Source organism: Carcharhinus amblyrhynchos, chromosome 2 (genome assembly GCF_965287045.1).
Source record: "Carcharhinus amblyrhynchos chromosome 2, sCarAmb.v2.hapA, whole genome shotgun sequence".
Classification (NCBI taxonomy): domain Eukaryota; kingdom Metazoa; phylum Chordata; class Chondrichthyes; order Carcharhiniformes; family Carcharhinidae; genus Carcharhinus; species Carcharhinus amblyrhynchos.
The window spans coordinates 46426177-46498265 of record NC_137325.1 but is presented as its reverse complement, the minus strand read 5'-3'; positions in this window follow the sequence as shown (position 1 = coordinate 46498265).

Here is a 72089-nt window from a genome sequence, read left to right as displayed (position 1 = left end):
GTGGTTGAGCAAAAGATACAAATCATATGAATAGAGGGTGTTGCATGACTATCAGCTGCATTGGAGAAATATTTCATAAATAAAGCAGCATTCATTTTAAATGGAGGCATGTTAAATAGTGGACAAAGGAATTTCACAAAATTGTGTTTGGTGTTCTCATGCTAATATTGCACAGCATGACTTCACCCAAACAAGAAAGAATTTGATGCATCACATTGATAACTGATTGCTGAATCACTGAAATATGTTTTACATTCTGCTCACAGTAAAGTAACATCCTCTCTTCATTTGAGTTCAGCTGTTGCTGCATCACTGCCAGAACTACTTTTCAACAATTGGATTATAAGATCACTGATGTAATCAGCAATTTTTATTTGGTACCATGACAACTATTGTGCTGTGTTGCTATAATTTACAATATGGAAAACAGCTCATTAATTTTGTGGGACTGGGGAAATCAAGCCAGGATGGGTGCTAAATTTCCAGCTAAAACCACTTCACCATAATCTTGGCATGAGCAAAATGAGTAAATCACCGACGGTTTAGCTCATTTTGTATTTTCCCAGCTCTGAAATTTTGACAATGAGACAGTTTTTCTGCCATCTGGTGTTAGATGTAGACTCCACTGAAGATCTACCTGCTTTCTCAAACATGTATGATGTAGCAGGATCAAGAAGTAGTTTCACTCAGGTAGCAGACTGGCAATGTTACTGGATGGGTAATTCTGAAGCCCAGGCTAATGCACTGAGTATGAGTTCACTGCACCACAGTCTCATCAATAATGACTGGATTGTCACAAACACCCATCTGGTAAAACAATGTCCTCAGGAGAGGAAATCTGCCTTCATTATCCAGTTTGGCCTACATGTAACTCCGGATCCAGTGCAATGTCACTGATTCTCAACTGCCCATGAAATAGCCTAGCAAGTCAGTGCATTATATAAAACCACAATGGAAAAGTTAAAGAAAAATAAAACAAGGAGGACCAGTCTGCATTGACCTAAGCACCAGAAACAACCTGCAATCTTCCTGCCTGACATCAGGGGACTTGTGCCAAAATTGGGACAGCAGTCCCACAGACCAATCAAACAATAGCCTGACATAAACATACTTAATTATACATTGCAACCAATGTCCTAGATTCACTATTCCTATCTATAGGCCCTGTCGCTTCCCGTCATGAATGTTGGTCTACAATTAAACAACTAACAGTAGAGGTAACCACCACCAATATCCCCTTATTAAGTGATGGGGGAGCCCAGCACATCAGTTCAAAAATCAAGCAGTAAGCATTTGCAACCATTTTTATCCACAAGTGCCGAGTTGAGGATCCACCTCCTAATGTCCGAACCATTACAGAAGCCAGTCTTCAGACAATTTATTCCACATGATATCAGGCAACTGCTGAAGGCACTGGATACAGCAAAATGTATGGCTGTGACAACATCCCACCATGGTAATGAAGACTTCTGCTCCAGAACTAACTCCTACCCAAGCAGCTCCAGTATAACTACAATACTTGCATCTATCCAACGTTGTGGAAAATTACCCAGAGACATCTTGTCCATAAAAAAAAGGACAAATCCAATTCAGCCATTTACCAATCCGTTAGTTTATTTTCGATCTTCAGTAAAGTCATGGAAAATGTCATTGATAAGCAACTCAGCATTAATCTTCTAACCTGCAAAGTTTACGTTTCACAAGAATCGCTTGGCTCCAGATCTCACTCTAGTCTCAGTCCAAATGTGGACAAAAGAACAGAATTCCAGAGGTGAGAGTGACTGCTCTTGATATCAAAGCAGTTTCTGACCAAATATGGCATCAAGGAGCCCTCGCAAAATTTCAGTAAATGAAAATCCAAAGAAAAATTCTCCACTGGTTGGGGTACATATCTAGCACAGAGGAAGGTCATAGTTGTTGGAAGTCAATCATGTCAACTCCGAACATTCCTGCAGGTGTTCTTCAGAATAGTGTCCTCGGCCCAATCACTTTCAGCTGCTTCATCAATTACTTTCCATTTAACAGAGAATCAGAAGACAGAAGTCGGTTGATAATTACAAAATGTTCAGTACCTTTCGCAACTCCTCAGATACTGAAGCAGTGCGTGCCCACATGTAAAAAGATATGGAAAACATGCAGGCTTGGGCTGATAAGTAGCAAGCTCTATTCACAACACACATTACCAGTCAATGCCAATTTCCAACAAGAAAGGATCTGAACATCTCGCCTTGGCTTTCAATGCCATTCCCAACTCTGAATCCCCCTACCAGCAACATCAAGGCCATTGACCAGAAAGTGAATAGGACTAGATGCCCAAATCCTGAGGCCACAAGAGCAAGTCAGAGGCGTGGAATTCTGTGGCATATAATTCAGCTTCTTACTCCCCAAAGCTTGTCTACCACCTTCAGGACACAAATCAAGAGTGTGATGGAAAACTCTACATTTGCCTGGATGAGTGCAGCTCCAACAAAGCTGGCTATCATCCAAGACAAAGCAGCCCATTTGATTAACACTTCATCAGCCAGCTTCATCCCACCACCACCAGTATGCAGTAGGAACAGCACCTTCCAAACTCGTGATATCTAAGCCACATACCATCCTGACTTAGGCTTATATTGCTGTTCCTTCAGTGTTGTTCGATCAAAATCCCGGAGCTACCTCTCTAATGGCACTGTGGGTGTACTGCAGCGGTTCGAGAAAGTGGCTGACGATCACCTTCTCAAGAGCCATTACAAAAGCTCAAATCAAGAGAGTTAGCATAGTTTTATGAAGAGCAAGTCATGCTTGACAATTTTGCTGGAGTTCTTTGAGAACGTAACCATCAAGGTGGATAATGGGAATGCTGTGGATGTGGTATATCTAGACTTCCAAAAGTCATTTGACAAGGTGCCACATAAAAGACTAATCCAGAAGAACCCAGGGAGTTGGGATAAAGTATTGGCATCGATAGAGGATTAGCTGACTGATAGAAGGCAGAGAGTCGAGATAAATGAGCCCATCTTTGGATGGCAAACTATAACAAGTGGGAAGCTGCAGGTTTTAGTTCTCGGGCTACAACTATTTACAATCTGTATAAATGATTCACATGCAGGGACAGAGTGTAACATAGCAAAAATCTAAAATAGGTGGGAAAGCAGGCTGTGAAGAAGGGATAAAGAATTTTCAGATGGCTGCTAATAGGCTAGGAGAACGTGTCACAATCTGGCAGATGGAGTTTAATGTGGATAAGTGTAAGGTTATCCATTTTGGCCAAAAAAAGGCAAATTATTTTTTAAATGGGAAACAGATTTAAAGTGTACCAGTGCAGAGAGATCAGGGTGTCCTTCTGCATGAATTGCAGAATGTGGGTATGCAGGCGAAGCGTATAATAAGAAAACAAATGGAATATTGACACTTATTGCAAAAGGACTAGATTTTAAAAGTAAAGAAGTGTTGTTGCAATTGTATGAGGCATTGGTGAGATGACACCTGGAGTATTGTGTCCAGTTTTGGTTTCCTTACTTGAGGAAAGGTGTGATGGCACTAGAGGCAGTTCAAAAAGGTTCACAAGATTGATTCCAGTGATGGAAGGTCTGCCATAAGGGGAGCAGTTGGATAGCTTGGGATTGTACTTGCTGGAATTCAGAAGAATTTGGGGGGGGTCCTAATCAAGGTATATAAAATGCCAAAGGGGAACGCTGAGCAGCTGTTCCCCCTTGTGGGACAATGTGGAACAAGAGGTCATAGTGAGAAGAGATAGATTCAAAACAGATGAGGAGAAATTACTTCTCTCAGAGGGTTGTGAATTTGTGGAACTCACCACCCCAGAGTGTAGTGGAGGCAGAATTAATCAACAGATTCAAGAAAGAGATAGATAAGCTTCTGATGGAAAGCAGGATAAAGAGCACACAGGAAAGTGGAGTTGAGATGAGGGTAAGATCAGCAATGATCATGTTAAATGCTGGAATGAGTTCAAAGGGGTAAATTGCCTATCCTGCTCCTAATTCCTATGTCCTCATGTCCCTATGTTTCTCTTAGGAATGGGAAGTAAATGCCGGCCTGTCCAATGGTGCTCGCAGCAGAAGTCAAAGAAGGTCTTGCAGTTCAGCTGAAATGAGTCTCTTCTGGTTTTGCTGTAAGAAATCAGTATGCTTCGGCAAGTCATTACACTTATGATGTTCTGCTCTCAAACAAAGAAAAAGATTTGGCAAAAATTAGGTATTCTACATTGATCAATACAAAAAATGTTACCAGGCGAATGAGCTACCAGTATCTCTACATATATCAAAACTTTACAATGCACAAAAAATGGTATCCTATTTACAACTTGACTCATGAAATAATTTACACCCTAAAATCTCCAGTAAGCCACCTCATACTTTCAAAACTGTAAAGACGAGCAAATAAATATGAAGAACAGAGACACTCCAACAAAAATGTGATTATATCTACCATATCTGTGTGAATCTTGATCTAACAATATTCCTTTGAGACAAACATCGCAACTGTGAATATTTATTATGAATATATGCATATCTCCTTTTGTAACTAAAACAAATTAAAATAAATTCGCAGCTCCACACAGCCAAAATGTAAAGCAACACCTGCGTCAAAAATGTGATCACTTTTTGCATCTATAACACAAGATAAAAATGCAATGGGATTAAACAGTAGATGCACTAATTATAATACATATCATTGTAATTCTTATTTTAACTCTGTTTTTGGATCAGTAATGATTTTTTAATACAGCAATTTGCATAAGCAGCATGGAGATTGCTCTCTTTCCAAACCTACACACTTACGATTCAAGCTAGATACATCACAGCTCACAGCGATGTAAAATCACTGTGCTAATTAATAAGCCATTTACTGAACGCAGCTAGTTAAGGTGGTCCTACAGCTGACCTTATGGAAGATGAGCTGTCCCAGAAGTGTGTGTGTGTAACTACAAACATAATGATGTGCCAGGAGGGAATCATTAAAAATAATTTACACAAGCCTTCATTTACAAGATCTTTTGATAGCACGCTTCCCCGGTGTTTAGATACAGAGTGCAGCCTCTACCATTTGGAAAGCACCAAGTGAGAGAGCAAAAAGAGATACCTAAGTGGTTAATTAAGAGCTGTTCGGGCGCCACAAGAGCCTCCTGCAAATCCCTCTGATGTCTGCTGTGTCAAGTGGCTCTCACAGGCAAAAGCACAAGAGGTAGCCACCATGGCAGGCTAATTACGGGAGATTGAGAGCAGCTGAGAACGGCCCGGTGCTGGCCACTTGCTGTGAAGCACCAGAGAGTTGGTTTGAGCTGAGCAGACTTTTGCACATCTGTCCTCAGTGTCAAACATTGGCAGATAAGGTATTGGCACATAGTGCAGAATGTAAGGACCCTGCAAATTTTGTAATTAATTGTTAATAGCAACTTTGATATTCACCAATGATAGAATAAATTCAGGCTATTGTGTTGAATATGGTGAACGTTATTAAATGCAACTTAGGAAAAGTCATATGTATGGACTTGCATATACCTAGGTCATCAATTACACCTAACAGGTGCGATTTTACTTCCGTTTACATAAATTAATGCAGAATTCGTCAAGGCCAAGGTTGCCTCATAATCAGCAATTGTAACTAACTTTGTAATTAATTAACCAACATACTGCAGGCTGAAGTGTGAAAAGATTACTTGGTTATTCTATTTATGATATTATTTTATAATTTTACATATGCATTTAAGTAATATATAAGTAAACCAGCCACATATGTTGCCATCTTCCCCTGGAGGGCTAGTTGATGTAGTTATTGCTAAAGCATTTCCTGGTTCCTTATATCTTTTTTATGTATTTAAATATTAAGCATGTGCTTGGATGTGAGATGAAGATGACTCATGCCACACTTTCTTCTGACACACCTGGGTTTTCTACAAAATAATAAAAAAAAGGAAATAATCAAACTGAAATGCTGCAAAGGATCAAAACAGTTCTGATAAATCTATTCACTACAAAGGTCTGCTTTACTTTAAACTATTACCTGTAGAGGTAGTTGTGTAGTGAAAATCCTCAGGGATGGTGCACCTCCTTATCCCTTAGCTGGCAATTAAAAATACCTCTTGAATGCAGACAGAACTCAAGTCACCCAATTATCTGGAACCAACAGGGATTACAGTATGATATTAAGTGTGTTTAAGTGATTTTGGTGTGAATATGAATACCTACATTACTAGGTTTTACTAAAAGGGATTTCGTAAATGTGGTGGTTCTGTAGCAAGTTAATTAATACTTTCAGTGACTGGGATTTTTGTTTGACAGACAGAATGCTATTAGACACCAAAGTGACTCAATAACTGAACAGGCCTTTTTTTTCCCTTCCGCAATGCAAGAACAAGCTTGTTATGCAACAACATATTAATAATCTGGTCTGCAATCTAACACAATTGACTTCTGTCTACTTAACTCACATTGAAATAATGATGAGGAAAACATGTCTTATTTCATGGTAACCATTGTCTCTTCCTTTTAACTCTTTCAGGGGTGCTGAAGCATCACCTTAGCCAAAATGAAAGAAAGAAGAATTTCACTTGAAATCATTGGCTTAATGCTTGTTTGCCACGGCCAGGGTTCTGCCATGCCTCTCACCCAACGGAACAGTATGGCCCCACTTATTTGAATGACCTGCCGCATCTGCCAGGGGGAGGCACACCATAGCGGGTTGTAAAATCCTGGTCCATATTCCTCAAGTATGGTGCTTCTCCCCTCCCCTCGGATCTCCAACCCAAAGAACGTGATTTAACTGTAATGTCATAACTATATTCTGTGTTGTAAGTTTTAAACAGCAAGGAAAGATGTGGTTTGGACACATGGGCCGAAATTTTCGCACCCTACCCGCCACAAGAATCATAATGGGCAGGACACAAACCATGTAAAAATCCATTGACCTCAGGTGGGATTTTCTGGCTTTGTTCAGAAAATCCCACCCGTAGATCCAAAGTAACACACAGCAGGTTTATTGAAAAGCTGTTCTCTCCACAGAACAGAAAATGAAACTTATAGTAGCCCGTGAAACCATCACCAACACATCATGGGATCAGTCATAAAGCAATCATGCAAACTGTTAAATATATAACATCCTTCCCCTTTTATTTCTGTGGTCATGGCAATTAATTACTATGATGTTGTACATAGAATCAATAATGCTCTAGACACAGTATTATTTATTCATCCTTAATCATTATACACAATCAATAAGAAAGTTGATCAGGAAAATGTCTATTCCTCTCTGGTTCTATAAGTTGTTCAGAAGTATGGTTGTCCTTGACCCAAGAAGTATGATCTGGAACTTCAGTGGACATTTCTCTTGGAACTAATTTTGCACTATACCCACTTGTTGTAGTAATATAAACACAATCATTAAGCAACTCAGATTCAAGTCTTCCATTGTAGTACTTGCAATAGTAGGGACATCTGAAGATAATTTGGAGAAAATTTTTTGAGATGACAAAATAGTGTTTCTAAGCTAATTAATGTTTGTTTTGCACCGTGACACTGTCCCTTTAAAAAAAATGAATTTTAAGCATGTTATAAAGAACAAAGAAAATTACAGCACAGGAACAAGCCCTTTGGCCCTCCATGCCTGCACCGACAATGCTGCCTGACTTAACTAAAACCTCCTACCCTTCTGGGGACCTTATCTCTCTATTCCCATCCTATTCATGTATTTGTCTTAAAAGTCATTACTGTACCTGCTACCACTACCTCCCCCGGCAACGAGTTCCAGGCACCCACCACCCTCTGTAAAAAATCTGCTTCGTACATCTCTTCTAACCCTTCCCCCTCGCACCTTAAACCTGTGCCCCCTAGTAATTGACTCTTCCACCCTGGGAAGAAGCTTCTGACTATCAACTCTGTCCATGCCTCTCTATCTCATAGACTTCTATCAGGTCTCCCCTTGCCCCTTTTCTCCACAATGTTAAGCAGGCACTGAGTTATTCGCCCTTTTATTGTTGCTAGAGCCTTTTGTTTATTTTTAATTTGGGTCTAATTCAATGTCCTGGAGTTTTACAACCCTTCTGAATTATCAAGGGAAGATTGATTGATAGGTCAAGGTCAGGTGGTACTTTGGAGACAATCTAGAAATTTTTATTTTCAATTTGACTGCTGGCTAAGCGAAACATGTTGGATTCCAGACTCCAAGCAATGTGTTATTGTGTCTCTCTCCCTGGTATTGGTGGCTGTCTAGCTAGTGACTAGAGGCAAGGAGAGCCTCTGTCTCTCAAAGTGCTGAAAGTATCAAGGACAGAAGGCCTCAGTGTTTTCAACTCACCATCCAAAGGAATAAATCACAGAGGGGGTTGGAAAGCCGCAAGATCTAGTATCACATCAGCGCACTCATTTTCTTTGCTAAACCAAAACTGGGATGTTTGTGTTGGAACAGTATAGTTAGCTATTAAGGTTTATACAATATCTCAGTTTTTTTTTCCCTTGCTTTTAATTGGTAAAAGTTCTTGCTAATTTTCTTGCTATATGTTAACTGTTTTCTTAAATAAACTTTGTTTGATAAAAGCTCCTTAGTGTGTCACTTGAATCATAACTGGAATGAAACATCTTATGCTTACCCATGCCAAAGTTCAAAGTGCAAAATTTATGATCACGGCTGACTTCATAAAAGACCTTGGAGTTTCTGATCTGGATTATGACACAAGAAATTAGGCTTGTTTTTGCTAAAACTTTGGTAGGTACCCATTTCTCATTTGTGGTTTAATTACGTGTTAACCCTTGATCACCTTGTTGAAATGAGTGCTCACCTCCCATCCAGCAAGTTGAGATTGTTGCTGACGCTCTACTGTCTCTGAAGTTTCTGGAGGTAATAACAAATCAAACGTAGTTCTTCATTTTCTCTTTAAGAATATTAATGCAAGTGAACATTGGGTAGTTGCATGATTAATATTTTCATAAGATGCCAAAAAGCAATTCTCATGATGTGATAATGAACCTTGTTCTCTTGGAGATTTTAAAGAATGTTTCAAGGATTGTACAAATTTTGAGTTAATCCATTGGTGGATGGATGATTAGGTGCAGATTTTAAATGCTGAAAAACATTTATTTTGAGATAATCCTCCAACTCTTGTGAGGTAAACTGTGATCAATTATCACTAACAATCTATTCTGGTTTCCAAGTCTTTCAAAAATGTTGTTGAGGTTTTAAAAGATATAGTAGATCTTGTGATAACAAATTCTGGCCACACTGAGTGTGCATCAATTAGGACTAAGAATATGTAACCCTCAAAAGTACCGGCAAAGATTTACATGCAATCATTGCCAGGGTATTTTATCCCACTCCCAAGGGTATATGGTGTATTTTTATATAGTTGAGAGCTTCAAGTTTTTAGGTGTCCAGATCACCAACAACCTATCCAGGTTCCACCCCATCCCCACCCCCCCACACCCCACCCCCCCACCCCAATGCTGACAGTACAGTTAGGAAAGCCCACCAGTGCCTCTACTTCCTCAGAAGACTAAGGAAATTTGGCATGTCAGCTTCGACTCTCATCAACTTTAACAGATGCACCATAGAATGCATTCTTCCTGGCTGTATCACAGCTTGGTATAGTTCTTACTCTGCCCAAGACTGCAAGGAACTACAAAAGGTTGTGAATATAGCCCAATCCATCACGCAAACCAGCCTCCTATCCACTGACTCTGTCTACACTTCCCTTGGTAAAGCAGTCAACATAATTTAGCACCCCACACACCCCGTACATTTTCTCTTCCACCTTCTTCCATCAGGAAAAAGATACATAAGTCTGAGGCCACGTACCAACCAATTCAAGAAGAGCTTCTTCCCTGCTGTCATCAGACTTTTGAATGGACCTACCTTGCGTAAAGTTGATCGTTCTCTACACCCTAACTATAACAATAACACTACATTCTGTACTCTCTCGTTTCCTTGTCTATGAACTGTATGCTTTGTCTATATAGTGCGCAAGAAACAATACTTTTCACTGTATGCTAATACATGTGACAATAATAAATCAACTCAATTATGCACAGCATTGACACTGTCCCTATTCTTCTTCGATCTGGATCCAGACAAGGCCACCAAAATAACTATGTGCTAATTTCTCCATACGGACCTTCATGCAATTGTTCAAGAACTCTGTGATCCTGTGGATTAGGTGGGCAAGTCAGGAGATTTCATGCATCAGTCCAGACTTGATGGGCTGAAGGGCCCCTTCTATACTGCAGTATTCTATCATTCTATTCTGTGACTCTTTGAATTCTTCCAAGCAGATTAGGAGGAATGATCATTTGGATTTTCCACAGTAAACACACACCTTGGATGGTCAACAAGCTTTCTTGATACATATGGATTCAAATCAGGATGTGTACAATTCGTTCCAGCTATCATTCCTTCCTTTCAAAACCATATCCATCATCTTCCCCATCACAAGATCATTTCTGGTATGTCTTTGAACGTGAAAAGCTGTCACAGGCAAATGATCGACTCAGGAAAAATAAAAGCTGGGTCTTACCACCATTCAAGTGACAAGTTTTTCCCATCCTGCTGCAGTGAACGGAGATCAGGCTGGCTGCCAAATTCTTCGACGGGAGTGTGGCATGAAAGGCAGATAACATCACATTCATCGAATATTAGCAAAACTGGTCAGTGCAGATGCTCAATACATGAAGATAAGTGTGATAATGCATCAGCATTAGCATAGCACGCAGACTGCTGATACTTTATATCATAGGAGTATAACATTAGTGACCACCTTTACAATGAGATAGCAGCTAATGAAGGTATGCTTTTATACAGCCCGAAAATAATGGTTAAGGGTTGATGATCAGTCAATAATGTGAAATGACAAGCATATAAATAATGATAAAATCCTCTTATGCCAAAAATGATAGATGTAGATTCAGCCCTAGTTAGAGTATATAAAGCAAAAGCTATCGGTCATTCTTTTCCCAAAGCATAACATGCAAAATGACTGCCCCTACTCCATAAAGTGAAGTGTCACAAGAAAACAGTAATGTTAGCTTTGGATGAAAATGAACCAAAACTTCAGACTTCTGCAAAGTGTGGGTGGCATGTGAGACAGTGGTAAGCACCCAGGTTCAATTCCAACCTTCAATGACTTTCTGTGTGGAGTTAGCACATTCTCCCCATGTCTGCGTGGATTTCCATCCCCTACACAGTCGAACAATGTTCAGGTTAGGTCAATTGGCTGTACTAAATTGCCTGTTAGTGTCCAAGATATATAGGTTAGATGTATATGGTACGGGGATAGAGCCTGTGGAAGATATTCTGTCAGAGTGCTGGTGCAGACTCAATGGGCTGAATGGCTTCCTTCTGCACTGTAGGGATTCTATGACATCCTTCTATGCTTTCTTATAATCTGTTGTCCAGTCCATGACTGTTTCTGAAAAATAAGTTATGCAATGGCTTCAACAATGTAGCAATGTTCGGGACAAATTTGCCATAATAATTTACTAATCTTAGAAAGGACCTCAATTGTGTCACATTCATCAATGTTTCTAAAATAGCTTAGATTTTTTTGGTGCTTTGTGTAGGCCTTTACTATTAATGACATGACCCAACTAGCATTTGGAAAAAGTCACACCTTTTTTTCTTGATATGCATACCCTGTGTTTGAAGATGTTACAATGTTATTTCTAAATTATTTAAATGCTCTTGTTCACTGGACCCTGTAATTAGAATATCATCCAGGTAACATTGTAGGCCAGAGAGCCATTTAGAACCTAATTCATCGATCTTTGGAATAGAGCTGGTGTGGATGTTATTCCAAAAGGCAATCTTTCATTATTAAAAAAAACCTTCATGAGTAACAACAGTAAGCAATGGTTGAGATTCAGTGGCTAGATTCATCTGTAAGTATGCTTATAAAAGATCAATCTTGCTGAATTTCTGCCCACCTGAAACACCAGCAAACGAATCTCCAATTAAAGGAAGTGGATGTTGATTAGCACACAATACTGGATATATGGCTGTTTTAAAATCATCACAAATATAAAGTGAACCATCTAGTTTCACAACAGGTGTGATGGTAGTAGCTCAGTCACTCATTGTAAGTAGCTCTAACACACCAGCGTTAACAAGTCATACTAAGTCTTCTTTGACCTGGGGATGAATTGACACTGAACATAGTTAGGACATTAGTCCGATCGCACCACTCTTGGTTGAGACCTTTTGGTTGACTATAAGATAAATCTTGAGTTTCACTTGAACTCCATCTACTGAGCCAAGCATCTCTTCGAAAACACTCGTATTTATTCAAAAGGTACTATAGGTCTGTTTTGACATTGACTAATCTGTTGGCAGCAATTCCATCAAGCTTTATCTTCTCCAACCATGATCTCCCAAATAGAGCTGGAAAATTACCATGGACCACAAGAGGCAACTCTGCTGTTTGTCCATTCAACTTTTCATTGATCACAATGTAACCTTTGAACAGCATGACCTCTTCTGTATATGCCCTTAAAATCACATCTGCTGGTTTTAAAGGAAAATACTTCAGCTTTTTCTGGTAAGCAGTCTCTGGAATTATAGATACAGCAGTGCCAGTGTCAACCACCATCCGAATACATAAATTATGTGATCTACCTTGTATGGATAAAATGTTCAGTTGGAGATCTTCAGAATATTTCTGGACGTTCTCTTCTTCACAACTGTACCTCTTTACTGGCATATTATTAATTATTTGAAAGATGTAACTTGTTTTCCTCATTGAAACCCAGGTTATTCTGAATATTCTTCTCAGGGGAAGTTGATCTAACCTAACAAGTTTTTGCAATGTGACCCATTTTGCCATACTTCTTGCATTGACTATCTATGCTCCAGCATTCACTCACTGGTCCATTTTGGCACATCTGTAACATGCTTGTTGCTATTTTGACTTCTTATGAGCAGTTCCCAATTTGTGGACCTTCATTCATGCACCACACTATGAAGCCTCTTTCGTAGCCAGTTCCATCAACACTGCAATTCTATTGCCTACTGAACATGCTTAAAGACAGCAATCTTCTTTGGATAGCTTCATTGTGGAGACCACAAACTAGACAATCTCAAAGGTCATCTTCTAATGACTCACCAAACTCATAAAGTGCCAGCTTTTTTTAAGGTTGCCACAAACTGAGCAGTGCTTTCGCCTTCCACTTAACTCCTTTGGTGGAACCCAAAACGTTCTTCAATGATCAGTGTACTTAACTTTGGAATCATCCAGAACTTTTGCGCTCTACCTTATATGGATAAAACATTCTGTTGGAGTTCTTCAAAATATTTCTGGACTTATTGACCTCTTTTCTGTCATATTATAAAATTCTCTGTAGCATGCAACTTATTTTTCTTCTTGAAGGAACTCAGATTCTTCTTCTGAATATTCTTCTCAGAGGAAGTTGATCCGAGCTTTTGCAATGTGACCCATTTTGCCATACTTTGAAGAGTAATGCCCTTCAAGGATCTTTGTCAAATCGTCATAAATTTTGGTACCTTGTTTCGCTGGATGAGCTAAGTTCTTGAGCAAACTGAAGGTTTTACTTCCTGTTGTACTGAGAAAAGATAGTATAAGCAACTCATTTGCCATTTTATTGGCTTATACAAAGTATTGACCGTGCTCTGCTTAGAACTCCATGTTTCATTTTCTTAATTGAAAGGACCCATGGCACCATGACCCACCATTTCTCTTGCAGGCACGAGCAACTCAAGACTGCTCAGTATTTTTTTTTAACTTCTTCTCCGTATTCTCATTTTTACCCTGGAAACGATTGCTTGATGTCTGTTTTTCAAATGCATCCCTTCTCTTCAAATATACCCGAAAATGCCTCGAATCTCACCCTTTTCTTATGAATTAACCAAATTCCAGGGCAAATTGAAGATTTTACTTCCTATTGTACTGAGAAAAACTGTTACAAAAAAACTGTTAAATTCATTTGTGATTTTATTTGCTTGTACAAAGTACTGAAAATGCTCAGCATAGGAATTCCATGATGCATTTTCTTCACTGAAAAGCCCCATGGCACCTAATTGACCAACATTTCTCTTGCAGGCAATAGTAACTTGAGACTGCTTAGTATATATATTTTTACTGTCTTCCCAGTGGTCCCATTCTTACCCAGGAGACTGTTTAATTGCTGTTCTTTTTCTAAACAACCCCAACACTACAATAAAGCATCCCTTCTTTTTAAATGGGCCAGATACTGCCTGGAATCTCACCTTTCTCAATTTGGAAAACCCCCTCCCTCTTTTAAAAGCACACAATAATTTTTTCTTGCTTGGCCTTCCTGCATTAGCTCTTTAATCTTGTTATTGGTTTTCCCCAGCCTTCTAATACTCAAAACATGAGGACTCACAATGTTCTTTTCTACTACTTAACATGTTTCTCAATGAAACAAAATCCATTCACATTAGTAAAAGAAAATTGGCAACATCCTAACTACGTCCAGGGTTGAGAGTTTTAATCAAAAAGAAATGGTTTGCATATGTAGATTCAAAATAACTGAATATTATGTGTTACCATCGCATATGCCCAGACGTGAGAGTCTCCCTCCATGCTATGCTAGAAAACTGGTGCAGCGAGATGAAAGAATCGCATCCCCCCACCCCTGATTTCTGCGAACATAGAATCTTTTGAGTGGATATCAGAAGCATACTGCATATTTCAATCAAGTGTATTCTTATCTTAACTCAAACTCCTGGGTGGGGATGGGCCCCACCCCCTGAAATCTAATGAGGTTCACACTAGTGGCCTCTGCAATGCACAGGATGTGGGAGATTCTAGTCTGAACTCCCGCTGAGAAAAGCAGCATGAATTACTCCAGTTTTCCCACGAATTCCACACTTAGAATGTTCTGGGGGAGAATCACCCCCATTGCGACAAAAGACATCCATAATGCATCAACTTTTATAAACCATGAGAATGTGACACAATATTGAATTAGATTTCTGACATATCTCTTAGACTTTATACAACAAACTGCAGATATATCTTTTTTCATAGTTGTTTGATATCAATTACCAACTTTAAAGAGCGCTCCTAAGCACTTGATATAACTTGTGTTATTAGTTTGCATTTGATTTCTCAAGGTTTTGGTATTATCTTTGGGATTTTTATTTAAGGTGGATTACCTTGCCTTAGGTTCAAACAAAATCTGGATAGAATGTGAGTTTCACTTCATGCACAGTTATAGTAACATAGGAAATGATGTAGGCCATTCACGTTGTTGTGCACACTGCCATTGTTTAGATCCATTTACCTGCCTTTGCTTCATATAAGTTGATATCCTTATCTGACAAGAATCTATTGACCATAATCTGAATATATTTAAGTCACGGGTAGATAGGTTTCTGATAGACAAGGGAATTAGGGGTTATGGGGAGAAAGCGGGAAAGTGGAATTGATCCACGTTAGATCAGCCATGATCTTATTGAATGGTGGGGCAGGCTCTAAGGGCTAGATGGCCTACTCCTGCTCCTATTTATTATGCTCTTATGTTCTTAATCTAGGAAATTTCAGTGATTCATCCTCCATTGCCTTGTGGGAAGAGATTTTTTTAAGTTGATTTATTAGTGTCACAAGTAGGCTTACATTCACACTGCAATGAAGTTACTGTGAAGATCCCCTAGTTGCCACACTCCAGCACCTGTTTGGGTACTGAGGGAGAATTTAGAATGGCCAAATCACCTAACCTGCACATCTTTGGACTATGGGAGGAAACCGGAGCACCTGGAGGAAACCCATACAGACACAGGAAGAATGTGCAAACTCCACATGGACAATGACCTAAGCCTGGAATTGAACTGGGTCCCTGGTGCTGTGAGGCAGCAGTGCTAACCAATGTGCCACCCTGTGCTATGCTGCTGTATTTTGCCTATCCCTAATTACCTTTGAGTAAATTGTGGCCATTGTAAGGGCTGCCTTCTTGAACTGCTGAATGTTAAGTCATATACCTTACAGTGCTGTTAGGGAGGGAGTTCCAGGATTTTGACCATGGCTGTGAATGAACAGCGACAAGTAGGATGGTGAATGAGCCAGAGGGCAACTTCCAAAAGTAGTGGTGTTCCCACATGTCTGCTGTCCTTGTCCTTCTAGATGGTAGTGATTGTGAGTTTGGGAAGCACTACCTAAGGAGCTTTGGTGAGTTCCTGCAGTGCATCTTGTAGATGGTACACACTGCTGGTACTGTTCCTTGGTGATGGAGGAAGTGAGTGTTTGTGGATAGGGTGTCAATCAAGTAGGCTGCTTTGTCCTGGATGGTGCCAAACTTCTTCTGTGTAGCTGCACATATCTAGGCAAGTGAGTGTATCCCATCACACTCCTGACTTGTGCCTTGTACATGGTACACAAGTTCTGGGGAGTCAGGAGGTAAGTTACTCACCACACGATTTCTAGCCTTTGACCTGCTCTTGAAGCCACGGTATTTATATGGCTAGTCCAGTTTGGCTTCTGGTCAATGGTAATCCCCAGCATGTTGAAAGTGGAGGATTAAGTGATAGTAATGCCATTGAATACCAAGGGGCAATGTCTAGATTTGCTTTTGTTGGAGATTGTCATTGCATGACATTTATGTAGCATGGAAGTTATTTGCCTCTTGTTAACCCAAGCCTAGATATTATTCAGATATCGCTGAATTTGGATATGGACTGCTTTAGTATGTGAAGACATGAATGGTGCGGAACATTTTGCAGTCATCAGCGAACATTCCCACTTCTGACCTGATGATGATGGAAGGTCATTGATGAAGCGGCTAAAGATGGTTGGGTCGATGATACTACCCTGAGGAACTCTTGCAGTGACCATAATTGAGATAATTGAACTCCAATCGCCATAACCATCTTCCTTTATGCCATACATGAATACAACCAGAAATTTTTCCCTGATTCTCACTGACTCCAGTTTTGCCAGCACTCCTCAATAGCACTGCCATCACTTTACTGACGGTTGAAGACTGATGGATTAGTAATGGGCAGGGTTGGATTTCATAGAATTCTTACATTGCCATCCGGTCCATCAAGTCTGCACCAATTCTCTGACAGACTATCTTACCCAGGCTTATCCCCAACAATCCCATAGATTTACCATGGCTAATCCACCTAACCTGTACATCATTAGACCATGGGAGGAAACCCATGCAGGTAGAATGTCATTACATAGTTACTCGAGACTGGAATTGGACCCTGGTGCTGTGAGACAGCAATGCTAACCACCGTGGGACTTCTTGTGCTTTTTATGTGTAGGACATACGTGGGCAATTTCCCACGTTGCTGGATAAATGCTAGTGTTATAGTTATATTCAAACAGCTTGGCTAAGGGCGCAGCAAGCTCTGGAGCACAATTCCTCAGTACTAATCCCAGAGTATTGCCAGGTCCCATGGCCTTTGCAGTGTCCAATGCCTTCAGCCATTACTTGATACCACACGGAGTGAATCAAATTGGTTAAGTCTGGCATCTGAAGCCTCTGAAAAAGGCCAACAGAGATTGCTGACTTGCACTTCTGGTCAAAGTTTGTCAAAAATGCTTATCTTTTGCACTGATAGACCATTCCATTATTTGTGGAGCCTCCTCCTCCTCCAATGAGCTGTTTAATTGTCCACTATCTTTTATGATCGGACATGACAAGACTGCAGAGCTTGGAGATCTGATCCATTGGTTGTGGAATCACCTGGCTCTTTATGTTACTTGCTGCTTATACTTTTTGGCACGCAGGTAGTTCTGTGTTGTAGCTTCACCAGGTTGACACCTGGTGAAGCTACAACAAACATTACATTCAAGTGCTTAATCCCTTAAGACTGACATTTGTATTGATTGCTCTGCATCAAATACTTTATAACCACTTGGAGCTGTCAATCAAATTGTTAACTGACGGATACCCCATAATGATAATGATAGTTGTGGAATCAGTCATGCAGCATGATTCCTAAAATGACAACTATCAGGTGTATGTCTACAGAACTCCAGATGCCATCTCCCTAGCCCTGCATGCAACCTGGAACACCTAGATAACAAAGCCACCTATGTCAGACTCCAATTTACTGACTACAGCTCAGCCTTCAACACCATTATTCTCACAAAATTCATCTCCAAACTCCATGGCCTGGAGCTTGGTACCTCTCTCTGTGACTGGATCCCTAATTTCTGAACCCATAGACCACAATCAGTAAGGATAGGGAACAACGCCTCCTCCACAATCATCCTCAACACCAGTGCCTCACAAGGCTGTGTCCTCAGCCCCCGACTATGCTCCTTATATACCTATGACTGTGTGGCCAAATTCCCTCCAATTTGATTTTCAAATTTGCTGACAAAACCACCGTAGTGGTTCAGGTGTCAAACAACGGTGAGACAGAGTACAGGAATGAAATAGAGAATCTGGTAAACTGGTGCAGCAACAATAATCTCTCCCTCAATGTCAACAAAATGAAGGAGATTGTCATTGACTTCAGGAAGTGTAGTTGACAACATGCCCCTGTCTTCATCATTGGGGACGAAGTAGAAAGAGTGGAGAGCTTCAAGTTTTTAGGTGTCCAGATCACCAACAACCCATCCTGGTGCCCCCATACCAACACTATAGCTAAGTAAACCCATCAATGCCTCTACTTTCCAGAAAACTGAGGAAATTTGGCATGTCAGCTACAACCCTCACCAACTTTTACAAATGCACCATAAAAAGCACTCCTTTGTATCACAGCTTGATATGGCTTCTGCTCTGCCCAAGACCACAAGAAACTACAAAAGGTTGTGAATGTAACCCAATCCATCATACAAACCATCCACTGACTCTGTCTACACTTCCCACTGCCTCGGTAAAGCAGCCAGCATAATTAAGGACCCCACGCACCCGGACATTCTTGCTTCCACCTTCTTCCATCGGGAAAAAGATGTAAAAGTCTGAGGTCACGTACCATTTCACTCAAGAACAGTTTCTTCCCTGCTACCATCAACTTTTGAATGGGCCTACCTTGCATTAAGTTGATCTTTCTCCACACCCTAGCTATGACTGTAACACTACATTCTGCACTCTCCCATTTTCTTCTCTATGAACCGTATGCTTTATCTATATAGCGTGCAAGAAATAATACTTTTCATTGTATAATAATGCATGTGAAATGATACATCAAATCAAACAGAATGAAATAGTAAGCACTGATTTTTTTTAAACTACAGATTTGTTTCTAAATTAATGGTGAGGAGATATCATGCCCTTTACACTACCATTGTCCCAATGTACATTCATGTAATTAAAAGTCCCCCATTAAAACTACTAAATAGTGTTTGCATCTGAGAAATTCTTCCTGTCTCGATGGCAACATGAATCACATGGTCCTAGAAGAAGAAATGATGATTAGCTATCCTTGAGACCTCAATTCCTTTTCACCTTAGAAGCACGTGAACTGGTTGGAGCTCTATTGTCTACAATAGAATAACTCTTCTAGAACTTTGGGGGATGCACAATCTGTCCACTGTTAACACAGAAGTTGCTGCCGTTACCTCCATGTGTAAACACGTTGCATCTTCTTCCCAGTAAAACAATCTGCGTTATCTTTAATCATTAATAATCAATTCATCCAGGTTTGCTATCAGGCAGACTTTAGAACAAGTCTCATGACCCCTTCCATTTTACCTTAAATTAAAGAGGCAATCTAAAGTATAATAATCTTATAAATGTCAAAATTTTAACACAGCTGCCTTGTTTCTCTCTCTGTCTTGCGTTAAAAATTGGAATGATGTTTATGGTTTTCCCAATCCAAAGATATAGGAATGATTCTCCCAAATAAATTCTAAGTGTCGAATTTGCATAAAAACTGGAGTAAGTCACACTGTTTTTCTCAACTGGAGTTAAAAAATGAATCTTCCACATTCTGTAAACTACAGAGTGCACTAGCATGAATCAGTCCAAAAATACATGGGGGGTCTATTTCTGCTGGAGAGGCCAGTCACAATGCTGAGCATCCACTGTGCATACATCGATCTGTCAGCGCTGAGATCGATACACGTTCAATGGCTTCTGTCTGCCTGCCTCCTGATTGCAGGCCAGTTCGATCACTGACCAGCCTTGCGACTTCCACATTGCTGGCCCCCCCAGACATGTCCGGGTCAACCTTGACCCTCCCCAGTCCCAATATGCCTCTCCGTCCCCAGCCCCCGCTGCAACGCCGATTTCCCTAGTAGGCTTACTCTCCCCACCCCTCCGATGGCCAGCCCCAATCGCTGGCCTCCTTCCCTCTGTTACTCAGCTCAAATACAGAGTGGCAATGAGACCCCCCCCATTGCCTGATGCCTAATGGGCAGTGCCAAGATGCCACCTGGGCATTGGCACTTTGTCCTTTGGGCAGTGCCAGGGGCCCAGGCTGGTGCTGCGAAGGCGGCAATGCACAGGGGACACCCTTTCCCACCCCCTCCCTGGTGCCCAACACTCTGGGGCTCTGATGGTCTCTCTTCACCCCAATGGGGATAGCACCACTAGCTTCCCACAAGCGCGGAGGTATACTAAACCCCACTGGAGCGCAACACACCCGGCAAGGTGGGGGTGGGGTGGAGATGCTCATGGGCCCAGGGCTTTCAGTCCTGGGCCCGCTAATTACATTTAAATTGCATGGTCATGCTTATTTAGGTAATGTATGCAATTCCTTGCTGATTTTTGGTGCGGATCTGGTAGCATCGGAAATCCAGCTGCCGGAGACGCGCGGAGGCCATGGCGCCCAGCGGGGAGCTCGTGAAACAGCCTCTGCTAGAATCTCCTGGCCCACTGCACTACAAAAGCAGCACAGCAGGCTGGGAGAATCACACCACAATTCCTGAAATCAGAAAGCTTTGGAAAGTTATGGTAAACCGATCTTAAAATTCCTCACCTAGTTCTTTTGGTACTCTGGGATAGAAAGTTTTGGATACCTTAAGTCCAAAACATAAGAATTAGGAGCAGGAGTAGGCCATGAATGCCATTCACCTGACAAAGGGACAAACCCTGAAAGCTTGTCAGCTTACTCTCAAATAAATCGGTTGGACTTAAACCTGGTGTTGTCAGAATTTCTACTGTATTTTAGGAATCAGCAGAAATGTTTACTGACACAGGTAAAAACACTCAAAGGCAGCAAAGTTTAAGAAGTGGAGGAACAATGAGAACAGATTGGATGTTCAAGATATGTAAATGTTGGATAAAGACAGAATCAGACTTGACTGTAATGCTCTTATGTTCAAATAGTCTGCTAATCCTCATTAGTTACGTCACACATGAAGCGTACAGTGCAGTAACTGGAGCCCATGAATCCAGCAAGTCAGCAAATTTAAGGAAGAAAAGGCATATCAAGTCAAAACAAGTAAAAATATAAGAATTAGGAGCAGCAGTAGGCCATCTGGCCCCTTGAGCTTGTTCTACCATTCAGTAAAATCATGGCTGAATTCAACAAACTGCTTCACTGAGCAGGGAATTCCAGAGATTCACAACCCTTTGGGTGAAGAAGTTCCTCCTCAACTAAGTCCTAAATCTGCTTCCCCTTATTTTGAGTCTATGGCATCTAGTTCTAGTTTTACCTGCCAGTGGAAACAACTTCCCTGCTTCTATCTTACCTGTTCCCTTCATTTTTACATGTTTCTATAAGATCTCTCCTCATTCTTCTAAATTCCCATCAGTATGATTCCAGTCCACTAAATCCCTCCTCATAAGCCAACCTTCCCAGCACAGTATCAACCTGATGAATCTCCCCTTCACCCCTTCCAGTGGCAGTACATCCTTTCTCAAGCAAGGAGACCAAAACTGTGCACAGTATCCCAGCACCTTATAAAAGTGCAACCATAATCTCCCTGTTTTGAAAATCCACCCCTCCAGCAATGAAGGATAAAATTCCATTTGTCATCTTAATTATCTGCTGCACCTGCAAACCAACTTTTCATGACACATGCACAAGAACACTCAAGTCCTCCTGCATAGCAGCACACTGTATTTTTTTTACCATTTAAGTAATAGACCATTTTGTTGTTATTCCTACCAAAATGGATGACCTCACATTTACCAACATTGTACTGCCAGACACTTACCCACTCACTTTGACTATCTATATCCCTTTGCAGACATTCAATGTCCTCTGCACACTTTGCTCTACCACTCATCATGCCTTTTCTCCCAGTCTACCTTAGCTAACTCCTCCCTCATTTCATTGTAGTGTCCTTTGTTTAAGCACAAGACACTGGCATTGAATTTTATCTTCTCACCCTTCATCTGTATTTTAAATTCAACCTTACTGTGATCACTCCTTCCAAGAGGGTCCCTAACTGTGAGATTGTTAATTAATCTTGTCTCATTACACAGGACCAGATCTAGGATAGCTTGCTCCCTCGTAGGTTTTGTTGCATACTATAAGAAAAAGGAAGAACAAACTTGTATTTATTTCATGATCAAAAGACATCCCAAACAATTTACATTGAATGAAATAGTTTTTAACCATAATTACTATTGAAATGAAGGAAAGATAGAAATGTAGGTGAGATAACCAGAGACTCATAGAATGCCTACAGTGCAGAAGAAGGCCATTCAGCCCATTGAAACTGCACCAACAACAATCCCACTTAGGCCCTATCCCCATAACTCCACATATTTACCCTATTGATCCCCCGACACTAAGTGGCAATCAATTAGTATGACCAATCAACCTAACCTGCACATCTTTGGACTGTGGGAGGAAACCAAAGTACCTGGGGAGAATGTACAAACTCCACACAGTCACCTAAGGCTGGAATCGAACTCGGGTCCTTGGCACTGAACAGCAGCAATGTTAACCACTGTGTCACGATGCCACGTACAAACAGCAGACAGAAACTAATGACCTGATTACCTGTTTCAGTGATGTTGGTTGGGAATAACTATTGATGAAGATACAGGGAATTACACAATGGAACATCTTGTGCTGCTTGAGGGGGCAGGCAGGCCATTAGTTAGATATCCATTTTGAAAGATGGCACCTCAGATAGTGCAACACTTTCTCAGTTCTGCATTGAAATATCAACCTAGATTTCGTACTCAAGTCTCTGGTCCAGAACACACACGTTTCTGTCTCGGTAAAATCCAACTGAGGGAAGCTTAACAGTTATAGATTGTGAAGAAGTTTTAGATTCTTCAAAGTAGGCATCAAAAAATGAGGATTCAGCTGTCTTACAGAGGAGTCATTCAACCCTTCAAATATATCATATTTCACAGGGTTCACACAGAAAAATTGCAGAAAACTGCATCTTTATTTACTGTAGAAACAGATTGCATTTTAATCATTTTGCACTTATCCACTATAGTAGTGTTCAATTCAAAAGAGAAAATAGCGATTTAGTTTAAAGATCATCCCTCCAAAAAGAATAACCATTTCATTTTAACGGATGAAACCTCAGTTTTCTTTTTGGAAGAACTACCTGATTATTGCTGTGGATCCAGCTATAGATGGCAGTCACTCACCTGCCAATCACTTTTGCTGTAGAAAGTCTTGTAGCAGAACATAATTTAAATTATATGCCACGTTATTTCAAAACACGTCAAATCATTCTTCAATTTTGATTTGACAGTGGGAGTCAAAAGTGCCCAAGCCCAGCAACTTCTTGAATCACTTAAAAATGTTTAAGTGGTACAGAAACTACTGCCAACATTCTCCAAAAATGTCAAGTATAGACAAATATAGGCACTCCAAACACATGATCAGAAGGTAGTTAAAACAGAGCCATGGAGACCAATGACAATAGTTACACACTGAGAACGTGGATGCAGTGCCACAAGGTGTGCAATGACTTGCATGTCAGGTCAGCGAACCGACTTTCAAATGCCATATCCCAGCAAAGGCATCCCCTGCCTGAGACACTGCTCAATTCAGCCTGTACTAGGTGTTGATGAGACCATACCTGGTGGATTGTGTGCAGTTTTGATTTCCTTATCCAAGAAAGAAGGAGGGAGTGCAGCAAAGGTTCACCAGGCTGATTCCCAAGATGGCAAGATTGTCATATGAGAAGAGATTGGGTTGACTGGGCCTATTTTCACTGGAACTCAGAGGAATATATAACTGAATCAGATAAAATTCTGTCAGGGTTGAAAAGACTGGATGTAGGGACATAGTTTTCTGTGACCAGGGTCACAGTCTTGTGATATGAAGTTTCCTATTTAGGAATGAGGTAAGGAGAATTTTTTTCATGCAGTGGGTGGTGAACCTGTGGAATTCACAGCCATAGAAGGTTGTAGAGATCAAGTCACTGAATATATTTAAGAAGGAAATAGATCTCTAGACTCTAAAGATGTTGAGGAGTATGGCGTTGAGACAGAAGATCAGCCATGATCATGTTGAAAGGCAGATCAGACTCAAAGGGCCAAATGGCCTATTCTTACTGCTATTGTCCATGGTTCTATGTTAACATTTATGTCAATTGACACTCTCAAATTTCAAATTTGATACAGGAGTAAGTGTAACAGTTTTGTTCAATAAAGAACTGTGACCACGGTGGCAGAGTGGTTAGCACTGATGTCTCATAGCACCAGGGACTTGGGTTCAATTTCCACTTTGGTCACTGCCAGTGTGGAGTCGGCAAGTTCGTGCTGTATCTGCGTGGGTTTCCTCCAGTTTTCTCCCACAGTCTGAAAGGTGTGCTGGTTAGGTGCATTGGTCTTGTTAAATACTCCCTCAGTGCACCTGAACAGACGCTGGAATGTGGCGACTGGGAGATTTTCACAGTACATTGAGAACAACACCCCAATACAAGAACAAACAGATATGGGAAGAATTGCATGTGCTTCACAACCAAGAATCCTCTCTTCTAAGTCAAAAAGCCTGTGTCAAACTCCAGCTTATCCAAAAGAACTACAAAATCAACCAAGAAGGATCTGAATACAGCATAACTCAGAGAAAAGATGCAAACCCTTATGATTCCTCACACTGAAGGGGACACCGCATCCATTCATGAAACAGGTTGAACTGCATCTAGTCCGAGATGACGAAGAAGGGAGTCATCTCCCTGGTCACTAGGCTGACAGAATAATGCTCCAGGATCATTCCAGTTCCTGAACAAAATGGATTCCTTCATTTTTGTGTTAACCCGACGTTACTCAACAAGGCTGTGATGAGCAAAATCCACCTCTTGTCCTCAGTGGACAACAGCTTGACTATGATCTCCAAGATTACAGTGTTCTCGAAACTTGAAGCCAATAACAGCTTTTGGCAGTTACTGTTTGATGAAAAGTCTGAATCATTGACAACATTAATTATCTCATTTGGCAGATTTCGCTTTGATCATTTATCATAAGGTCGACATGCAAAATATTTCAGTGAAAAATACCTACCACCTTGCAAGGCCTGAAAGGCATAGATTGCCATATGGATGAAATCTTCGTCCATGGATCAACCATCAAAAACATGACATGAGATTTAAAGCTGTCCTGAGCTGTTTGCAGGAAACAGGACTAGCATTTAATGATAATTGTGAATTCTCCACATTGATTTTTAGGCCACATTGCGAGTAGGAGATGTCAAGGCGGACCCACAAAAGCAAGGCCCATCAATGAATTTCCGACCTCTCATTTGTTCCAGGTTTTCAACGATTCTGGGGTATGGTAAGTCACCTAGCACAATTCCTGCTGAACTTAGCACAAGTCATGGAACTCGAGAGACACCGAATGAAGAAAGCTCAAGCATGGTGCTGGGATACACACCAAGAACAAGCATTCCACCAGATTAAAGATATGCTGCTTTCATTAGAAACCGTAGCTCATTACTGCCCATAATTACAGTTAATGACTCTTTTACAAGACAAATTGACTACTTTTCCAGGTGGATGAAATGAAGCATTTACACGCAATAACACTAAGTTGATCATTAGGTACTTGTAAGAAGTTTTCACAGCACATGGCGTTCTGGACCAGATGGTTTCCGACAATGGTCTGCAATTCGCTGCTGAGTACTTGCCCATTTCGCTGAGAACTACTGATTTCTATATCTCACCAATTCTCCGAGCTATCGCCAATCCAACAATGAGTCAGAAAGTTGAACCTGCACAATGAAAACCATCTTAAGAATGAGGATTTTCCAACAGCTCTTCTGACATACAAGTCTACTGCACTGCCATGTGGCTTAGCAATGTCTGAACTACTGATGGTCAGGAATCTTTGTACTCAACTTCCTATTCTACCCAACAAATGAATCCCAGGGTTAGCCAGGTGTAGGGATTCTATGATCCTCCTAAAAATAAAAGGTAACATACCAGAAACCTGTTTTGGCTGAACAAAGGAGACAAAGTTTAAATGAGAGACCGAGGCAGAGAATGGATGATGATCAACAATGGTTTTACTTAATACGTACCCCAAAAAGGAAGAACAGGTGAAATCCTATCCTCATTCCTTAAAGCGATGCTGCAACTCTTACCAAGTCAAAGCAAAGCAATCCAGGCCCTGATTTTACTCGAGGCTCACAGAACAGCATTTTCCGTTGGTCTTGGGCCCGATCTTATGAGCCTCAGGTGGGCGTGCCAGTAAAATTCTGGCCAATTTTACAAGGTTTGGAAGAGTTGTGAAACCTCCAGATGGATGAAACCTGTGAAGTCAGAGACTTGTGTGGATAGGAGTAGTATATTAGTGTGAAATATATAATGGACAAAGACTTGGGGAGATGTAGTACTAGGGTGTTCAGGGCAGAAAGGGTTAATGTGTCGAATTGGAGCAACAGTACCAACACATGATGATGTAAGAAGTCACATAATGAGGAATCTGGGAGGAGAATGCTCATGGTTCAGACTGAATAACATTTAGTCTTATACATTGTAAGAGCATAACTATTTACCAATAAACCAGTCATTCTTCAGATATATCTAAATGTCTCTGCAATAAAGCTGGTCCCTTAGCCAGTCAAAACTAACACAACAATATACTGATCCCTGACTTCCCAAAACCTGTCTGCCAATCAAAACCAACATCCAACACGGCACGGTGACACACTCATTAGCATTGCTGCCTCACAGCTCCAGGGGCCTGGATTTCATTCCCTGCTTTGGTTATTGTGCAAACTGCACACAGACATTCTCCCTGTGTCTGCATGGGCTTCCTCTGGGTGCCCAGACTTCCTCCCATGGTCCAAAGACGTGGCTAGGTTGACTGGCTGTGCTAAATTGCCCCTCAGTGTCCCGGGATGCGTACATTAGCGAGATTAGCAAGGTATATATGTGGGGTTTCGGAGATAGGGCCTGCTGGGATTGTTGTCTGCGCAGACTTGATGGGCCAAATGGCCTCCTTCATGACTGTAGGGACTGTATGATTGTATGGACAATATGCTGACCCCTGACTTCCCAAAACCTGTTCATCATCTACAAGACATAAGTCAGGAGTCTGATGAAATACTCCCCATTTGCCTGGATGAGTGCACCTCCAACAACATTCAAGATGTTCAACAACATCCAGGTCAAAGCAGCCCACTTGATCAACTTCCCCTATCCGATACGTTAAATAGTCACTCCCTCCACCAGAACTGCAAAGTGGCAGCAATGTGTGTGCCATTAGCACTTTCCAAACCAATGATATTTATCACCTAGAAGGACAAGAGCAGCAGATTTATGGGAACAGCAGCACCTGAAAATTCCTCTCCAAACCACACACCATCCTGAGTTGAAACTAGATTGCTGATCCTTCGCTGTTGCTTGGTCAAAACCTAATCCCTTTCACTCAAATATCTGTACTGCTTGGACTGCAGTGATGCAAGAAGGTGGATTATTCACTACTACCATCTCAATAACAATTAGAGATGGGCAATAAATATTGGCCTTGCCAGGAACGCTCACATCCCGTGAATGAATTTTTAAAAAATGCTTCACCGTATCTCAGACATAATACTGCAGCAAGCCCCATAGCCAATTCTCAAAGTGTGTACTAACTGCCAACTATTCCAATATCACAGCCACATAACCTAAACAGATTGCACTACATTCATGGAAACATTTTCCTCTCTGTTACAAGATAATGTGATACACAATCAGAGGCAACAGGAGCTAACCAGAGGGGGACATACATGACTGCATGCAATAAACTCCATGAAGGAGACACTGTCCCATTATTGTGGCAGTCATTGCTGAGACAGTGGCCAATGGGGGAACTAAAACTATTAAAAGTGAGAGTGTTCTTGTACCTGATTCTCCTTCTCACATCCCACGCTCCTTTCTCATTGTTAAGTTGTAGATGGGTCAAACGCGCACCTTCTATTTTCACCAACCCCCTCCCACACCAGGTCGTACATTTGTGCCTTTCTCTGTTCTACGAGAGTAGTCTAGCGTGGCAGTGAAGGAACAATAAGAAGACAATGATGATGAAGATGCACTTTCACTTTATTTCACACTCAGATAGTGACACTACAGATCATTCTGAGGAAGACACTGAGGTGGTAACAGTTTATGGTGAGGTACGAGGTATAAATGATCTGCAGCCAGGGCAGGGGGCAAAGATCCTGCAACTCATCAGCAAGTGAAGTCACATGAGTACTGCTGCAGACAATTCAGATTAATGGGACAGCTTGAAGGCTGATAGATACGTACAACAGGATGTTTGATGAATTGGCAGGTCTGGCTGAAAGACTACTATCACTTTAAGAAACAGATGAGTCTGGCCCCAACTTAGTACAGGGTTTTGAACAGAGCCTCAACCTATCCCTTTATGGAAATTGGAACCTAGACTCCATTAACACATGCTGACCCAACTATAATGCAGTTTCTGATGACCAATGCTGTACAAGCAGCAACCACCAAATGTCTGAGGGCTTCAGTAGGAGCTCAGGCTACAGCCACTGTGGATTACAGTGTGAAAAGGAACTTTCAGGGTGTTGTAGCAGGCCAATGATCTATGCTCCAATAGTTTGTTCAGATAGCTGAAGCAATGCCTCAGAAGAATAACTTGGTTCCATCAAATTTGTCACTGCTGTTTCTCTTTGAAAGACAGTTGTCCTCCCACCAGAGCAAACTAACCCAAAAGTGCATGTGCTATTGAATCAATTTTCAAGAATATTTATAGCATCAAAAAATGGGTGCAAGTGATCCCACATTCTGCCTCATGAATTTGAATAGCAGGGAAGTCATGATGAATACCATTCCAGAAGAAATAAAAGAACCAATTCCTGTACTTAATTCTAAATGTTCAGAATTGAGGGTAAATAATTGCTCTGTGTGTACTGATATTGTAAAACATCCAAAGAAGATGTTTTTCCAATGTTGGTGCATTTCACAACCAGAGTAATATTTCCCACAGAGCAAAGAAAAAAGAAGCATAAATAGAAATAACAAAAACATGGTTTAGAGACTTTCCTGGATAACAAAGAGGTGGGAGTCCAATGCTTTACTGAGTTAGACTGAACATATTAGGGGAATCTGAATTTGGAGCTGGGATGTAGAATTGGAATTGTCTTTTGCTGATTTCCCAACCCAAAATTCAAATTGACATTAATTCATCAGCTTTCCACGGTATATGTGCAAGCTATAAGTAGCCAGGTTTTGAGCTTGTAGTAAATGGACATTGAATTTAACCTCAAATGACTGCCATCCAAGTCAGATGGATTTGAACAAGGCTAATTAAAATTTAGTCAATTTGGATTTATGAACATCTGGAAGAAGCTTAGAAGTTCAGCCCTTATACTAAATTTTGCCAACATATAACACAAGAGTGTTCTTAGTTTGTTAATAGAATGATTTTATTGGGCTGCATTTTACGGCTCTGCATTCATCACAACAGGGCTGTAGGAGTCCGCCCATTATGCCTACCTATGACTGCAGTGCAAATCAACGCACGGCTTTCACTGAAGAACCATCTCAGGATGAACACTGAACTGTTTCGACTTGTCCTTCTAAAGACCCATCAGTAAATTCTTCCAAAAACCTTTTATACATTCACCAGATTCATTTTTATTGTAATTTTTTTATCACAGCTGAGAATTTACATTAAATGTAGGATCTATTAACAAGATGGAAATTAGAGTCACTGCATTTGATGCAGTGTCTCTGAGCCTGCCACGCTTCAGGACCTTTTCTGAATAAACAGCATCATGATTTGATTGCACAAGAATACTGGCCTTTCTCCACCACCATCGACTTCCATAAAATGTGTTTATCAAACTGCAAGCAAGTAGGGTCATAAAAGCAAAATGCTGCAACAGTACTAAATCCATAATTATTGATCTCAGTGAAAAAGGCATTAGTTAAATGCTCTATTATATAGAGATTAAGCAGTTTGGATATTATACCATTAACCTAAACTGACTTCATAATTCTTGTTGGTGCCTTCAAGTCATTTCAAGTTGTCCCAATGAATAGATCTGAAGATTCTGTATACTAGTATATGTCTCCTCAATTTTAGCACTATTTTGTGCTTTGGAGTAAACAATAGATCAGAAAAAATATTTTACACAGCATCTAAATTTAGAGGGTAAGACTAATTTATCCAAAATAGATTTTTTTCCAAATCTATTTTGGAGAAGTACTTCTATTTGAAGCATTTGTTTTAAGTAACAAATATTACTGCACAATGCAATGCATTAAATTCCTATCCCACTGATTGCTTAGCTGCTACATTTCCTGGCTGTGGAGAGTTAAGCAATACAGATCAGAAAGGTTCTGCCGATCTTTGTTGAATTAGTTGATCTCTGCCGGTGAAACTTTGGAACTTTGCAAATGCATCAAAAACATTGTGCACATTTGATGTTGAAAAACATCCCAAAAAGGATGGTGAACAAAAGAAGATGGCGTCAGGTGATTTGACAAAAAGCTTGATAAAAGTGGTGTATTTTTAAAAGTATTTTGAAGGATGATATGAGGTGGCAACAAAAGAAAGGTTTAGGGAAGGAATTCCAGAACATGAGGACTAGTTGGCTGAAGGCATGGCAGCTAATGGTTTGATAGAGAAACAGGTGATGAGTAGAGGCCAGGCTTGAATGAATGAAGTGTTCAAAGGAGGGCGGTTGGAGAATTAGTGAAAGTAACAGAAACAGGGAGGCAGGAGACAATGGAGTAAATTAAGTATGAGGGCAAAGATTTTAAGTTTGAGACTTGGGAGTGGGATGGGGGAGGTGCAGGAACCAATGTAGGTTAGCAAGGGTATGGTATTTCATGAATATGATTCAGTGTACAAAAGGAATGAGGGTAACACCCTGAGCTAGAAATGAATAAAATAATCAACCTAGTTTTTGCTCCTGGTAACTATCCAGTAGCTTTGGCTGAAATATGTTTGCATATCAGCTGAGGACTAATTGGATTTGGCATCGATACCCTCTTTCCTCCACTCAGCCTCCTGCTGACACGCACTGTCTATGTTCATACATAAAGACTGGATGAGGTAAACAAGGTGGCTGACACCAATAGATTCCTATTCCAAAGTGAGTGAATGCCTTCAGGATATGAGAACACTGGAAGGACACGGAAAGAACTCTTGTCTGAAACAAAAGGAGATTTGTGCAATGCAGCATCGACTTTGCTGTAAATGTTAATTCAATACAAATCATTGTGGACCAAAGGCTCATCAATTACAACTGCACAATTTATAGTGAAGGACTGATAAAGTGACAATCTAGAGACAGGGTAGTAAATTTATGATCTAAAACAATCATCAGCTTTACTCCCAATATTTCCAGGTGGGTAGAGACAAAAAAAACTTTTCAAATTTGTGGTATTAGTTGATGAATAATTAATTGGTATGCATTGTTTAGTCTTGCTCCACAAGCTCCCTCCCCCACTCTTTTCTTCCATTGAAACAACAAAAGCAAAAGTAATCTTCACGTTCTACTTTTTTTGGGCATTTACGTTGCCGTGATTTCCTGTGTTCATATATGTTTCTACATCATTAATTTAACATCCTATTGATCACTGAACCAACATTCAAAGCAAGGAGGGAATTTTAATATTTAGGAGTAAAAAATAAGTAGATCATCCAGAATGACAGCCCTCTATAAACAGATCTGCAAATCCGCATTGGAATTTGGAATGAGTTTATGAAACAGCAAATTATGTGCAGCTCAGTATTATGAACTACATAGCGATTTCATGACAAAGCAGCCCTCATCCTTACACGCTTTGCAATATTCTACTACTGATGTCAGAAAGAGAAATAAGAAGAGAAAATAATTAGCATATTAATCTTTTTTATAACATCATCTTTCAGGTCCATGCAACCATGGTGTAATTTAAATCTAAATGCTTTCTTGGCATTAGAATTCATTTTAGATGGGTCAATTGTTCCATAATAAAGGGATAGAAGGTGTACTTCATGCAAGAGATTTATGTTTGCCATTTGTTTATATTCATGTGCTACTGAATACCCTCAATTCAAATGGTGATGGCTGCTCATATCAGTATACAGCCAGCACTGCAGATCACTAACCAGCAGCAATGAATTTCATTTGCAGGACAAAAAATACAGCGAAATTAACTCCAACAGTTTATTGATTTTTGCTTAACAGAAGCTGGTATAACAGCTCTATTGCCCTCATAATGATTAGTGACAAAAGTTTAATTAAGCAATTATGAAGCCAATAATAGAGTTGTCTGGTTTGCTTAGCTTTAGTCCGTTTAAGACTTATCTCCCTCTTGCACATCATAGCAGCTGGAATGTGCTTGAAGAGATTAATGCTCGGAGAACACAGATGCCGACTTTAATTCTGCTTCACGATGCTGTTTGAATGGAGTCAAGAACACAAGCTACCCTTTATCAAATTACAAGCCAGCTTTTCATGAATATGTAGTAAAACTCAGTTGTGGCTTCAAGGTGTAATTATAAAGACATACAACAAAAAAAGACACACAATTCTGTTGCAGTAATCCCTTCTATGAAATATGCATGATAATGTACAGCTGAATAAAGTCTTACAATGTAATAAGGGGCTTTGGCATCATTCGGTTACACAAACAACTGGCAACACTTTCGTAGTACTAGTATTCTGACTCTGCTGACTGTTTTCCCCCTAACCCTCTGTGTTGTCATTGGTTACAGATTGGTTTTCACTGGTTAGAAGGGACATTCTTGTGGTTTTGAAGTAATGCTATTTTCAGGATGCAATTCTCAGCCTTATTGCAAAACAAATACAACTGATTACGATCAATGTTGTGACTGACACTCTCTTTTACTCATCAGAAATATAATGCGTCATAGCAGTTCAACACAGATCCACTGGGTGGGATCTTACAGCGAAGTAGAATTTTTCACCTTGTTGAAGAAAAGAGGGGATGGGTGCAGTCATTCATTTCCCGCTATGGACACTGGAAATAAAAGGCATGTCCGGAATTCAGTTAGCTATTGGAACAAGTTGGAAAAAGAAATAGGGTGATTTTGTGGGAAAATGGAAATTAAAATATTCCCTTGAACAGACTCCTCCAAGTATTTCTTCAATCTATCACAAAAGTTCTTTGTTTCATTTTACAAAGCCTACCTGTTAGTTGGCAACTCAGTGAGCCGTGATATAACAAAGAATTCAAAAACCCATTTCTTGTAGCGATTAAACAGTGAGCAGCAAGTTTTGCAAATTCTGCAGTTAATAGACTGACTTTGGCCGCTGGCTAGGTGAAATAGCCTGGGGCAACAATTCCAAAAGGTGTGCTAATGACTGGAGGGGGAAAGCAGTTACATAAAAAAGAAACAAAATAGTGGATGTTGAATTAATAATCTGGGAGTGTCACTAAGACTGGACTGCGGCTGAGGGAATAGTAACGGTCTATGTGGGAGATAGAATAACAGAGAGGGAATGGGTTGGATCTTTTACTAGCACTAAAGAAGGTCAATGACAACCTGTGTTCTTTTCCTCTAATGAATATAAATCAGTGGCAAAATGATATAAAAATTATCCTTGTTCAGGGTTAATTAACACCATGCGTATTTTTAGTATTCTGTGGCCTATAATGCTTATTCAGAGGCTCAAGGTATATAATGCAGTAGTATATAATTATCATAATGCTACGCACAATGACTGGGCTCACATTTGCTCGGTGCAATGTTGCAATATTTGTTAGTCTGTACAACAGCTGAATAATTCAGAAGCAATACTGACGTCACAAGTACAACTGCAAGCTACCTACGCCATTGAAGTCAGACCTAATGTGGTAAATAGGAACATAGGAAATACGAGCAGGAATAGGCCACGCTTTGAGCAGCAGATTTTATTTCAGAATAATGAATATTTGAGAGCAATTACAAGGTGCAACATAACTTCAAATCTTGTCAAAAACTACAATCAAAATTTATTACAAAAACAAACTATTGCAGCTGCTGGGAATATGAAATAAAAACAAAAAATACTGGTAAGGCCCAGCGTTAGGTACTATGTGGGAATGTGCAGCCCAGGTCATGGAAGAATGGCACTAAAAGAATGTCTGTGCTGCTCTTTCATTTTTAGTTATCACTGTTCTCTTGCAGGTCTTTGGAAACCAGTTGAATGGATGGAGACTGATTTGTTTCTGCCTCTGGGAGTGTCTATTTGCAAATATGTGATGTCCTTCAAAATAAATGTGGCATCTTTTGTAACAATTAGTGATCACTGATTTTGATATTTAGCTGATTGCACATGTTGGGGGTGACTTTACTATCACATTGCGCCCATTTTTGGGCGGGATGTGGTGGTAAAGTCAGGCATAAAGCGCTTAGCATGATTGCTGCCGGTTTTACAAGATCCGAATTTCCGACACTGTCAGCTTCTCCCTGGAAATGGGCGGAAGGCCGGTTAATATATGAAATTTATTATAATGCTGTTTTACGTCTGCTTAGTGAGCCCAGTGCTAAATCATCCAGGCACCCCTCCCCCTTTATGACCTCACCGGGAAAGGTTTGCACCGGCGAGGAATAGACATGCTCCCCATGAACAGGGACTAGCCGACTTCGACTCACTGATAGAAACGGAGGGTACTGAGGCCCCGCAGGGGAGGTCAAGGGCTACGAGGGGTACCCCTTGGGCAGTGCCAGACTGGCAGTACCACCCTGGTACCTGGGGGTGGGGCTAATGAAGGGAGGGGACGCGCTGCCACTCTGATGGGATCGGTCATGGGAGGGAAGAAGTGAGAGGGGGCCAGCTGTCACTCTGCAGCCATTGGTGTGATGGAGTGAGGGAGAGGGGGCCTGCTGATGGTCTGTAGCTAATGGTGTGAGGGAGTGAGGGAGAGGGGGCCTCCTGCCATCTGCAGCTATTGGCGTGAGGAAGTGAGGCAGAGGGGGCCTGCTGATAGACACTAGCCATTGGCGTGAGGAAGTGGGGGAGAGGGGGCCTGCTGATAGTCTATAGCTATTGGCGTGAGGAAGTGAGGCAGAGGGGGCCTGCTGATAGACTGTAGCTATTGGCGTGAGGAAGTGGGGGAGAGGGGGCCTACTGATAGTCTATAGCTATTGGCGTGAGGAAGTGGGGGAGAGGGGGCCTGCTGATAGTCTATAGCTATTGGCGTGAGGAAGTGGGGGCCTGCTGATAGTCTACAGCTATTGGCGTGAGGAAGTGAGGCAGAGGGGGCCTGCTGCCACTCTGCAGTTATTGGTGTGAGGGAGTGAGGGAGAGCGGGCCTGCTGATAGTCTGTAGCTATTGGCGTGAGGAAGTGAGGGAGAGGGGGCCTCCTGCCACTCTGCAGCTACTGGTGTGAGGGAGTGAGGGAGAGGAGGTCACTCTGCAGCTATTGGCGTGAGGGAGTGAAGAAGAGGGGGCTTATGCCAATCTGCAGCTATCGGTGGGGAGTTGAGGAAAGAGAACGGGGGGTCCGTGGTCAGTGGAGGGGGGGTCTACAATCAGTCTAGGTGGCTGAGTGGGGCAGGGGAGGGGGAAGAGAATCAGTGAGGGCTATGTCTCAGGCCCCCATGATTGCAGAGGTGGTGGTGGGGGGGGTGGGGTGAACATTGCTTCAGGCAGCTTGCAGTAGCAGAGGCTCGAGAGCTCTCTCTTTTCTGTCAGATTTCTGCAAACACACATGTGCAGCAGAGGCCTGCACACGTGCACTACCTCCCTTTGCAGGGTTTTGGGTGTGTTAAGCCCCACCCACAGGCTTGCGCTGCGAGCAACAGGCTTGCTGATATTTTTGCAGGACGAGTGCTTATGTGGTGGGGGGGGGCGAGGTGGGGTGGCAGTGGTGGTGCCTGAAACATGTCTCAAAGATGGATCTGAAACTCTCCCAGTTTCAAGTCTGTCCAGCACTCAGGAAAAAAAAAGGTAAAATCACTTTTGGTTCCATTTGATAGGAAAATAAATCCAGAAATTTATTTTTTAGCCATTTCAAAAAAGATAGAGCTTTCTGCAAAACCAAAGAAGGATGGCTGCTGCAAGTCACATGACCACATGGTTGGTCCTTTGTTCTGGGAGCTATCACCACAATTTATAAAAACAAAAAAATCTGTGGAATCTCACACCGCTTCGTACAGATCCTTTTTAATCAATATAAGCAGAGGAAGTGCAGATGATTTAGCTCCTTCAATCACAACTGTCATAAAAGAAAGTGATCAAAACTCATTATACTGGAACAAACACTTTTACCTGTCTGCTAAGGAGGAATCATCAAATTTTGTCCAGATGCCCAAAAACTGTTTGTTAGGCTGGAATTGGCCATTAATGTGGTATTCTCATGACCCAGGCCTCTGGCCTTTTGGATACAATCTTACAAAATAAATTCTAAGTCCCAAACGCGCATCCAGGCTCACCTATGACATGAAAAAATGTAATTAATATTGCAATCGACTTCTGGGCACAAAGCCGATTTTGCTGGCAAGGCAGGGTTGATACAATCAGGGGAGGCGAGAAACCGAGCATGAACCCTATTTTTCATGTCTCACCTTATCTCAGCACCTTGCCTCACCAAACGATGGACAGGACAAGGTCGTAAAGTCACACCATACATTCTTAACCTCATAAGCAGTCTGCTATTTAGCATCCAACTGGTGAGCCACCAAGAAGCAGCCTTAGAGGAAGAGCAGCTAATCCTCAATATTGTCCCTGCTGAAAAAATTCTTATCATCACCTGCAAAACCAACCCAGTCCCTATGTTGCTACGTCCTCTTTCAGTATCAGCACAAACTGCAAAGTGAATCTTACTACTCTAATCTTTAAGCAGCCAACCTCAAAATCCTACATGAAAGAATTCCTCGTGAGGACTAAATTACTTTCTGTAGTTTTTCTTCTGTGACTTTGTAAATTGTAAAACTATTTCTTTGATCCCCTCACTTAGCATGTGCTGCTGGGAAATTATTGAAACTTTGGTTTAGAAGAATCCATCCAAATCTTCACTTGATGCCTTGGACATTTCACCTAGCAAGAGGCCAATATGTCTCATCTCACTGGGTATGCCAGTACTGTAAGAAGTCTCACAACACCAGGTTAAAATCCAACAGGTTTATTTGGTAGCACAAGCCACGAGCTTTCAGAGCACTGCTCCTTCATCAGGTAAGTGGGAGTTCTGTTCACAAACAGGGCATATAAAGACACAAACTCAATTTACGAAATAATGGTTGGAATGCGTGTCTTTACAGGTAGTCAAGATTTAAAGGTACAGACAATGTGAGTGGAGAGACAGTTAAGCACAGGTTAAAGAGATCTGTATTGTCTCCAGCCAGGACAGTTAGTGAAATTTTTGCAAGCCCAGGCAAGTCGTGGGGGTTACAGAGAGTGTGACATGAACCCAAGATCCTGGTTGAGGCCTCATATGGCTTGTGCTACCAAATAAACCTGTTGGATTTTACCCTGGTGTTGTGAGACTTCTTATTGTGTTTACCCCAGTCCAACACCGGTATCTCTACATCATGCCTGTACTATGTAGAGTTCCAAATTAATCAGAGCTGCAGGAATTCTTGGCATGTGCTTTCCCTGGCACTAGTGCTGCACACTTGATGCCATTTGTTGTATAAGGAGTAAGGCAGAAGTTCCATCCATTAAAAGACAGACTGGAAAAGATCCCAAAAAACAGTACAAACCCCTCAGAACTGGGATGCTGCCACTTGCTGCTAGATTTCATGGTCTTTTGCCAGAGTTTCAGAAGAAAACTGGCAGAATCCCAGCTGATTTTCAGGACCCAAATCTATCCAGGACTTGAGTAACATTCCCTATCTAAGGTGTCTGCTGACACCTGAATCAGTAGCCAGTTTCACACTCCTGTGGATTTTTCTATTAATATTCAATTCGTGGGAAATATAAGTCAGGATAAATAAAATAGATTATTGATTCATTTGCTCTCATTTTATATTATCAACCCAAAGTCAAAATTATCCCCCATTCAGTCCTGCCTGCTAGCCTCCAACTCTCCTCTCCCTTTCTATTGCAATATTTGTGTCACTTAACATTATAATATTGATATGAAAAGGGACAAACTCAGCGACAACATGTCTGATGGTTTAACCTTAGTAGTAGGAAAGCTTTTAGAGATGATACTCTGACACTAAGTTAACAGTCACTTAGTCAAGTGTAGGTCAATTAAGAAAAGGCAGCATGGATTTATGAAAGGCAAATTATGTTTAACCAGTTTAATTGAGTTGTTTGTTGAGATAGCATAGATGGCAGTGCACATGATGTGGTGTATATGGACTTCCAAAAGACATTTGATAAAGTGCTTTGTAATTGGCTTGGCAGCAAAGTGAATAGAATGGATAGTGATAGCATGGAAAGAAAGTTGGCTGAGTGACTTCTTATTGTGTTTAACCCAGTCCAACACCGGCATCTCCACAAGTGACAAGAAACAGAGTCATGGAGAAAGTTAGGTTTTCAGAATGCAGCAAGGGTTCCCCAGAGGTTCAAACTAGAGACATGGTTTTTCTTGATATACATTTATGATTTAAACTTTGTGTACAAGGCACAATTTCAAAATCTGCAGATGCCTTAAAACTTGGAAATATTGTGAACTGTGAGAAGCACAGTGATAGAATTCGAAAGGTCATGGAATGGGCGGATGTATGGAGGTTAACATTTAATGCAGATGAGTGTGAAGTGATACATTTTGGTAGGAACTTGAAAGCAATATCAAATAGACCTAAATATTATTTTTAGGCCCTTGCGGTTGATAGCCCCTCCTGTCCACCCCCTCCCCCAACTTTATTATATTGCTCATTCAAATCAGTGTGCCATGACCATAGCAAAGGTGCAATTCTAAAAGGGAGTAGGAACCCAGAGAGCTGGGATACATATGCACAAATTATTGAAGCTGGCAGGGCAAGTTGAGAAAATGGTAAGAGGCATATAGGATTTTGCATCTTATAAACAAAGCCAAGGGGTGGGATTTTACTGTCTCACTTGACCCAAGACTGGAAAATCCCACTCGAGGTCAACAGACTTTTCTAGTGTCCACCCCTCGCCCATTCTGATTCCCGTGGCAGGCGGGGCAGTAGAATTCCAGCAATAGGGTGGAATTTTCTCATTCTTTGGTAGAGTGGCACAGTGGGCAAGAAAAATGGGCAGATGGCTATTGACCCCAAGAGTGGTTTCCTTTGGCATACTTTGAGCCGCTTAGAAAAAATAAATGACAAGAGGCTGATAGGTGCTGATTGAGCGCCTCCCACCAGCAACTTACATTTTAGAACATAGAACATAACAGCGCAGTACAGGCCCTTTGGTCCTTGACGTTGCGCTGACCTGTGAAAACGAATCTAAAGCCCATCTAACCTACACTATTCCAATATCATCCATATGTTTATCCAATGACCATTTAAATGCCTTTAATGTGGGTGAGTCCACCACCGTTGCAGGCAGGGCATTCCACGCTCTTACTACTCAAGAACCTATCTCTGACACTTGTCCTATATCTATCACCCCTAAAATTTAACGCTATGTCCCCTCGTGCTAGCCATCACCAGCCAAGAAAAAAAGGCTCTCACTGTCTACCTTATCTAAACCTCTGATTATCTTGTATGCCTCTATTAAGTCACCTTTTAACCTTCTTCTCTCTAATGAAAGCAGCCTCAAGTCTCTCAGCCTTTCCTCATAAAACCTTCCTACCATACCAGGCAACATCCTGGTAAATCTCCTCTGCACCCTTTCCAATGCTTCCATGTCCTTCCTATAATGCGGCGACCAGAACTGTACACAATACTCCAAGTGCAGCCGCACCAGAGTTTTGTACAGCTGCAACATGGCTCCGAAACTCAATCCTTCTACCAATACAAGCTGACACACCGTATGCCTTCTTAACAACTCCATCAACCTGGGTACCAACTTTCAGGGATCTATGCACATGAATACCGAGATCTCTCTGTTCATCCACCCTACCAAGTATCTCGCCATTAATCTAGTACTCTTTATTCCTGTTACTCCTTCCAAAATGAATCACCTCACACTTTTCTGCATTAAACTCCATTTGCCACTTCTCAGCCCAGCTCTGCAGCTTACCTATGTCCCTCTGCAATCTGCAACGTTCTTTTGCACTGTCCACAACTCCACCGACTTTAGTGTCATCCGCAAATTTATTAACCTATCCTGCTACACCCTCATCCACGTCATTTATAAAAATGACAAACAGTGGCCCCAAAATACATCCTTGCAGTACACCACTAGTAACTGAACTCCAGGATGAACATTTCCCACCAACCACCACCCTCTGTCTTCTTTCAGCTAGCCAATTTCTGATCCAAACTGCTAAATCACCCTCAATCCCATGCCTCTGTATTTTCTGCAATAGCCTTGGGGAATCTTATCAAACGCTTTATTGGGGGATGGGGACGGGGAATGGGGGATGGTGGTGGTGGAGCTGACTATCATGTGCAAGGTCTAGAAATTACATTTAACTCTACACAAAAGGAGATTTGCATTGCATCATTGATGAGGGGTGAGGGTGGCGGTGGTGGTGGGGGGGGTGGGGGAGGCAGGGACAATTGATTGGGGAAATCTTGACAGTTTAAAAGCCATTTTGGGCCTTGTGTGGAATTTTTTGCCCTGATGCCATTCCCATCTCCTCAAGTTGGGAACAGAAATTCCACCCTCCATAACAAACAAAGTGCAAAAAAAAGGAAATGACGGTGAACATTTATAAAACATTGGTTCAGCTGCGACACAGAACTGGACTATCACCTGCCAACCACCTTCCTCCCTCATCATAAATGGAGATGATGAGAGTGGGAAGGAGTCATTAGAATGTGAGTACTCATAATGATTGCCAAGCTGGGACAGATTACAATTCTCCTCCCAATTGAGGTCAATTACACTGATTTAAAAGCCCACTAAGTACTTGTTGGAGGGGAGAGCTGGAATATTTAACAATGTGCATGGACTTTAGAAGCTGGTTGTTTTTCATCAGCTGAAGGAAGTTGGGTACAAAGTTGAAACAAAACCAAGGCTACCCCAGCGTATCACCATAACCTCAAAAAAGGGTGAGTGGAGCAAAGAGGGATGCAGAATTAGGTATGGAATTGCCCTTGGCAATCGCAGGTGATGGCATGAATGGGCAGTTAGTGCCTACTTATTGAATGGGATCATTACCCCCTCTAACATCATGGTGGCAGAAGGATAGGGGCTATCTTGCCAATCAAATTTGGGTAGCCACCTGTCCTACACTTGGCAATGGAGGCATGACAGTCTGACTTTGGCTCAGTTAATGACTGGGGACAATACTGTCCACAGGAGGGACAGAGACCTGAGTAGCAGGAGGGCATGGGAGAGAAAAAGAACTGAGGGAGTCAACAAATGTAGAAACCTCAACAAAAAAATATATCCCCAAAGTAGAGATGCTTGAAGGTGACAGAAAACAAGTGCCACAGGAGACTATGGCTGGAATTTTACCGCCCATCATGGGAATCGGAGCAGGCAAGGGGTGGACTAGAGGATTTTCACAGTAACTTCATTGCAGGGTTAATGTGTGCTTGTTATGACACTTAAAAAAATGGGAAGGTCTGTTGACCTGGGGCAAGAATTTATGGCTTCAGGATTATCAACACCGTAAAATCCTGCCCCATGACTCTCCAGATAGATGTTCACAGGCACCTATGATCTTATCACAGAAGATCTTACATCTTACAGCACCGGCCACAGTGTCTAATCGGTAGCCAAAAACCGGTGTGTGGCCTTGAATACCTTTACTTCTAGCTCACTCCATGGATCGGCTTAGTATTTTGGCGACATCTTGCAAGCAGTTGCATACCAATGTATCTCACAGGTCACTGATGCCCTTTTTGCCGAGGCTAAACAATAAAGTTTCATAATAGATGAGGCAGAATAATAGAGGGCAATGGATTTCATACAATCGCACTATTCCCCCAGTGTGGGCATCTTCAATTTCACCCGTGTGACCATCATGGCAGCCAGTGGCTGCTCACTCAGAGTCATCATCATAGATTCACAAAATAATTCCAGTGTAGAAGGAGGCCATTTGGTCCTTCCTGAATGTGCTAGCTCTCCAAAGGTGCAACTTACCTAGTGCCATTCCTTCTCTCTGTAGCCCTGCGCATTCTTCCTTTGCAGTTAGCAGCCTAATTCCCTCGTGAATGTTTCAGTTGAACCTGGCTCCATCACAGTCATCATTCACAGGGGAATATGTTTTTCCTCATGTCGCCATTGCTTCTTTTGCCAATTATCTTAAATCTGGAAAATCTGATCCTTCTGCCAATGGGAACAATCTTTCCCGATTTGATTTGTCTAGCCCCTCATAATTTGAATACTTGTACCAAATCCGTTCTCTAACATCTCCAAAACGATTACAATATCTCCAATCTAACAATATAATTGAAGTTCCTCATCCCTGGGGCCATTCTTGTAATTTTTTTCCTGCACTTTCTCCACTGTCTTTAGATCTAGACTAAAGTGTGGTGCTCAGAATTGAATGTAATACCCCAGTTGAGGGCAAATCAATGTTCTATACAAGTATTCCTTAATAGACACAGTTACAATTTATTCAGAAAGGTGCAACTTTGCCAAAGCTTCGTATAGTGAGATTAATAGTGTAAGGGTTGAGTTTCTTGTCAATTTGATAGGTTTCTATCAATTGTAGTCTGGAGCTGCCTCAACAATGTATCTTCTGGTGAAACAGCCCAGATCTTCCTGTTAGTGTCAGAGAGGATGTGCACCTGCCAGTGACTGTGAGTTAAACTGCCCCCTTGCCATTTTACACTGGAGGCTTTTATACCTTCCTGTCCCAGCTCATGTTTAAATACAGTGATGATTAAAATTGGGAAGCCAAGCAGCTGGTTTAATTCCAGTGGAGCCAGGGTCTCTTTTTCATCATGAATTGAAGACAAGCCCTTAAGGTCTGTCTATCTTTAAATTGATTTATTCTTAAAAATGGAACTGTCACCACAACTTTACAGAATCTCCCCCACTCCCAATAATGTTTACCACTAATCCTGCTGACACTGCACACACACCCTCACCATCCTGTCAATACTCACCCTCTCCTTCAAGCCCCAACAATGCTCAGCACCCCCTTACCTCCTGACACGTTCATCCCCTCACTCTGACAATGCTCACCCTTTCACCCGACCCATTCCCCGACCATACTCTCTCCTCCCTTACCCACCAACAATACTCACTCACCTCATTCCCTGACAATACTCACTTGCTCCTGACAAAGGTCACTCCCTTCCACATCCACTGAGGAGTCAGAGGCTAGCACATTTTCTGATGCAGTGCTGGAGGCATTAGTACAATATAGTAGCAAACTGCCACAAACAGCAATATGATAACGATCATATAATCTATTTTTGTGATGTTGATTGAGGGATAATTAGTGAGGACATTTGGAATAACCCCCACGCTCATCTTTGCAGTAGTACCAGGGGATTTTTTTTAACAAACACCTAAGCGTGCAGACAGGGTCTCAGTTTAATGTCTTAACTGAAAGATTGCACCTCCAACAATGCAGCACTCCCTCAGTACTGTACTGAACTGCCAGCCTAGATTTTTGCGCTGAGGTTCTAGAGTAAAACTACAAGAACCCCCAATCTTGTGATTCAGGGGCAAGAGCCAGGTTGAATGCTGGAGGTATTTCCCCTGCCATTTTTGCAACTCCACCTTCCATACATTGGTTCCAATTACACTACAGATACAAATATTTCAATTCTAATATTCTATGACTGCCATGATGGAAGAACTGCATTGAATTATATGAAGCATCAACACAAATAGGCCGTTTAACTCAGTTTCCCATTCTATTGACTTTAATGGAAAGAAAAATCATATGTGGTTTCTTGATACAACTAATCTGCTTCTGCCCATTTTGGACTATCCCAAATTTCAATTTAACACTTAATTTGCATTTCCTCCCACTTTGAGATTTTTAAACTCAGTATGTAACTTGGCCACAATGATTTTTATAAATGAAAGCAAGGATCATTAGCATACATTAGCAACTATAATCTGTACTTAACATGCATTAATATCAGTTTCCCGATCGGTTTCTATATTTTACTTCGGTTGGAGTCACTGGCCGAAGGTCATTAGCATAAATTAGCATGTTATCTGCATTCAGCATATAAAATATCTTAATCCCAGTTGTTTTCTTCGGTTTTTCTGCAAGACTTTGCAATTCCAGCATATCGCATCTAAAACTACTCAGCAACTGAAACATTTTTTTTGCATTCTTAGGAATGAGACAACGGATCTATGTTGTATAAATTGTAACCTTTGACAATCTGACCCTTCAATTCTTTAGCTAGAAGTATTAACTTTGCTAAAGCACATTCGTGGTATTTTATATGCAAGCCCTGGCCAGCAACATAGCTTTAAAGATAGGCAGTACAGTATTCAAACATACTTCATATTATAAATGCAAGCTCAAGGAAGTGGAAGTGTCAAAATTTGTTAGCAAACAAGCACAGAAAAAAAACCACCTTTTCACCAAGAAAAAGCGCACTGCTATGTCTGGCAGTTGAGACGAGGTAATTATAACTGCTGACTTGGCTGACTTGCCCCATTGATTTGCTTTGCTAATAATAAAATAAAGTGTGAACGTAAAAAACGATTACAGGGCTTTGTAACGGACTAATTGGAACCAACAATTATCATTTGGTTAACTGACTAAATAATCATTGCTCCCTTTCCTTTTGTTATTTCCAACCTTGTCAACTTTTTTTTTCGCCTACTGCTACGAGTGATTGGCAGCATTATTATTTTGCGGTTAATTGCAGCTTGCCGTTGTGATGTCTGCAGACAGTAGTTCAGTTGAGGCATCAAAGCAGTACTGTAACAGTCATCAGCAATCAGGAGACAAAATTCTCCTGTTACTGATCAGATAGCACACCATACAATATGTGCAAAACCCTGTGCCACATTACTCAACAATCCAAACATTTTTGTCCCGGCATTGCATGGCATGCAATAGAATTGTGGCCCTGAATGAAATCACTGATGTATTTTGATGGATTCTGGAGCACTATATAACCTCGCCATCCTATTTCAGGAAGCCTTTCATGTCAGTGGGAACATATCCAGAAGCAGTAATTCTTACTTAGTGAATCTATAAGACAAATTTACCCATTCCTATGCTTCTATTATTTGGAACTGAAGAAAATGCAGGTTGCTGAATCAGCATCTTAGCATTGTATCCCTTTCTCCAATCTGGAAAATTACATTTACCCTCATATGTTTAAGCCATTTTGCCCCTTCAGCAAGTGCCCCAACTTATATTGACTCAGGCCCCTGGATATCTGGCATCTCTTTTGTTTGTCCACTGGCTGAAAAATATATCTTTGGACTCTTCAGTTACGGATTGCATTACCACATAGGGTTCCATACATACTGGCAAAAAATGGCGGTAGTTAGCTATCAGGAACAGGTTTCCTGATTCTCTTCCTTAGCTCAGCAACTCCACAACCAATTGTAGTAGGCTACTTACAACTCCAGCAACAAAGATCAAGATTTGAACATGTACTGCACTCAGCTCAGAGTTATTGGCTGTACACACATCCAGTAACATATGGGCAGAACTATGTTTAGAGCTTAAAATGAATAAGTTGACTGCTCCACAAAATAAATAAATTTTTTATGAAAGAATCTTAATAATAACAGATTTGACTTTGTTCATATTTAGTAAATTGGTGCAGTGCTTATCGATTGCAAAGATAAATGATAGGTGTTCTACATTGGGAAGCATGGTAATGATTTTGTCAGTCAATTACAATGCAAGGATAGGCTGGGTGACAGATGTAAAATCATTATTATATGCTCATGTTTTTATGCTCCTTGAACTCTGTCAGTTTAATGTTAGTCATTTCCAATATAAGAATATGTCACTTCATTGCACTATATTATGAGATGACTTAAAGATATCACCCAATCATGACACAAAAACTGCGTCACTCCATCATATGAGGGCCAGTTACCATGGCAGCCAGATGGCACAATGACCTGATGTATTAATGGCAGCCTAGTGTGCTAAGACATATGATTACCAATACATTGAATTCCTGAGAGTAATTGTGAGGTGGCAGGTTGGGGGAGGGGGGCTTAGTGGGTAGAGTGTTAACCAGTGAACAAATGTTCGTGGGTAACTCAGTATAACTTCTAGCAATCAGTAACAGGCAAGAACTGCCCTTATTTAACAGCGAAATAGTGCATTACAAACACCATAAAATGAGAGAAGAAGGAAATCGAAACAAAGGAGGAAAGGTAATAAAAAAATTAACAATGAGGCAATTGGTATATTTAAAAAAAAGACAAAACAAACATTTTAGTCACCATTTTGCTTGGCTAATAAACATGTTTCTGACTTGATAATTATTGCTTTTAATGTAATTCTCAATTTAAATCTGATCATTAATGATGCTGGTTGTCAAATTAAATTCTAACTCCTTGCATTACCTAAAAGTGATCAGCATTTGAGTTTTCTTCTTAATTTTGTTATTTTGGAGAGTTCAGGGCATTATTTTAGTCAAATTTCTCTTCTTTTCCTCCTATCACTTCTAGAACTAATGGCTATTTCTAGCTTAGCATTCCACTAACTCCCGCAGGTTTAGATTACATGCAAATATTTATTCTTCAATTGTAGCCTTAGCTATTAAGGATTGGAGTTTCTACTAGAGTTGTGCAGATTCCCAGTAAAACTACAAGAAAATGCAATGGGAAACTCTTCAGGGGCTGCTCAGTGCTGTATTCCAGCACTCCCAAAATTTGTCTCCGGAAAAAGTAAGGGTTGGAGAATATTTCCACACAAATATTGGTGAATGGATTACAATAACATGCAGATGTTGAGTTACACCTGAACAATTCTCTTTGCTGGAAATCCAAGATTGCCAAGAAGAATTTTAAGTATAAAGTCAGTTTAATCAATTGTAGAGTAATTGGTTTCCTGGGCTAAGGCTATTTAAAATATGCAAAAAGACACTCGTACTTTTTGCCTCAGCCGTAGATGATATATGGTGCACTGTGTCAGATATCGAAGGCTCACCACAGCCATTTCTGTTGACATGTCAGCCATAGCTCAGTGGCCGCGCTCTGCACTGAGCAAGAAGATTGTGTGTTCAAGGCCTATTTCTGAAGCCTGTGGACAAAATCCAGGCTTAAATTCTAGTGCTATAGATATATAGTATTGAGGGAATGCTGCAAGATCAAAATGCCATCTTTTGGTTGAACATTAAATTAAGACCTTGCCAGCTCTCGCTCAATTGAATGTAAAAGATGCTCTGATGTTATTTCAAAGAAGCGAAGGGGAAATCTTCCCTCATGTACTCACCAATGCTTATTCTTCAACAAATTCACTGAAAAATAACAGATTATCTGCTCATTTATCTCATCGTTGTTCGAGGAACCTTCAAATCTGGGAGTCTTTCGTTCCTACTTTACTACCATGATTACATTTGAGTAGTATCTCATTGATCACGAAGAACTTAGGAACATCCTGAATTTATGGAAGCCGCTATGGGAATTAATGTCTTTTTTTCACCAAAAATCGTTGGATTCTGTAAGAATGGGTGGTGTTTTGCATAGGCCAATTTGCAGTCCAATTACTGTATTCTAAAAGCAAAAATTCTTGTTTGCATATCTGTAAGGTTTTAAACTGCAGAGTGCATCACAGTCTGGCCCAGATTTTTCCTTTTCTTTGTATGTCACCATACGTACTGAGGAGCTGATAATAAGATGGTCAGCTCTCGTTGTGCTGAAGCACATGGAGAAAGAGTTAAGAGTCTGGAATATATTTAAATAGGCCGAACCCTGTAATGCATGAACAATAAGTAACAAAGGGAGGCAATAATGTAAAGATATTTTTAATTCTGACCTTGCTACTATCCCTTTCACAATTGAAAATAAAAGGTTAATTCTTCTCTAGTGCAATTATAGCTCCTCTCCTTTCGAACCCAAAATATCTTTACCCTTTCCATGCCAACAACTTTGTTGTAGCCCATTTGATACCCTAGCCAAGATCAGGTAACTGATAACCAATAACCGAACCTGTAATTAACTTGACATAACAGGGATTTGGATGATGCACTTGTAATGCCACTGAGATCAGCTTTTTCAGATCAGTAAGAGTTTTGTCAGCATGAAGAGTAGAACCATAAAACATTAGAATGGAGAGAAGGAAATCACCATTCCTGCTAATCATTGAGTGAATTCTTGTGAAAAATGTTATGATAACAGTTATTTCAATTGGCTGCAATTACATAAACAGTAAAAGCCCCAGAACAAATGGAAAACTGGAGGTGAAGGGAAATAACATAGGTGAAACATGGAAATATAGTCAAATAGGAATCTCCAATTTTACCTTGTATATTTTGATTACTGGGTTTCATGCCTCCAAACTGCACAGTTTAGTGCCTCCCATTAATGTAGAAATGGAATTCAGAGTTTGGTGTTTAGGGTATGAATGCACTGAAAGCAAGAGAAGGACCCAAGTTTAATGGTGCACCCCTGAAGTTACTGCTGATTCAAGAGGAACATACTTTTTACAGAATAGGGAGGAAGAAATCTCTGAATAGCACCAAAGAGAAATATTTGGAGGGAGCTAAGGGGATGAGCAGGAAGAGCATTGAATGCAATTCCGGAAGCGATCTACTAAATAGGTCAGGAAAAGTGGTTCACCATATCCTTGGATTTGGAGAATAGTGAAGAGCAGGAGGAGGAATAGATTCATCGGTAGATCAGCTATGTATATTGTCGCCCCAGATATCCAAATAGTTTGACGATTCAGTTAATTATTTCAGAGGTAGAGACCATGGGTTTGGAAGGTGTTGTCAAAGCAGAAGTGGCTAGTTGCTGCAGTGCATTTTGTATTTGGCACATATGTTGCTACTGTGTATTGGTGTTGCAGGGAGTAAATGTAGATGGTGCTGGATCGAGGTGCTAATTAAACAGCCAGCTTTGTCCTGGATAATGTTGAGTTTCTCGAGTTTTGTTGGAACAGTACTCATTCAGGCAAGTAAGAGAATATTATATCCTATTCTAGTGGAGAGCTTTGACAAAGGGTCATCTGGCCTCAAAACGTCAGCATTTTTCTCTCCTTACAGATGTTGCCAGACCTGCTGAGATTTTCCAGCATTTTATCTTTTGGTTTGGAGACTAGTCTATCCTTATTTGTGCTTTGTAGATGGTGGACAAGCTTTGTACTGAAGCTTTCCCCTAGATTTACCTGGAGCTACTTATTGGCCAGAATTTTATACATCCCCCTTGAATGGCTGTGAGGTTGGGGTTTGCAAAATTGGGTGAGATGACAGAGGGAGCTCTGCCTGTTACCTTCCCACCTCCACTGATATTGGTGAAGGTGGTGGATGACCTTCCTGACTTTAGGCCAGGTGAAGCCCTGCAATGGAAAATTAATGGCCACAAGGGCCTCTTCCCATCACCATTGTCCAGTAAGATATAGCAACTTCCCTCTGGGCATGTTGGCATGCATCCCTCCTTAAGGAGCACCCTGTTTTCCATGGAAGGTGGCCATCCCATTCTGATGTAGGCCACATGTGTGGGAGTAAACCCTTCGTGTGTGGTATCAAACTCATGCCCACCCAACTAGTTCTGGCAATCCCTGATATTGCTTATTCGTACTCTCAACTTGCTCCAGTATGGCTGGTCCAGGGACTATTACAGTCCCAGCAGTGGTCACTGCTCTCATATCTCAGTTAGCTGTCCTTGAAGGTGGGACACCCTGCCTTTGAGGCATGGAAGCAACAACTTCAGGCAACATATTGTCTGATCCACATAAAATAAAGCGGTAGCTTCTAGGGCCGGCGTAGTCAGGCTCGCCCTGATTTTCCAAGAGGCCAAAACCTTCGCATAAAATCCTGGTTGTTATCTCACATACTAGACAAATCCTAGAATAGAGTGCTCAGTATACAATTATACTGTATAGACCAGGAACATTCCCAACTCTCTCCATGATCTTTGCTGGGCTAGTTGTTTTCAGTCTAAAGCTGCAGTTGCAATGCTAAAATTGGTCCTCAATGCTGCAAAACAACAGAGGAGTAAAAAAAAAATCCATTATTCCCATTTTGATTCACTGTCTGGTGACCTCACACTGAAGATTGCCACATGAAGCATGACCACTTGGGTGGGTTACAAGGAAGTTGCTAGCAATGAGCTCCATTTTTCTATCTGTGTTTCAGAAAATATGGGAAGAAATTGAGAAGGGAAAGCTAAATACAATGTTATAATTTTGATTATTATGAAGGGAGAGCGATTGTCGAAGAAGCAGTCGCTGGCCTTCCAGATGAAAAATGATATCTTGGTTCCAATGACATACTTAACTTCAGGCAGTCATCAATGTTCCAGCTAACAGCTCCAGTGTCTAAAACCCCACAATGCAACCCTCAACAAAATTAATTACTTATTTGAAAAATAATTTGTTAAATAATTTAATTCAAATAAAAATCAAAACAGACACAGATATGCAAACTCTGTTCTTCCCCAAAGCACCACCATAAACTGACTGCACTAAATAAAAGGCAGTTCTTAAAGCAATTAAACTCATAATAAGCCTGGAGAATGGCAAAAATTGTGTTTTAAGCATATGGCTTCAGAAGTATGATGGCCTGTGGATGGTTCATTTTGAGTTGCCAGTGATCCATCCTCTCAGTTTCTCTATCCACCCTGTTATACAAACAGAAGCAGTTTGAAAAATGCAGCTGCTTCCTAATGGAAAGCCCAGCTTGTTACTGGCACTTATTTGCAGTTTTCCTTAACTTGCCATGATTACATTCTAGGGACCTTTCACTTTTCCCCAGCTGATCCTCGTCTTGTTACACTGCATTAATGACACTTCAGTCATTCGGGCTTTCAAGTAGAGCCCTTCCAGCCTGAACAGAGGGTTGACATTTCCTGACATTTTCCGAACTAATTACAGTACAAATAATTAAGCATGTTCTCGTATGTAACAAACGAAGGCAAAGCCGTCTGTCAGCTGCAGTGATTGATGACACTCCTGGAGACTTTATCTGATGGGTCCTGCCATGAGGTACAGGGGAAGCAAATTTATGAGAATGAACAATGCAAATTCCACTCATCTGATGGAGATGCGCACCCAGTCAGTATTCGTGTCAAGGTGAATGTGACAATGAAAGCAAAATATTTGCATTTTGTTTTACCAGTCGAGGAGGGAAATCAGAGCAAAAGGATGACAGGCCTAATTATTCTTGATTGCACAGGCCGGGACAGCTATTTCTGCTGTCCAGAACAGGGATGTCACTGAGGTAACTAAGCAGGGCTATGTATTAGCTTGTGTCCAACACTGTACAATAACTGCCTACCTGCTCTTGCTTGCATTGATGTTACTGCCATTCCCTTCAAAGCATTATGTGTGTCAGAGTGTAATCTCTCTGTGTGGCAGTCATCTTTCTGCTACATAATTACTTGTTAGTAAATTAATTCCTATCTGTCAGTATCTGTGGCACAGGCAGCATCGACCATGACAAATTATAATGTCACTATAGCAACACCTCCCACAGCTAAGGACCAAAAACAACTGGGCCAGCAGGAAATAGGCCTGCTTAAAGCAACATCAGTTACAGTAAAGCTGCAATTCAAGTATTGTTTATGGTGTAATCCCAAGTCTAGCCTGTCAAGTAGATAACTACAGTAGAATATTATTGCAGTGTTTTTACAGTTTTCTCATTATAATGTCCTTCTGCTGTAATACAATTGGAGGTTTATTGTAGAGTTTCTGAAACCTCTGAGATAAAGCCATAACAGCAACAACATTATTGGTCTTGGAGAGTTTGGGAGCTATAACCATCAATGAAAACAATTTTTCTTCAAGTAAACAAAACATATGTTAGCTGCCATTGTTTCATTGAATTTTAAACAAATAAAATCAAATAAATAAAACATCACATTTGCAATATATTGTGTAAATACAAGTGATGGAGATTTGGATCTAATAATAAGCAAATAATTAAACCAAAGCTTTGGTTAAATGCTTTGCCAGTATTAATGGTCCCAGATCTCACTAGAATCTTACACACACAGTATATGCATCTAATTAAATTGGTTTCATGGTCTCATTAAATTATCTCCCTTGTTTCTTAAACTTTTGCCTCATCCAAATCAAGATATCTCTGTCTACTCTAATTCTGGTTTCCCTACCAATCCTTGACTTGTGTTCGATTACAACTTTGTATTTCCCACCGATCAGACAAAGTGAGTGGAGCCCACCTTCTGGGACCAGATCTGGTCAAAATGTCAATTAAGATTTGAATTCAAAATTTGAACACAAATTTTCTACTTGGGAGTGATTTTGCTTAGTACTTTTTAAAAGTGATTTTGAAATCAAACTTTTCTGAACAATTAAGGTTCAAAGTGTACTTACCTAAATGTAAAAGTTTTTTGTCCATTTGTGGATGTAAATCAAATTCCAACAAAGGCTGAGTTTCTGTGCCAAGGCAGATGAAAAACACCTATAACTAACTGAACACGGCATTAGGCTTCTTTTCAAACCTGTGACTCAGGTCAAAATAGCAGACCTTAAATATTTAACAGCTTTATAACACAACAATTAAGAAGCATTGCAGGGAGCTTTCCACTGAAATGGTAAAATTAGGCATTATTGTAACCTTGTGAACTAAGGCCCAGTCACCCACTGACTCAGTATTACTGACCTCAACTACTCCAAAACCACATGATTAGCTCCTAAATCTCCCAACTACATCAAAACTGACTACACCCTCTGTTGCCCCCAGCTATTCAACTCCACCCATCTCACCCCCGATTCCCACAAGCTGCTCGACTAATCCCCAACTACCCGTCGACTCAACCAGCTCCCAGTCTGACAATCCTCCGACCTACATGTCACCCACCCACCTGCTGCCCTAACCCCTCATTCATTTATCTACCACCTACTCACTTGCCCATTCAAGTTTCTTGAAGTGCTTGTGGGACGTTTAGACTTACCAGAATACAGCAGCTTATGCCAAAGAAAATGTAACTTGGCTTCCCTGCAGCTCCTGCACTACGAAGAAGGACTCTGAGAATAGATACATTCCACATTTCTGAGGAGATCTGTTCAGAAGGCTGGTGGAGTAATGTGGAGCACTTGTGCAAGGTAAGCAAAAAGGAGTGAAGTGGCAATCCAATAATGATATAGGCCCATGTCTTTTGAAGCAAGAAAATTGCATAGGTGCAGAAAATGTCTCCTTGCTGTCTATTGTCCAACACATTCACCGAAAGAGTAAATTAACTTTCACATTTCTCTGTCGTGTTAGTTTCCACAGCTGGTCTTTCCCTGCCTGTTAGTTTTGTATGCTTGGGCATAGAAAAGCACACTGAATACACAAAATTTCAGATTCAGTGAGTCTTTATTCCATTAGCATCAAACATTAAGTTAAAAACGTTATGTTAAGGTTATTAAATAAACTTAAACATGTTGAGAGCTCATCCTTTCCAAACAATGCCTAGTCAGCCTGCCTTCATGCATGTAGATTTTCTGCAGCCATGGGCAGCCCTATGCCAATGCCACCATTGATGATCTTGCAGTACTAATCAAGATGATTTATCCAAGGATTTATCCCTCTCAGCTTTCTTTCTAAAGTCACTGCTCAGATAGTCACTTGGTAGGAAAGTTTAGATCCTGAATTTACCAATTGGGCAGCTGTTTGGCTCTACTCCTCCGCTTAACAATCTCTCCAGGTTTTCTTCAGCACAGCTTCTGGCCTTCTTCGCGCTAACCAAAATCGTGCCAAAGCGGGAACAGCGGGTGCAACAAAATCTGCGTTCTCCCCCACCATCACCACTTGCTGCTAGGACTGCCCTTCCCACCCCCACCCAGGCTGAGATGTCCTGCAGCTGGGGACACAGCCTGACTCCCTGTTTGTTGTAGAAGCGAAATTATTGACTTATCAACAAGTTCACCAGGAGACAGCTGGTAGAATGATTTACACTTTGCTTTTGATTCTAGTTAGTCAGGTAAGTAGTCAGTTACTGAAGCTAGAAAAATTACTGTGGTATGCCTGCCATTGCAAGCCAGTTTACATAGTATTCACATATAACCAAGTGTATACCTGGGTCAGAGTCATTATTTCAATGTTATGATCAAGCCTCCTACTATAAATTTTCCCCTCAAAAATATATTAATACTGATGCAAGAGTAAAATTAAATCACCAAATAACTCTATTTTATTAATTGAGGGCATGATCAATAAATTACCTCTGAAATGGCAATCTAATTTAATTGTATATCATTAGAACTACACAATTTTTTTGTACTACCTACATGTTACATGTATTACTTTTGCATTGTAATTAGGTAGTTTCTTAACTCATCATAAGACATTCATCAACAATACTATAACAGATACTGGTAGCTCAGCAAAATTCCTGCTTATTGATTGGTTTGCTAAAGGCTTAATGAAAATGCGCATCTAATACCATTTACATTTTTAGAAAGCAGGAACCCTGTTGTGCAATATGTTTTTCAACCTTTATTTTAGTTAGAATGTTTTCAGGCTTCTAGTATGCAAAAGACTGGATATTGATGTATCTATCATATTTCATTGGGTAGGTATTCTGAATTCAGGAACTGACAGAGAAATCCTCCAAGACTGCTGAATTCTACAGCCAAATTTCTAATATATAGTCCAGATCGGGAGTATATGTACTATAAATAAAGCTGGTTTTGGATGTGGAGTGGGGGTGAAAGCACATTGGCATAGATACAAGATGGAAAAGCTATAAAATAAGTTAATATATGTATTTTGTACATTATTAACAGAAGAATAGCTGTTCCAACAACTTCACACTGAAAAAAATCACATTTTGAAATGTTAAAGATTTCACTTTTATAAAATTTATATATTTTATATATAATTATATATTTTTCTTATTATACTTTCCTTCCCGAAGGTGGTGACTCATGTTGCAACATAGTTCAGTGTGTGCTGCCAACTCTTAAGTTCATTGCCAAAGAGGCAATTCTTCATGTACAAACCTGGACAGTTGATTGTTGGCAGTCCATTTAACCATGTCAGCCATTGTCACAGTGCCAAATACAGTCCTCAACCAGCATTTGTATTTATATTTGCATTTCCCCAGTCTTGGCTTTGATCCACCAATCAGGATTTTTCTTCTGAAACCAGTGAAGCTTTAATATTGCTGCCATGACTGAGTTTTGTGAAGCTTTCACAAACTATGCATTATACTTAGAGCCATAGAATCATAGAGATTTATAGCATGGAACCAGGCCCTTAAGATCATCTTGTCCATGCCATCCTTTTTTTAACCACTAAGCTAGTCCTAATTGCCCATGTTTGGCCTATATCCCGTTATACCCATTTTGCCCATGTAATTGTCTAAATGTTTTTTAAAAGACAAAATTGTACTTGCCTCTACTATTACCTCTGGCAGCTTGTTCCAGACACTCATCATCCTCTGTGTGAAAAAACTGTCACTCTGGACCCTTTTGTGTCTCTCCCCTCTCACATTAAACTTATGTCCTCTAATTTTAGGCTCCCTTACCTTTGAGAAAATATGTTGACTATCTAACACATCTATGCCCCTGATTATTTTGGAGACCTCTATAAGATCACCCCTAATCCTTTTATGCTCCAGAGAAAAAAGTCCCAATCTATCCAGCCTCTCCTTACAACTCAAACAATGAAGACACAGTAGCAGCTTAGTAAATCTTTTCAGCACTCTTTCTAGTTTAATTATATATTTTCTATAATAGGGTGACCAGAACTGTGCACAGTATTAGAAGTGTGGCCTTTAACTTGACTTGTACAACTTCAGGACTTCACAACTCCTGTATTCAATGAGCTGACCAGTGAACTTCACCACGCTGCCCACCTGTAACTCTACTTTCAAGGCGCTACGTACCTGTTCCCCAAGGTCTCTTTGTTCTATAACTCTCCCCAACACTCTACTATTAACTGAGTAAATCCTGCCTTGGTTTGATCCACTAGAATGTGTCACCTTGCATTTATCAAAATTAAACTCCATCTGCAATTCATCAACCAATGGCCCAATTGGTCAAGATTCCATTGGAATCTGAGATAACTTTCTTCACTGCCCACTATGCCACCAACCTTAGTGTCATCTGCAAACTTACTAACCATGCCTCCTAAATTATCGCCCAAATCACTAATATAACTGACAAATAACAATTGACACAGCATTGATCCCTGTGGTCACAGGTCTTCAGGTCACCCTCTGTCTTCTTCCATCAAGCTAACTTTGTATCCATTTGGCTACCTACCCCTAAATCCTGTGACATTTAACCATATGCAACAATCTACCATGCAGTACCTTGTCAATTGCCTTGCTAAAATTCCATGTAGATAAAATCAACTCCACAGCCCTCATCTACCTTCTTGGTTACACCTCCAAAAAACTCAATCATATTTATGAGACATTATTTTCCACTCACAAAGCCATGCTGACTGTCCCTAATCAGTCCTTGCGTCTCTAAATGCCTGTAGATCCTGTTTCTCAGGATACCTTCAAACAACTTACCCACTACAGATGTTAGCTTCAATGGCCTGTAGTTCCCAGGCTTTTCCCTGCAGCCCTTCTTAAACAAAGGCACAACATTTGCTAACCTCCAATCTTCAGTCACTTCAGCTGTGGCTGTTGATGATTCAAATATATCTGCTAGGGTACCCACAATTTCCTCCCTAGCCTCCCACAACATCCTGGGAAACAATTCACTGGGGTCCCGAGGATTTATCTACCTTGATGCACTGACCTGTATTGGATTGTATGCCTTAATACCATATTGAACAGATGCATTTATCCATTGAACCATCAGGCAGATTCAGCCTTAAATAAAAGCACATAAAGCGGAGTAGCCCATTCAGTTCCTTGAACCTGCTGCACCATTCAGTTAGATTATGGCTAATCTGTAGTTGATTCTATTTTACTTCCTTCTCTCAATATCCCTTAACACTCTTTCCTAACAAACATCTATCAATTGCAATCTCGGAAGCTTCAGTTGTCCAAGCATCTATAAACTCAAAACATTCAATGACAAACAGAGCATGAAATTTGACATTGGTCACAGTGCAAAATGAAATGTTGTGAATCAATATCAAAGAGAAATTAAGTGTGTTGCTGATTCATTATTGCCTATTTTGCACTAATATTCAAGACCAATGTCACCCCCACAGTTTATACAAATTGTCCACTTAATAAAGAAAACTTAATAAAACAATGCTCACTACACAATTATGAAAGATGTTTGTTTTGAAACAAAAGCCTGAGTTTTCCAAGTAGATGTCAACATAATTCAGGATATCAGAAATAGTTAGTATCTTGTCACTGGTGTATACTTCCATCCCATTAGATGTTTTGTATTGAAAAGAATTCCAAATCTCATGGATAATATACCCTGCAGTTGTTTAAAATTGTAGTGGTCTGTTTTACTACAACTAGTTGCTTGCTTCTTATCCAGGTCAATCTGGAATGCTGCCTGTCATATGACAGGCAGATCTCAAATCTGAATATAGACTGACAACAAATAAAAAGCTCAGCCACAGGTCATAGTACCATGTACATAATGACCTAGTGAACCAGAAATGTCTCATTGTGGTACTGGAAAGGGTCAGTGCTTGGCCTCTGTGTAAGAGTAAGTGCTGAGATGATTTATTAGTTGAGGGCACCTTCATCACCATTTGAGAGTTTACACTTGAGACAAATGAGAGAATAGCTCAGATAACCTTTAAAGCTCAAAAAGGCAAAGAACCTTCCCTTGTAATACTTCCCATGCACCAAAATTGAAGAAACTCATGAGGAAATGTGTGGTAAAATACAATAGATGATGCATTTGTCACAAGCTGTTAATGTTTACTTTGAATAATCTTAAATCACATAATTATCATATTTTAAGACACAAAATTCAAGCCATTTCACCAATAGAAAATATATTCAGCTCAGTTGTTATGCACGTCAACATTTTTGGTTAGGGGTTGGGTAAGGAGATTGATCTAAACTCTCAATCATAGAGTCAAAGAACTTAGAGCAAAGAAGGCCATTCATGTTTATTTTGGCTCTTAGAAAAAGCAGTTGTTCTTAAGTGTATACACTACAGTTTTGGCGGTAATCATACAAGTTCCTCATGTTCAAGTATCTGTCCAACTTCCTTTAAAATCTTTCATGGATTCAGTTTCCACCATCCTTGAAATAATGGGCTAGATTTTACGGCTTCAGTCAACCCAAAACCATAAAATCCCCCCCAAGGTCAACGGACATTTCCATTGTCCACCCCTCGCCTGCTCCGATTCTGTGGCGGGCGGGGTGGTTGAATTCTGGCGAATGAGTTCTAGATCATAACAATACTCCAGCTGAGACCGGAAAATGTGGTGAGGAGTCAAAAGTCTGTTGAATTTGGATAGGAATTTGGCAGGACTGAAAAACCCCACCCTGTGACTGAAAAAAATGATTCTCTTCATCTCCATTCTCAATCTTTGAAAATGACTTTGAATCTGTTGCCCACTTACCAGAGAAAATAGTTCTTTTCTGGCTGCTCTAATAAAGCCTATCATGTCAAAAACCTCTGTTTGATTATTTTGTAATTTTACCTGTTCTGAGGAGAATCAACCAAGCTGAAGCCTGCCACCTTAAGTAACACCCTGGTAAGCCTCCTGTATACTTTTATCCTGAAGTATGATACACAAAATTGTTTATAGTGTTCCAGCTGAGGCCTAAACAGTGATTTATATTGTCCTAGCATGATCTGCTTGCTTTATTCCATTCTGTTTAAAAATCCAAGGAACTATTTCTTTTTTTTACCATCTTATCAACTTTCCATACCACCTTTAAGAATTTGAGTATATAATCATCAAGGTGTCTCTCTGTCTGCACTAACTAAAATTGTGCCATTTATAATAAACATCCACCCAAAGTGTGTCACTTCGTACAGCTCTGCCATAAGTCCATCCGTGATATTTCTGCCCATTTCATCATCCTGTTCATGCCATCTTGAAATCTATAACTTCCATCTTCGCTTTTTTTTAATAATATGAAGGCACCAGTCACATATCAGGGGCTAAGTAAATATATTGTGGGTTCATTTATTGTGGGTTCATTTATTGAGACAGATATATGGGTATAAAGCTTGAAGCAGCAGAACTGTGGCTGGGATTCTCCCGAATTCGTGTAAAAATTGGATTAATCCCACTCGTTTTTTCAGCAGAATTTTCAAAATGAATCTCCCACACTCAACAGAGAGTGCATAAATCACACTGAAGTTCCAGGGCCGGGGCCTATTCCCGCTGGAAAGGCTGGAAGTATAGCAAACAGACTAGCATATGGCAGCAATCGATGCACGCATAGTAGCCCTGCACTGCTGGCCTCTGATTGCTGCCAGCTCATTCGTTGGCCTCCCGGACATGTCCAGGCCAACCCCGATCAGCCCTTCCCTCCTTTCCCCACCGATCTCAGTACAGAGTGGCAGCAGGACCCCCAACCTCCACCCATCGTCCCCAGAGGCTCTGCACACACTCGACCCCCAGCCCTTCTGCACTGCCCGATGTCCATTGGGCATTGCCACTCTTGCCCCTTGGGCAGTCCTATTGGGCCAGGCTGGCACTGCCAAGCTGGCAATGCTGAGGGGGCACATCCTCCTTACCCCGACCCCCCCCAGGACCTTACACGGCCCCCCTTTACTCCAGTGGGGTTGGGACTCCAGCTCCACATTAGTGGGCAGCTTTTGTAAAACTCGCTGTAGTGAAATGCTTCTGGCGGTGGATAGGGAGAGGCTAGCAGGCCCAGAAACTTCAGTCCCGGGCCCACTAATATATGGTAATACTCAGTTAAATATTCTAAACAGCCCCACGCCAATTGCTGGCTGACGGCGTCAGAGATCCGGTGGCCGGAGGCTCGCAGAGGCCATGGTGCCCAGTGGGAAGCCCACTACACAGCTTTCGCCTATGTCCCAGACTTCTGCACTCCTCTGGGAGAATTGCCTCCTGTGTCTGTGTATGCTCTGCTCAAAGCAAAAGCAGAACTGAAATTAGATTGTATGACACACTTCCTTTCATGTGAAGTCAGGCTGCAATCCTTTAAAAGCATATTAAAACATTGTTTTAAAGAAATTTCCCCTTTCCAAAGAAGTATAACTACTTACGATATATGTTCATGTTTAGTTACTATTACTTAAGAGCATGGAACAAATTAATCTATGAGTCTCTAAAGATAATCTGCCATTTTGCCCAGAACTTGTGATGGTAATACTGTCTGAGGGTTTCTTCAATTTCTCACACAAATCTATGGAATTGTCATTCTTACATGTTGTTCTTGATCACATTTGTGGATGGCATGTTGGCGCAGTCGTTCGCACTGCTGCATGACAATTCCACAGACCCGGGTTCGATTCCAGTCTCGGGTCACTGTCTATGAGGAGTTTACACATTTTCCAGTGTCTGCCAGGTTTTCAACCAGTTTACCCTCAGTCCAAAGATGTGCAGGTTAGGTTGATTGGCCATACTAAATTGACGTAGCATCAGAGGGATTAGCAGGGTAAATATGTGGGGTTACAGGGATAGGGTGGGGTTGTGGTCAGTGCAGACTCAATGGACTGAATGGCCTCTTTCTGTACTGTAGGGACTCTATGATTTGGGATTTTACCGTGGTGCAATAGGACTGCAAACCATTTTAGGATCTGGAATGGATCTGATTTGTCCTCGGGTATGTCTCACTATTGTCCCTGCATGTGTAATGACTTTTTAGGACAGCTAGTTGGCGTGCATGTGAGGATTGCTTTATACTTACGTCCACCCTTGACTAGCTCTTCAATGCTATATGTTTAGGCTTGTCTAGCAGATCTTTCTGGAATTCTTCCATGGGATTGGATGCAACCACTAATTTAATAATTCTTCCATGGGATTCTGTCTGCTTGTTCTGAATTTTTAAAAAAAATCAAAGTACATACTTTCTCCACCTTTTCTGATGAAGTGAACTATCTATTTTGTAGACTGTTGTTGAAATGACAAACTTAACCTCATACTGAACTGGTCTTCCAATGTAGTCCTTATCTCCTGGGGATCCTTCCAGCCTTATACTATTGATCCTGATGTAGCCTGCGTAGACCTTCATTGATTGTTAGGCAAATTTTTATGCTTATTTCTCTAGTTCAGGCATACTTAAATCAAGAAATTATAGCTTTTTATGCTGTTTAAATATGTTAGAGGTGATCTTACCTTCTCGTCTCACCAGTCGATAGGTGGGGCGAGCCAGTAAGATTGCTGGAAAAGCGAAAAATCGGGTTGACCTCCTTGATGGCAATATTTAAATAAAATTTAAATATTATTAGTGAGCTTAGGACAGAATCATCCAGGCTCACTTGTTTTTGCGGCCTTGCCAGTGAAGTTCCATCAACGAGAATCTGGCATGGTGGCCTTGTCAGTAGGACTGGAGGCTATTGAGGCCCCACCCCCCAGGACGTATGGGGTGGGGAGGATTGCCCCAGGGCAGTGTCAACCTGGCACTGCCAGCCTAGGATCCTAGCAATGCCAACCTAACACTCTGGTACTGCCCATCGGGCACCTTTGAATTTGGATATTAGGCCAGCTGCATCACAATTCAATCTGGGGAACTTTATGGACATTTTCTCTGATAGTACCTAGAATGAGTATTGCTATAGCTGTTTTTATACATGTCAAATTTCCTCAATGTCCTGAGAAAGTAGAGGCGTTGGTGTGCTCTCTTAATTATAGTGTTGGCCGTGGAGGGACCAGAACAGGTTGTTGGTGATCTGGCTTGTACTCGTTAGAGTTTAGAAGAATGAGGGGAGATCTCATTGAGACGTATAAGATGATGAATGGGATGGATAGGATAGAGGTGGAGAGACTCTTCCCGCTCAAAAAAGACAGTAGGACTAGGGGGCACAGCCTCAAGATAAAGGGGAGGCGGTTTAGAACGGAGTTGAGGAGGAACTTCTTCACTCAAAGGGTGGTGAATCTCTGGAATTCTCTGCCCGTTGAAGTGGTGGAGGCTGCCTCGCTAAATATTTTTAAGAAGCGGGTTGATGGGTTTTTGATAAGAGAAGGGATTAAGGGTTATGGGGAGAGGGCGGGAAAGTGGAACTGAGCCACGACAGATCAGCCATGATCTTATTGAATGGCGGGGCAGGCTCGAAGGGCTAGATGGCCTACTCCTGCTCCTATTTCTTATGTTCTTATGTTCTTATGGACACATAGAAACTTGAAGCTCTCGACTATTTTCACTTCATTCCCATTGATGTAGACAGGAGCATGTCCTCCACTATGCTTCCTTATTATCCTCCTTCCTTTTCTTGGATAATGGCGCAATGTTAGTGTTATTTGTTCATGCCTTTCATCCAAGGAACATTGCTATATTTTCATTCAGCAGAAAAGTGTGCATTGTTTGACCTCACAAACAAATGGTTAAGTGCCAATTAAAGCTAAGCTTCATCCCCATGAATCCATCCAACATAATATAGGACACACTCGATGGACCACCTGGTTTTACTATGCCCATCGGTTTCCTATGAAAAATGTTTAGATGCCTTAGGATTCCAAATAGAAATTTCCAAATAACAATGGAACATAGATATTTTGAGTCTATGCCATCATACAAACTACTGCAGAACACAACACTACAGAAACAACAATTCCAATAATTAAACCATTCAGGTTAGGTATTCATTTTCGATGCGTAAAATCATTATTTGTATTTCTGAATGAGCTCACAGGACCCTTATCAATTTCCTCCCTGTGGATTGAAGATGTACGAGGATTTGCAACTTGTACAGAAGTTTTCTCTGCTTCTTCTATCCCTTCCATTTGGTCTTCCTGATTTGTGATTAGTCCTTTACCTAATATCCCTTTCTGAATTTTATTATCTGCCCACCTCAGTGTCCTAGTGCCAAACCCAGGTGGAAATCCCAACCTACTTTCCCTCTTTCGCAGTGCGGAATATCTAGCCCCAAGTACTGGGATGTGTGGGAGACACTGGTATCACTAGGCCATGGCATCTCACTTGAGATGCACTTACAAAAAGAGAAACGGAAGTCACATTAAAATGCAACTTCAGTTCAAATATGACCACATGATTATTGCTTAATGATAGAGCAGCTGAGCAAATGTGGCTTCAAGGAAAGAAAATACAAGAAAAGAGCCACATCTCCTTCTTAGCAACTGTTTCCAGCTCTCACTTATTCCACAGGAATCCCACCTGAAGTTTCACTCTTCATGTTTTGGATCCATCCATGATTGCAGGTACCTCCAGGCCTCCTTGGTCCACTTCCTGAGATCCCTATTGAAGACCATGTGCAACCATATACATGCTCTTGACATCTTTTAGCAACATTGACTCACACTCTTTCAGAATTGTTTAAAAACAGGACTGTCATGTTGAAGGAAAATTCTGAATATGGGAGATAAGAAGTTAATAGTCAAAAGGAAATGTAAGAGTAAAATAGTGACGAGCAGGTAGAATGTAGCAAACTAAAGTGTTGGCAGAAAGGCAATTTTGCTTATAGTGAATGGCATGCAGATGCGTTTTGATATGTCACAAACTATAATTAGTGATAATGTGATCAAATGATGATACGGTTAGATAACTGTGTACTTTGCATTTATTTTTGAAAACTGCAATAGCACATTATGTACTTTTGGGTGTGACTAAGATGTGTGTGACAAGAGCTTTACAAATATGGAAGCTTTGTGTAACATTGTCAGATCATTCTCCAGATGGATTTGGAGTAGTGGTCTCCCTGCATATGCTTGTCTGAGCTCTGAATAAACCATCACTGTTAAAGAACTCTGCGTCTGTGTACAGCGTCTGTTCTGTAAGGGACCTGTGAGACCCACATGAAAGCCAAGTCCCAAATCAGTGCTTGCATATTTTGGACTAAGAAGATCAGACCCCCCAGCGGACCCATTGTTTCAACCTATTTCAAATTTATTTCCTGTCCGAAACACAATTTTTCTCCCCTTCCCAGTCTCTTCCGAACAACATAAATGACAGTTCCAAAGCCACCAACACTTTACCCTAACCATTTCCTTCACAGTGTGTTCATCTGCCCTTTCACCTTATCCTTTCTCATTATCCAGGACCCCAAATAGTTATTTCAGAGACAAGCAATTTACTTGTACCTGTTTCAATTTAGCGCATTGCATTCATGGCTCAGAATGTGGTCTACTCTACACTGGGTGACCAAATTGTGTGATTGCTTTGCCAAACACCTCCATTCAGTTCACAAGGATCATCCCAATCTTTTGGTTGCTTGCCATTTCAATTTTCCATCCTCATCCCATTCTGACATCCTACAAAGTTCCAACAAAGCTGGACAGAAGTACCATTATATCCTTCTAGACTCAACATCGCTGAGTTTGATCATAATCATTGCTCCTATTTTTCAAACAGCAAATGATTCAGTTGTTGCCTTTCATAGTCCCTCTTCTATTTCTTCACTTGTCCTATTAACATCTCCTTTTGCCTTGAACATCATCCTTTCTAGTAATTTAACTCACCTGCCTTCCAGAGACTCCTTTTTTCTTCTTTCCTTCCCTCGTTTTTTCCTGTCCCTGTAGTTGTTTAAAATTTGTTACATCTCAAACATTTTCCAGTACCAGAAACATGCGGTTGAATTAGGATTGTTCACTGCATCCGGAGATAATATCGGCGTTCCCGACATCATCATGCCAATTTAGGATAATATGGCAGGCGGGTGGGCTTAAGAATCGAGAGCCAAACGGTTATTTAAATTTTATTTAAGTAGATACTTAGATTGGTAACAACCCAATTGACTGTCATAATATGGTGTGTCAGCAACAATATACTTACAGAGTCAGCTTCATGCCATGTGTAGTTCCCATGTTTTTTAGAGGAAGCTTGATAACGCCAATTTAAAATCTTCATCTGAGCATTTAGCAGTTCAGAGGTCTACAAGTGCTGGGAATATTTAATTCAACAAGCAGAGTTTCCATTGCCAAATTGGATAAATAAGAATCCTTTTATTCAGCTGCTGAGTCCTCTATTTAGTCCTTGGCCATCATGCAGGGCTATAAATACCTGAGAGGAATGTGCATTGTGGTCTCAGTGGAAGACACATCTCCAGGATGCACTGATGGTGCATAAAGGGGCCAGAGCTGCACCAGGACATGAGGTTCATGAAGGCACCAGACCTCCTCAGTGGAGGTACAGAGGGTCTTATACAGCCCCTCAAGTCTCCAAGCAGAGACTGACCTATCTGCAAGTGTCAGAGGCTAAATGCAGGAGAAGGATCAGGTAATCAAGTGCACAGTCATATCGCCCTTCAATTGCTTTGAGGGATTGTTGGGGAGTAGCACCCGATGCCTGTCACTCTGAAGGTAGCTGTAGTGCTCAATGTATTTGTTGTAGGTTCCCTTCAGGCAGCTTGTGAAGACTTCAGTGAAATAACACAGCGTGCTGCATCAAGGTCTTCACTGATTCAATGTTCTGAAAGGCAGTGAATTACATATCCTTCGTACTGGATAACCAGGGTCAATGGAATATTTGCAATTTTTATAAGTTTTCCCAGGGGTACGTTGGTTGCACTTACATTGCCATAACAGATTCTGTATGTTCATTAACAAAATGTACAGGGACTTCCACTTGTTGAATGTCCAGCTAATCTGTGATCATCATCAGTGGATCATACATATAGGTTTGCACCAGGTATGCAGGCAGCAACCGCAACTCCTTCATCCTTCAGAACTCTCAGCATGCAAATATATTCAGTTATCTTGAGAAATGACTGAGTTCCTCCTTCCCTTCCATTTCCAAGTGTAGCTGCTTTTGGGATTTTACTTATATCCTTTATAAAGTTCATTAATTAGTCACAGCTATGGTTACATTCACACTGCAATGAAGGTACTGTGAAAATCCCCTAGTCACCGCACTCTGGTGCTTGTTTGGGTACACTGAGGAAGAATTTAGCATGGCTGATTCACCTTACCTGCACATCTTTGGGCTGTGGGAGGAAACTGGAGCACCCTGAGGAAACCCATGCAGACATGGGAGAATGTGCAACATGTGCATCCACACAGACAGTGACCCAAACCAGGAATTGAACCCCGGGTCCCTGGCACTGGGAGGCAGCAGTGTTAACTACTGTGCTACCATGCCACCCATATAGTGAGGTCTAATGCAAAGTACCAGTTCAATTCATGTGCTGTCCTTTGTTTTTTATTTTCCTGTCCAGACTTACTTTTTATATAATCATGACTCATTTTGTTAACTCTTATTTTTTTTTATAAAATCTCTTTGCATTTATATTTCCAACCTTCTTTCTGATTAGGTACTTTGACCTAAACAGGTGCCACTGGACTATGGCCACCAGGGGAATTTCACAGTAACTTCATTGCAGTGTTAATGTAAGTCTTGTGATTAATAAATAAACTTTAACTTTTTTCTCGTACCCTATTTTCTTCCCTCCTTATTAATTTTCTGGTCATCCTTTGCTGTTCCTTCTGTCTCTATCTTCAGTTCTGCCAACTGTTTTTGCAGAGATATATGTTTTTTCTTTATGTTTGATACTGTCTTCAACCTTTCTAGTCAACAATGGATGGCCCTTGGACTTTTTCAAACTTGTTAGAATATATCTATTCTGAACACTCTGAAATATTCCCTTAGATGTTTGCCACTGCACCTGTATTGACCTACCTTAACCAAATTTGCCAATTCACTTCAGCCAGCTCAACTTTCATGCCTTCATAACCGTTCTTATTTGAGTCCAAAAGTATAGTCTCAGACCATCTTTCCCTCAAACTGAACAATCATCTGAAACTTCTGATAATGAATCTTGGCAAGGCCTGCCTGAACTATATTAATGAGATTCATTGCATCATGCTGACCCTCTACCTCCATCCAACTTGCCCTCTCCTCTTTTCTGTCAGTCTGTGCCTTTGGCCATCTCACCAGACCCAGGCTTTGTGGGCTTGCTTCTCCTGAAGAGATGTGTAAGGTGGCACCTATGAGCAATTTCAGCCTACCATTTATTAGCAAAAGGCATCTTAGCCTAAATACTGTGCATTCTGTCAACCACCCACCCTCCAATGGATCACAGCTTTAAGTGTACAATAGCATGGTCACTGATGGTTTTGTCTTTGCGCCTCAAGTTGCCTTGGAGCTCCAGCCAAACTCATTTTCCTCCTGTATTTGTGACTGTGCCCTATAGCACACTGGCACAAGAATGCACATATTCAGACCTTACTCTGATTGTCCTCAGGAGATCATTAAGCCATTTCTGACATTGAGACCAGATTCTGCTGACAAACCCAACACTGCGGACGTCCTTAACCACCTTCTCTTGTGTTGGACTTCCCACCAGTAGGCATCAATTGCACACCTCAGGTGGACACTGCATATTGGAGAGCTCTGAGGGAGTCCATGTTAATCTGAGGGGCTGGTTTGGCATTTCTCCACTGTGTGTCCCTTGTTCCAATGGTGCATACATCTCTGGAAGGAAACATGTAAGAACTAGACGTCTCCATTCAAAAATGTGGAAAACTTGTTCAGGTTCAGGGGTAATGCCTGGAGACAGCAGAACTCAAAATAATAGACACTGACCTGAGAAGCCAGGAAATAGCTGAGGTCCAAACAATCCTGAAAACTGTGAACAAATCTGGCATTGGCCAAGTCCCCTGAACCTGTCCCATGCTAGCAATTATTGGCTGTGGCTAAGAACAAGACACCGCCAATGATCTTGGAAGTCAGACATCTCATTCTCCATCACTAATTGGGCAGTATGAGGCCCTCCATCCTGGAAACTAAAGTGACCCAATTAACAAACATTTCAAAGGCAGGCCCAGAAGTCAGAAGGCTGCAGGCTTATGGGTGTGGAACATGCCCGAGCACATTCATCAACCCACTAACTCTATTTCTTCCTCCACAGGTGTAGCTCAACGTGCTGTGTATTTTCTATATTTTCTGCTTATACTTCAAATTTCCAGCCTTCACAGCACTTTACCTTGTAGAAAATATGGGTATGAGCCTGCAACCTGGCTTACTTGCTTCATAGGGGTATAACGTCTCCAAACTTTGCCTTCCCAATGCATTATATGGTTTAGTTTGAAAATAGCATGAGATTATCGCCTCATATACAGGACTTTGACGATTGCAGAGACTCTGCTTGCCCTGATCATCATCTAGTTGATGTGTGCAAGCCTTGGTGTGTGAGTGGAGTGAAAAATATTAGAGCTACTTGCGTGAATCCCAAAAAGCAACTGTGTGCCATAGCACCTACCTGCACTTCATTAAAGGGGTCACATTCTTTTCATGCCATAGTCCAGAGTTAGTGTACAATTTGACAGTAGTAAGTGAAAGGGTAAGTGTAGTTTGCATCTTCTCTGCTAGATTTGAGAAACCATGTTGACTTTCTTTCATGAAATTTATGCTGCCTTTGTTGGGAGGGTAACCCTCTGCAGCAAGGAGAGTAAGTTACTTTGCTGTACTAAGCAGGACTTTGAGGCCTTTTATCAGTGAAAGGTACAGATTTGACCATTATTCCTTGCAGTCTTGTGTTACTTTGGAATGGAAAAATTGTCATCATAAAAGGGTAGTCACCATCCTATTAAATTCAACTCGTTAGCCAGATTTTATTAAAAGGCTTTATGGGAAGCATCCCTGCCTCTGACCTAGAAGCTCGGGGTTTGAGTCCTACCCAAGCATGTGGTAGCTAAGGAAAGTGCATTTGTAATGTGGCCACACAGATTGTGTATTAATCTGCAAATCCTACCAACATCAATGTCACGTGGTAAGAATGGGAGAGATTCCTGGTGAGCCATTTAATGGAAAGAATGTTACAGTCTCGATCATTGCTATCCGTAACTCCCAACTGCAACATTAATGTAATGAGTGAACTGTACTACTACAACACACCTCCAGACAGATTTTGCTATTAATTACTGCTCAGTTTCCAATACTGACACCCTGCGCTTGACTTCTCTACTCAGGATATTGACAAATAAAGGGCTTTTTTTTAATTCATTCATGGGATGTGGACATTGCTGGCTGGAACAACATTTATTGCCCATCCTTGGAGGCATTGCTGTGGTCTGGAGTTACATGTAGGCCAAGCCAGATAAGGATGGCAGGTTTCCTTCCCTAAACAACATTAAGGAACCAGATGGGTTTTGTGAAAATTAACAATGGTTTCATGTCCCTCATTAAACTTTTAATTCCAGATTTTTTTATTACATTCAAATTTCTCCACCTGCGGGACCCCAGAGCATTACCCTGGGTCACTGGATTACTAGTCCAGTGACAATACCACTATGCCACTGCCTCTCCCCACCGCAACTCCAAATAGCACAATATTTGAAGTTGCCAGCCCCCTACACAGTTCTGGCATGGATTCATCCTTCCGAGCATGCATTGCCCAAATGTTGTTAGGGCCATAAAACCTGGCCTACTTTCCTTAGAAGCAATAAGGAAGTAGTGTTGGGGGTGTGGGGTGGGGGGAAGGCATAGCGTTCTGAAGAAAAGTTTATGTAAAGTGGCCATTACTTACTCATTAAATACCATGGAGAAACAGTACAGCATTTTATAAGACCCTGCACTGCTGTCAGGAAGAAGACTTTACGAAACAGCTAAGCACTTAAATGCTGAAAAGGAATGTAAAAGAAGCTGGTTATGTGACAGTGGAATCAATACTAAATGGATAATGATATCTCCAGTTCCTATGTAGCCCAGTGGCATTATTCCAAAGACGGTAAATGAAAATAATGGGCGCATATCAACTTCATTTGTAATGGGAGTCTACACTTTACAAAATAGTAAATACATTTATTGGGCCCTATTTATTTTTGTTTCACTAGCTGTAAACTGTATTTTGTTGCAGTTACTGCCTTTAAAAATTATACTTGTGGTGGCATTTCTAATGGGAGTGCAGGCCATAGGTCAAATGTCAATTTCTGGTCAAAAGGGTAGCTCACCAGCAATGAAGAAAAGCTGGTTTATGTGAAAGAGCTCTTAGCCTGTGTGGGCAACATTTGACGCTATTTATTTTGTGGTTTGCCTTCCTAGATCCCAGTGGTCTAATAATTTGTCCCAGGACTTTTTAGTTGAATTTAATATCATAAACCTTTCTAAGGCTGAAAGAAGCAGCTTCATCAACATTAAAAAGCAACGTCTCCTCTCTTGCCCATCAAATAATATAGATAGGAAAGAAAATAGGTAGGAAAAAAAGGAAATCCTCCAGATTGATTAAATGCGCCATAGCTGAGCATTCATCCCAACAAGTGAAACTTGAATGTGTTTTGTAAATTGTGGTCAGGTTTTCTATAATACACAAAGATAGAAATTTTTACTTTTCAATTCAGTGCTCAATTTGAAAGCAAAGACATTCGCTGGAATTCTACTGCTCCACTCACCACGGGAATCAAAGTGGGCAAGGGGCAGACAATGGGTTGGTCCCTTGACCTCAGGCGGGATTTTCCGGTCTCTGGTCGAGCGTGGCCATAAAATCCCACCAATTGACTTAAGAGACAAATAGTTCTTAATCTTTGGCATCTCAGTGAAGATTTGAATTGGCTCAGAATAGTCCTCTCAAGGAGATTGGCAGTTTATGAGGCAGTGTGGCCTCATCTACAGGCCAGAAAATCAGGAGAAACTTTACCTCAGCTGTCTCTGACAGCCCAGAGTAGATTTTACATGCATCATGCAACTAATGAGCTGCTGTTGGGGCTCTCATTTCTTTAACAGCTGTGATCCTGCTTCCAAAAGTGTGCCAGCTAATTGGAGGTTGGAAACTTTCCTGTGCTATCGGGACCAGCGACTGCATTTGACCTGGAGAAACATCTTGGGCGTTGACCTACAGCCAAAATAAATTGGGTAGTCAGGTGGGCTCCAGTGATGGGGGGTTGTTTGGTGACGGCAAATAAAGTCTTCTGTGGAGATGGTCCTCCCCCCCACAAAAGCGCTCTGTCTGCCTTAGGATGTCTGATCAGGATGGCATCTCTTTTCCCCACCACCCCCTGTCTATCTCCCAATTCTCCCACTACCACTCCCCCACTCTCCCAACTGGATCTTCGAGGGCTCATAAAATCCCAGCCAGACTCCCAGTTGGAGAATTATGGGCTAGTGACGTATGATCTCAACAATCAGGTTCCACTGGCCCACATTGTGAGCATTGTTTCAGCTTCAATCAGTCCTAATATTGGATGGACTTTGCTGGTTTTATTTTTGCACAGTGACGCAGTGGGTTTGAAAAACAGTGTGGAAGCCATTGACCCTAATGGCAACTTCTTTTGCCATAATTTTAGCTTAGTTTCAAAAAAAAGGTAACAGGCAGGTCCCATGATGTCACACTGGCAAAGTAGGCTGTGACTGAGCCCACCTCACCAGCAATGCAGATCTTTGGAAGAGAAGGGCACCCTTTTTCATAAGAAATAAAAATGAACAACCCTCGGCCCTCCCACCCCAAAAGGGACAGAGCCAGGATACGTCTTGGCCATGACCCTCTTCCCCCCCGACCCCAGCCCTCCGCGCCCCCCCCCCCCGACCCCAGCCCTCCGTCCCCCCCCCCACCAGCTAACCCCCAACCCCCATCAGTGTACCTCCAGCAGGTTCAGCTTGCCAAGTGCATGTCATGGGACACTATTGTGATTCAGATGGCATGCCAACATGTGAATTGACACTGGGGTTGGGGGGGGGGGGATTACTATCAGGCATAAAGGCCTGATATGATATTTAAATGTATGCAAATGAGGATCCCAACTTTTCATGTTGCAATACCCATTACATCATTGATGGGGGGGTGGGGCGGAGGAGGAGGCGGGGGACTATCGCAACAAAAAACCCTGTCAGCGTAAAACACGTTTTGGGACTCCTGCAGGATTTCCCACCTTTGCTGTCGATCCTCCCGTCTCCC